This window comes from Myxine glutinosa, unplaced genomic scaffold (genome assembly GCF_964187855.1).
Source record: "Myxine glutinosa unplaced genomic scaffold, kmMyxGlut1.1 SCAFFOLD_2912, whole genome shotgun sequence".
Taxonomy (NCBI): Eukaryota; Metazoa; Chordata; class Myxini; order Myxiniformes; family Myxinidae; genus Myxine; species Myxine glutinosa.
Window position 1 is genome coordinate 1 of NW_027619006.1, and position 55,351 is coordinate 55,351.

General features: G+C 47.3%; 1 pseudogene; it reads left to right on the forward strand.

Annotated features, from left to right (window-relative positions):
* The first annotated feature begins 38,644 nt into the window (after positions 1 to 38,644).
* Positions 38,645 to 39,913, forward strand: LOC144889344 (zinc finger BED domain-containing protein 5-like; annotated as a pseudogene).
* Positions 39,914 to 55,351: the final 15,438 nt, after the last annotated feature.

Sequence of the window (55,351 nt, forward strand, 5' to 3'; positions counted from 1 at the left end):
GTTGTTGCAGGAGGAGAGATGTTATTTGTGTGGAGGTGTGGGAACGTGCAGCATGCACTGAGTGCATGCTCAGTAGCATTGGCAGCAGGAAGATACAGGTGGCGACATGATCAGGTGCTGGCGGTGGTGGTGCAGATGGTGCAACAAGAGGTGCTGAGATCGAGAGAGAGAAGAGTGGAGAAGGGAGACTGATGGGGGAGAGGTGTGGTTTGTCAGAGGGCCAAGTGGAAAGAGGTGGAAAGAGGAGGAGGAGGTGGAAAGCAAGAGGGCTGTCAGATGCTTGTGATTGGCAGGTGGTGGCAGACCTAAAGCCACAATTGGTATTTCCAGAGGAGATCTGTGTGACAAGGTTGTGGCCTGACATTGTCATTTGGTCAAGTGCAACAAGACAGGTCATCTTAGGGGAGTTGTCGGTACCTTGGGAAGAGAACATGGAGGAGGTGCACGAGAGGAAGAGAGGAAAGTACAGTGAGCTGGAGGCAGAGTGCCGGGAGAAGGGTTGGCGCGTTTCGTGTCAGCCATTTGAAGGTGGGGTGTAGAGGGTATATTGGCAATTCCTTTTCTGCATTTCTTGCTAGGCTGGGAGTGTGTGGGACAGAAAGAAGGAGGATGTGTGACAAGGTGGCCCAGGTTGCCTTGAAAGGCTCATTTTGGATATGGAGGAAGTTTATGGAGACACGTCGAACGGTGTAGGTTGGTTGTGTGTGTGTTTTATTTTTTATTTTTTGTGACCATTTTTACTTCTTATTTTGTGTATATGAGTGAGTGGGTGAGGGTGTGTGTTTTTGCATGAATTAATTTTTGCATGAGTGTGTGTTTTTGTGTGTTGAGTGGTGTATGATGTAAGTGTAGGTGGTTGTTTGGTTGGTGTTCTGTATGTATGTGTGTGTATGTGTGTGTGTGAATGATCTGGTGTGTTTTGTTGGTGAGTGGTGAAGGGTATAAAGGTGGGTGTTTGAGTGTTCCACCATGTTTGTTTGATGCTGTGGATTCTGGATGTGGAGGTGGTGTTGTTGTTGTTGTTGTTGTTGTTGTTCGCACTGGCTGGGGGGTGGGGGTATGTACGCATCCAGATGCAGTTGCTGCATGTTGATGTGTACGTGCCCCTGCTGGCCCACCTTAGCTGACCGTATCGAGGTTGAAGGGCCGAAACGGGATGATGCTGAGGACCTCGACTGAGGACCCGGTCAGTGCGGCACACTTGTGACCAGGTGTGTTTTGAACTTATCATACATATTATATTATATATATATATATATATATATATATATATATATATATATATATATATTGTTGGACTTTGAGAACCCTGCACTTTGTAAATTGTTGTAAATATACCCTTTGCAAATAATTCTCTTTGTAAATACCTCCATTTCATTGGTAAGATCAAAGGTCGTCCCCTAGTTAGTCCATGAACAACACGTAGCGAACCACAGGCCCTCTTCGTAGTTATTTCATTATTATGTGTTTCAGGTAAGGCTGTGTTTCCAATAGTTTGACTCTACGTTGCATTAATCAAATAAGATAGGCCCCATTCGATCCATTTTTCTCTCCCTCTCCAAATTGTGGTATGTCGTTGGCAGCAGCCAAACCTCCATTGCGCACGAGGCCAAGAACAGGAAAAAAGGGGGAGGAGCCGCCAGATCACGGGCGTGGCATCAACTCGTCATCGGAGGTGGAGTCAGCCAGCCCTAACCAGCCAACCAGCACCGCGGGTGAGCGACCCGGTAGGCGTGTCCTTGCAGCCCGCGGCTTGATACGGCCACGAGTGATAAAAGCGACTGCGGGGGGACTGCTTGACGGGCAGGTGAGTGATCCAGCCGAACCAGAGAAGAGAGAGAGAGACATGAGGGGGTGCTCGTATTGCGACAAAAGACCGAGACCCTCTAGGGCCCTATTGTCGCCGGTTGTTGAGACGCGGAGCTGCCGGCTGCTGTTCGCTTCGAGCCCGGAGCGTGAACCTCAACGCTTACCGCTGCCTGGACCCTTTCTCTCCCTTGGCGCATCCTTACCATCGGCCTGAACCATTCGCTCCCTGGCTCATCCCTGCCTGCAATTCCCTTTGTCGTGTAAGTCTGTGGTCTGTCCTTTGTGTTGTCTGGTGATTCCATAATTAAGACTGTTTTAAGGCTGCCCTATGTCCTTTTTATTTCCTCTCGTTGTATATTCCCTTCTTTCGTTTCCTCTTGTAGATAGTAATAAATCATATTTGTTCTTCCTATACCTTTCATATTCTTTGCTTCCTCTCGTCCCGATCGTCTTTGTCTTTTCTCAATTGAGTACCTGTGGCACGATTTTGGCCGAACCGCTTTTAATCGGGTTTAGTCCATTGCTAACGGCTCGGATTCCGGATTGCTAAACCGCTCGGCAAACTCCATCTTGTCCGGGATTCGAGCGGGGCCATCCACCTGCTTTGTGGAGGGATTGGCGGAGGTGTCCGGGAATCCCTTGACCAATGCCACCCCACAAAGGAGCGGGGTAGTTCCAGGAACGGAGACGGCCAGCTTAACAAGACAAGGGGATAAACCCCCCCCCCCCCTTGCTAAGGAGAGTGCCATACTCCGATTCCGTAACAATATATATATATTATATATATATATATATTGTTGCGAATATGGAATTTGGCCTCCATATCCGCTTGTAAATATTCCCCTATTTTCTCCAATACTCCCCAACTTTCCCCAATCCCCCATTCCCTAGTCCCATTGCATGTAAATAACAATCAGTAGAGCCGACCTTCCCCTTATTCCCCCATTAAATGTCGTGCCCAGGTCCACCGCACCACACGTAGACAACTTTCGGACATCTTCCTAGTTATTCTTAATCTATGTCAGTTAAGGCCTCGTTTCCATTAATTATGACTCTTCGTTGCACCAGAATGTGATTATATGGCATCAGTAGTGAGTTTAGGACCTTTCCCATACCTCCTCCCATCTTCTTCCCCAAACAACAACAATAACAACAACTACAACAACAATTACAACTACAACTACGACTACAACAACAGAGGGGCGGGGAGTGTGCGTCCTCACACCGGCTCGGTTACCCGCCATGACCATGCGCTCCACGGCGTTACCCCGAAGGGGCTGGCTGTCAGCTCCTCGTCAGGGGCGGAGCCAGTAACCCCCCCACGCACCCAATGAGAAGCAACGTGCCGATTCCATCTGGGGCGGCGCTAACGAGCCGAGGGCGTGTCACTCCCCGCCGGATATACGCGGCCCCGCGCCGGATGTGACGTGAGATGCGCCTCAGCTTGGAGAGAGAAGCCACCGCCACCCCCAGCGCGACGATACCTCCCCGCATCTTTGGACCGGACCGGACCGTACTGTACCCTGCCCCGAGCCCAGGAGGACCTGGAGCCATCGATACCCGCTTTCCTGCCATCAACCCCCGTGTGAGTCAGCCGTTGTCCCGTTTGTCTGTCGTCTGTCCGGGGTTAATATAAGAGTGTGTCTAAGTGCCTGTCTTTCTGTGATTATACCTCTAGCCCCTGTAATCTGACCTTTCCGTACGAATATAATCTCCTCCGGAGGTCTTGAGAATTGAAACATTGGTGTCGTATTGTGTTATTGTAATCCAGCCGGGTGTCTTCTTTTTCTTATTGAGCCAGCATCGCGCGACTAGTCAACGTTCGGGCACAATCGGGTAACTTGTGCAGACGTGGTCATACCATAAAACCGCTCGGTAAATAACATCCAAGCCACGTCTGTAACAATTGGTGTCGAGGAGTGGAATTCGAACCCGGGACTAAATTTATTAGGCCCAAATTGGTAACAAGTAGAATCGAATCGGAGCGCGTTTCCCGCGCGAAATTATAACGGCGAAATTTGAATTTGTTTTACGAAAATAAAATAAAAAACCGAATTTTGAAAGTCGCGCTATGGCGGGTCAAGACAGCTGGGGTCCGGTAGGGGAGAGGTGAAGCAGGGTCGATCCAGGACCAAAATGAGGGACAGGAGGAGAGCGAAGCAGTGAGGGCGGCAGGTTCGCAAAATAGCGCCGTCACGCACGAAGAAGCGGGCGCGCAAAATGGCGCCTCGCTGATCACCGCGCCAGCGACCGTGGCAGCGCCCCCGGTGGATTTGAACTTGTTTTTCATACAAATGAAGGCCCTTATGGCCCAGAATAGCGAAGAAATGGAAAGCAGAATGATGGGGGTAATGGGGAACCGAATGGATGCTCAGAGTGAGCGATTGGAGGGCCAATTAGGGGTAATGGGAAACCAAATGGGGGTAGAAAATAGAATGGCTGCCCAGGAGAATCAGATAGAGGGAGTGAAAAATGGGTTAGAGGGGTTAGAAAACAGTATGGAAGGCAAATTGAGGGACATGAGGGACCAAGCGGAAAGGGAAGTTAAACAAATGGAGCAGCAGATAGAGGGGGTCAGAATGGGGGTAGAAACCAAACTGGATGCTCACAGGGAGGAAATGGAGCAGATGAGGGTGGCATCTGGGCAGGAGATGCAAGTGATGGGAGAAGAGATCAGAAGAGGAGTGAGTGAGGAGGTCGGAGGAGTGCGCGAGGAGGTGAGGCACTGTAAGGAGCGCATGGAGAAGGAGGTGAGAAAGGGGACTGTAAAATTGCAAGGGGGTATAGAGGAGTTGACGCTGGGAGTAGAACAACTGACAGTGGGACAAAAGGAGTTGGGGGAACAGGTAAAGAAGAACACAGCGGTAATAGAGGGGTTAAAATCGACGCAGAAGGAGATGAAAAAGGACGTAGGGGTAATTAAAAAAGAGTGTCAGACGGTACATGAGGACTTGACGAAAAAAATGAACAAAGTGGTAGAGGTGATGGAGGTTAAAGAGCGGGAGGTGCGGGAGCACATAGAAAAAAATAAAGTGGAGTTAGAGGAAGAACTTAAAGGGGCGCACGAGGAGATGAAGGAGGTGAAGCAGAAATTAGAAGAAGTGGAAGAGGGGGTGAGCGAAATTAAAAAGCGACGGAGAGAGGATAAGAAAGAGATAAAAGAGGAGGTAAAAGAATTGGTCCAGAGTCTGTGTTCGGATCGTGATGATGTGCTCATTAACCGGATGAGGGATTCGCAGGTGATGGAGGAGAAGCGAAGAGAAAGAGGACCCGGTGTAAGTGGTGACCAATATGGTCGTGCGTATGATGCGCCAGGTGATTTAATAAGCTTGGGGGTCGAGATAGACCCGGATGTTCGTGAGAGGCCAAGAGTGAGGTGTATGGCTGGTCCGGAGGGTATGGAACGAGAGGTGCGAGGTGTGGGTGAGCAAGGTTGTGGTGGTATGGAATGGGTAGCGGGTTGCGGAGGTGTGACCCATGCATCGACACCAACAGGGGTAGTTGTTGGAGGGACCGGGGAGGCACGAGAGCCCCTTGGGGGTAGTGTACTGTGGGGGCCCGGCCGGTTCGGCCCCGCGCTGACCCCGCAAGGGGCGACGCACGGGGTCCGGCAGGCGGGCAACGACTCACATATGAGGTGGTCCCACAAGGTCCCACTCGCGCCGTATGACGGCAAGAGTGATCTACGCGCGTACCTGGCGCAGTTCGACTGTGTGTGTAAGGGCAACGGTTGGGGTGAGGACGAAGGTGGAGTACACCTGGTGGCCGCATTGCGCGGCGCGGCGGCGGAGGTGCTGACGGCATTACCAGCGGGTGCTCTCACCCTGCCAGCCCTCCGCGACGCCCTAATTAATCGATTCGGAATAGAACAGCAGAGCGAGCTTGTTAAAGCTCAGCTCGCGCTGCGAAAACGCAAGCCCCAGGAAGCCATCGGGGAACTTGCCCACGACATTCGCCGCGCAGTGGGGATCGCACATGCTAGCATGGCAGCGGATTCCCGGGAAAGCCTGGCGCTGGACCATTTTATCCAGGCCCTCCCGGATATTGAGCTCCGGCAACAGCTCGCCATGTGGCGCCCGCAGACTCTGAGCCAGGCGGCTGACGCTGCGGCCCGTTGGGAAGCAGCGAGGCCCCTAGCCCGAGGGGGCGAGCGTCTCGCAATGGCGGTCCGCCAGGTGGGACCCCCGATGGAGGGCGGACCCCTTAGGGGACCCGCCCCCGACGTGGGTCCTGACCTGGCGGGCATGGTCCGGAGGCTGGTGGACCAGCGCCTGGCGGGACCTGGACCATGGCAGGCGGCCCCGGAGGTGGCCCGCGGTGGACCACGAGCGGGTAATCCAATTCGGACCTACAGGGGGGGGAATTTGGAATTCCGGAGGCAAGCACCTTATCAGGTGAGGTGCTATACCTGCAACCGCCTGGGTCACCTGGCGCGGCACTGTCGAAACGCGCGCCGGGATGATCCCCGGCAGTTGAGGTCCTCAACTCCGCCCAGGGGGGAGCGGGTTAGCCGACCCCAGACACCCCCCCGCCAGACCCCGGGAAACTAGAAGGTGTCGGGCACGTAGGGCGGTGTTCGGCAGCAGAGGATGGAGGAGAGCCCTCATTGACGCGACAGGTCATTTATTGTGGCCAAATTGGAACCGGTAGCCTGACAATTAGATGCAAAATTGCCGGCGTGGGGGTAGACGCCGTAGTGGACACAGGAGCTAGCGCCACGATCATCAGCCCTGTGGTCCTTGATTCGAGCGCAGGTGGCTGGGATAAGATCCAGCGCCTGCAAAATTATAGTTTGCAGCTTGCTACCGGGGTAACGGCCCCGATCATAGGGCGTGGTTCTGTGACCCTCAAGTTAGGGTCGGTAAGGAGGGAGATAGATGTTTGGGTGGCGGAGGTGTGCGACCCATGTTTAATAGGGTTGGACCTGTTGACTGCCAGCGGTTGTAAAATCGACTTGTGCCGGGGGATCCTGCAGGTGGGAGTAGAAGAGCTGCCGTTAGGGGGAGTGAGCACGGCCGAGAGAGCGGAGCTGGAGGCTTCCGAGGCCGTGACCATCCCCCCAAGGGCCGAGGCGATAGTGCCGGCCCGGTGGGCAGCTCGCCCAACATGGCAGGAGTCCTGCGGCCTGGTCGAACCGGTGGCAGCGCAGTCCATACCGGGTTTAATCGTGGGCCGCACCCTTGTAAAAACGGACGGACCGGTAGTGGCCGTCCGAGTAATAAATATGAGTACAGAACCACGCACTATAGTAAGGGGCACGAGGGTAGCTGGCTGCACCCTAGTTGAGGAAGTCGCGACAGTGAGGGGCGAGAACGTCCAGCCGAGCCGACCCCGGGGGGAGCCTTCAATAACAAGTAGGAATTGGCCCGATCCCATTTGCGAGATGGTAAATCGTAGCAGCGTAGAGTTGGGAGGTACCCAGAGGGAGGCCTTACACAAACTGGTTGGGTCCCATTTGGACCTCTTCTCCCTGTCCACCGAGGATATTGGACGTACGGGCCTGGTGAAACATCAGATCCACACCGGTGAGGCCCGGCCTATTCGTCAGGCCGCCCGACGGCTCCCTTGGAGCAAGAGGGCGGAAGCTGACGAGCAGGTTGCAAAAATGCTCGACGCAGGTGTGATCGAGCCCTCGGGAAGTCCTTGGATGTCACCTGTTGTGCTGGTCAAAAAGAAGGATGGGACCACGCGGTTCTGCGTGGACTATCGCCAGCTAAACAACGTGACACTCAAGGACTCATATCCCCTGCCAAGGATTGATGACACCCTCGATGCCGTTGCGGGCTCAAATTGGTTCACAACTTTGGACCTCAAGAGTGGGTATTGGCAGGTGGAGATGGATAGGGCAGGGAAGGAGAAAACGGCATTTTCCACAGGTAAGGGACTGTATCAGTTTACTGTGATGCCGTTTGGTTTGTGTAACGCCCCCGCCACCTTTGAGAGATTGATGGAGCATGTACTAGGCGGCATGCCATGGCAATCATGCCTGGTGTACCTGGATGACGTCCTGGTACATGCCCAAACGTTCCCCCAGGCACTAGCTAATTTGGACCAGGTGTTCGGGTGCCTCAGACAGGCAGGGTTGAAGCTGAACCCGAGTAAGTGCACTTTGTTTGCAAGAGAGGTGGCCTATCTAGGTCACGTGATTGGCCGCGAGGGGGTAAAAACAGACCCAGACAAAATTAAAGCGGTAGAGGAGTGGCCCGCACCACGTACCATCAAAGAGGTGCGGGGATTTTTGGGACTCTGCTCCTACTACCGGCGCTTTGTGGCGAAATTTGCGGAGTTGGCCCGTCCCCTCCACCGGCTTACGGAGAAGGGGACGCGATTTAATTGGACACGGGAGTGCCACGAGGCCTTCCAAAAATTGAAGGGGTGTCTAACATCCGCACCCCTTCTAGCTTACCCCACTAGTGACGGGACATTTACCCTGGACACGGATGCGAGCCAGGAAGGATTGGGCGCAGTTTTGTCTCAGACACAGGAGGGCGTGGAGAGAGTGATTGGTTATTATAGTCGGGCCTTAAGTAGGCCCGAGAGAAATTATTGCGTCACTCGCAAAGAGTTATTGGCTATGCTGGCTGCCATGAACCATTTCCACCCGTACTTGTACGGGCGGAAATTTTTGGTTAGAACTGACCATTCCTCCTTGCAATGGCTCCTTCGGTTCAAGGAACCGGAGGGCCAAATTGCAAGGTGGTTGGAAAAGTTGCAGCAGTACGATTTTGATGTGGCCCATAGGGCCGGGAAGGCCCATGGTAATGCGGACGCACTCTCTCGGCGTCCTTGTCTGGGGGAAAACTGTAAATTTTGTGCGAGACACGAGGAGAGGGAGCAATTGGGCGATTCCGCCCCGATTCTCGTCGTCCGGGCAACCCGGGTGAGAGGGCCAATTTTGCCACTAACCGCGGACGAGGAATTTGGAGAGTTGGCTTGGAGCACGGCCCAGCAGGAGGATCCTGTTCTGGGGCCGGTGTTCCAATGGGTCAAATTGGGGCAAAGACCAAAGGGGGAAGAGGTCACCCCCCTCGGGGCACAAACAAAGGCATATTGGGCTCAGTGGCAGACCCTGGAATTGAAAGGCAACATCTTGTATCGCAAGTGGGTGGAGGTTCCCTCTGATCGAACTTCCTGGCTGGTGATAGTCCCTGACAAATTCAAGAACGTCATATTGCAACAGGTGCATGGTACCCGCTCCGGCAGCCATTTGGGCAGGACAAAGACAATATCTCGGGTCCGCCGGAGGTTCTATTGGGTGAATATGGGGCGCGACATACAGGACTGGTGTCGGAGATGCGACGCCTGTTCTGCCAAAAAGGGACCAGCACGGAGGATGAGGGCCCCCCTTCAATTACATCAGGTGGGGGCCCCCCTTGAGCGGGTGGCTATGGATATTCTAGGACCGCTGCCCCGCACCCGCCAAGGTAATAAGTATATCCTCGTTGTAATGGACTATTTCACCAAGTGGCCGGAGGCCTACGCCCTCCCCAACCAAGAAGCAGGGGTGGTAGCGCAGGCCTTCGTGGAAGGATTTGTGTGCCGGCATGGGATTCCACAGGAGTTGCACACCGACCAGGGACGAAATTTTGAGAGCAAATTGCTAAAAGATGTGTGCAGTCTCCTGTCAATTCGGAAAACCAGAACAACGCCTTTAAGACCTCAATCTGACGGGATGGTGGAAAGATTCAATCGAACTCTAATCCAACAACTGGCACTGTTCACCACCACCCGTCAGGATGACTGGGACGAACATCTCCCTTACTTGCTCATGGCCTACCGAACCAGCCAGCACGGGGCCACCGCATGCAGTCCAGCGTTGCTTATGTATGGGCGGGAGTTACGGGCTCCCGCCGACTTGCTATGCGGTCCCGTGCCAGACACAGTGGTTAACCCGCCGAGGGAGGGGTACGCACGTCACCTAGAGGAAGGCATGGAGCTAGTCCATGCCTTCGCCCGCCGCCAACTCCATCTGGCGGGGGAAAAGATGAAGCGCAGGTACGACGACCGGAGCCAGGGGAGTCAATACGCTCCGGGGATGAAGATTTGGTTCTTTAATCCCCGGAGGCGAAAGGGAAGGTGCCCAAAACTCACCTCCCCCTGGCAAGGCCCCGGAGTCGTCCTGTCGCAAATCTGTGACGTGGTCATTAAGATCAAAATGGGGGCCACGAGCCCTCCCTCGGATCGTCCACGCCGACCGGATAAGACCTTACACCGGCGAGCAGGCGCCCCCGTGGATTGCCTCGGCTTTAGATGCCGAGGCGGGACCCAGTACCTCTGAATAAGGGGGGCTTATTAGTGCCAGAGGACTGGGGGATTGAGGAGCGATAGGCCCGGTGGGAGAGGGTGGGCATCCCTGCCACCTTTCCCATGGGGGGGCAAAGGAGCAATAGCTTATGGGTGTATGGCAGTGAAAACTAGCCCGGGTGGGTTAGGATATTGTGTGTAGGGATCTAGAAGATGACATTAGGTAACGTTAAGTTTAGTTAGTGACTGATACCTGTAGTAGGGACGCAGGTAGATTAGTGTGGATGATAATGACGTGGGAGCGCAATAGTTTAAAGGGACGACTGGGAAGCGCAAGTTTCAGAAGGGGAGTAGTTAGCTGAGATGATGCCGTGTGTGTGAGAATTGAACAGGTGTGATTGCACAGGTGTGCAACTGGACAGGTGTGTGGAGCAGTGTGTGAGTAGTGAGTGTGTGGATCAGCGCGAATGCGCTTGGGGAGAGAAGGGTGCAGGTGGCACCAGGTGTGAGAGCACAGGTGTGCAGGTACAGGTGTGTGGAGAGAGTTGGAGTGAGTGGTACGGAGTGGTGTGCATGGTGCGAAGGTGTGGATGGGGGAAGAGTGGACCCCTTTCACGAGTACCCGGGGCGGGTAGTGTAAGTGTTAGGTAGAGGGTACAGGTAAATTGTGGTTGGATATTGGCACTTGTGGTGCGGTTGCAGAATGGTGTTGTGAATGGGTGCATTAGTGTTGTGGAAATGGCTGGGCGTGTAGCCTGTTAGTGTGTGTAGTTGGTTGGGCACTCCACCACTGTGAGGATGTCGGCCAGGTGAGGCCGCAGGTGGGCTCTGGGAGCCGGTAGAGTTGTGGATGGGGCCGCGATCCGGAGGACGGACCCGGGTAGCCCAGTGCCAGAGAGGGCACCGAGTGGGAGAGTGCGAGAGGGCCTTCCCCAGGTAGTTAGGTTAGGGTAAGGAGCAGGTAAGCTCGGAGGCAACTGCAGTGGTGGAGGTGTGCAGGTGGGTAGACCGCCTGGGAGAGGTACACGCCACAGCCCAGAAATTGTGCGAGGGCACCGGAGATGAATCGGGGGAGTGAGACCCCAAATTGAAAAGCACCACAGTTTGGCCAATGGGAATTGGTTTTTAGAACCCATAGTGTAAGAGGGCCAATGGTTTGGCCGGAGAGAGACCCCGGGTAGTGTAAAGTTGTTAAAGTCATTTAGGAAATAGTTAGGATTGATGAACCTGTCGCACCATACGCAGCCACTTGCCTGTGGTGATGATGATGACTCCACACCTGTGTTTTCTTTGTTTGTGTGTGCAGAAATGAGAATTGCTGTTGGGATTTGTGAGACGCATCACGACGTGGATGAGACATTGGGGTGATTCCATCTCTCCCTCCCTAGGAGGGACTGATGATGAATTGGTGATGGCAAATTTTGATGTTGAGTTGGAGATGGCAAATTTTGATGAGAGTTGAAAATGGCAAATTTGATTGGTTAGGAGGGAGAGAAGACGAATTTGGTATATGGGAGGAACGGGGAAGACAGTAGGGATGTTTGTTGATTTGTAAAGTAGATGTTTATGGGTAGGTGTTGTGTTTTGTGGATACAGTAAGGGGTAAGGGAGGGGCCATGTAGGTTACCTGGTGGGGGGGGGGGGGGGGGAGCGTACGGTAGGAACGTACCTGTCTCACCTGGTTCCCATGTGCCCCCAGTGTGCATCATCTTGTATTGCGTGCACTTTTGCGCCCTTACCACCTTACTCACTTGTTTCTTCTTTTGTCTCCCACCTCCGAGGATCTGGCTTTGGGGTAGAGAGAGAGGAGAGAGAGGTGCTGGCTGCGCAGTTGTGGGCCTGCACTTTCGCTGTTTGCTGCCGGGATCGATACACCATATGGACCGCAATGTTTGTGGCCACCCACAATGGACCGCAGTTCGTTTGCGGCCAAGCACCACCCGGGATGGACCTATGGGTCAACGTGGCACCTATGCCATACAGGTGAACCACTTTTAGTTGACACCAAGTGCACCACAAGAAGAGCAAGAGACACCTGCAGGGTTAGGGGTTGTCGAATTTATTTTTATTCCAATGAACAATGGTGACTGCACCGATTGGTGGTGGGGTGGTGCTTTTGATGCTGGGAAAGGGTGCTCTGCACGTTATTAAAGGCCGTCGGCCACAGAGCACTCGTGGGTTGGTGTATCGATGTTGGCAAGCGCGCTCTCTCTATGCATAACATCTGCATGTGTTCCTCCAAAACAGGTCCTGGATCGTAGTGTAGATATCAGCGTAATCTGTAAATAATGCTCCCTACCGGCTGTATGTTTAGTTTGAGGATTCTTTCCGGATTCGGTTATCCTGTGGGTGTGTTTCTGTGAGGAGAAGGGTGCAACGTCGCAGGGGGACATATTTACTCATTTGTGAATATCTGTAAAACTGTCGCACTCAGGGTAGAGTTAATAGTAGAGGAACTACATTGCGTGCCACACTAAAGTAGGTAAAAATTTATCGGGTCGGGACGCCCCGAGGGTAGAGAAGGGTGCAATGTTGCGAATATGAATTTGGCCTCCATATCCGCTTGTAAATATTCCCCTATTTTCTCCAATACTCCCCAACTTTCCCCAATCCCCCATTCCCTAGTCCCATTGCATGTAAATAACAATCAGTAGAGCCGACCTTCCCCTTATTCCCCCATTAAATGTCGTGCCCAGGTCCACCGCACCACACGTAGACAACTTTCGGACATCTTCCTAGTTATTCTTAATCTATGTCAGTTAAGGCCTCGTTTCCATTAATTATGACTCTTCGTTGCACCAGAATGTGATTATATGGCATCAGTAGTGAGTTTAGGACCTTTCCCATACCTCCTCCCATCTTCTTCCCCAAACAACAACAATAACAACAACTACAACAACAATTACAACTACAACTATGACTACAACAACAGAGGGGCGGGGAGTGTGCGTCCTCACACCGGCTCGGTTACCCGCCATGACCATGCGCTCCACGGCGTTACCCCGAAGGGGCTGGCTGTCAGCTCCTCGTCAGGGGCGGAGCCAGTAACCCCCCCACGCACCCAATGAGAAGCAACGTGCCGATTCCATCTGGGGCGGCGCTAACGAGCCGAGGGCGTGTCACTCCCCGCCGGATATACGCGGCCCCGCGCCGGATGTGACGTGAGATGCGCCTCAGCTTGGAGAGAGAAGCCACCGCCACCCCCAGCGCGACGATACCTCCCCGCATCTTTGGACCGGACCGGACCATACTGTACCCTGCCCCGAGCCCAGGAGGACCTGGAGCCATCGATACCCGCTTTCCTGCCATCAACCCCCGTGTGAGTCAGCCGTTGTCCCGTTTGTCTGTCGTCTGTCCGGGGTTAATATAAGAGTGTGTCTAAGTGCCTGTCTTTCTGTGATTATACCTCTAGCCCCTGTAATCTGACCTTTCCGTACGAATATAATCTCCTCCGGAGGTCTTGAGAATTGAAACATTGGTGTCGTATTGTGTTATTGTAATCCAGCCGGGTGTCTTCTTTTTCTTATTGAGCCAGCATCGCGCGACTAGTCAACGTTCGGGCACAATCGGGTAACTTGTGCAGACGTGGTCATACCATAAAACCGCTCGGTAAATAACATCCAAGCCACGTCTGTAACAATATATATATATATATATATATATATATATATATATATATATATATATATATATATATATATATATATATATATATATATATATATATATATATATATAATATACATATATATATATATATATATATATATATATATATATATATATATATATATTGTTACAGACGTGGCTTAGATGTTATTTACCGAGCGGTTTGGTATGACCACGTCTGCACAAGTTACCCGATTATACCCGAACGTTGACTAATCGCGCTACGCTAGATCAATGAAGGAAAAGACACACGGCTGGGATTAAAATGACGCGACACCAGGGATACGGTTCTCAAGACCTCCGGAGGAGGTTATATTGTTACGGAAGGTTAGATTACAACTACAAGAGGGACAGCATAGTAAGATAAGCACTTAGACACACTCTTATATTATTCCCAACAGACGACAGATAAACGGGACAAAGGGCTGACTCACACGGGGTTTGATGGCTAGGAAAGGCAGGATCGATGGCTCCAGGTGCACCTGGGCTCAAAGGTCAGAATCGACTCGGTCCGGTCCAGAGATGCGGGGGAGGTATTCAGCGCTCGTACGTGGCAACTTCTCTCTCCAGGCTGGGGGCGCATCTGACCTCACATCCGGTGAGTCGCTTCGTATCTCCGGCGGGGAGTGACACGCCCTCGGCTCGTTAGCTCCGCCCCAGATGGAATCGGCACGTCGCCTCTCATTGGGTGCGTGCGGGGGGGGGGTTACCGGCTCCGCCCTTGACGGGGGACTGACAAGGAGCCCCTTCGTGGTAACCCCGTGGAGCGCATGGTCCGGCGCGCATTGTCAATGGCGGCTAACCGAGCCGGTGTGATGACGCACACTCCCCCCGCGCAGCGTCGTTGTTGTTGTAATTGTTGTTGTAGTTGTAGTTGTAGTTGTTGTTTGGGGAAGAAGATGGAAGGAGGTATGGGAAAGGTCCTAAACTCACTACTGGTGCCATATAATCACATTCTGGTGCAACGAAGAGTCAGAATTAATGGAAAGGAGTCCTTAACTGACATAGACTAAGAATAACTAGCAAGATGTCCGAAAGTTGTCTACGTGAGATGCGGTGGACCTGGGCACGACATTTAATGGGGGAAAAAGGGGAAGGTCGGCTCTACTGATTGTTGTTTACAGACAATGGGATTAGGGAATGGGGGAATTGGAGATAGTTGGGGAGTATTGGGGAAATAGGGGAATATTTACAAGCGGATATGGAGGCCAAATTCCATATTCGCAACATTGCACCCTTCTCTACCCTCGGGGCGTCCCGACCCGATAAATTTTTACCTACTTTAGTGTGGCACGCAATGTAGTTCCCTCTACTATTAACTCTACCCTGAGTGCGACAGTTTTACAGATATTCACAAATGAGTAAATATGTCCCCCCTGCGACGTTGCACCCTTCTCCTCACAGAAACACACCCACAGGATAACCGAATCCGGAAAGAATCCTCATACTAAACATACAGCCGGTAGGGAGCATTATTTACACAAGACTACGCTGATATTTACACTACGATCCAGGACCTGTTTTTGGAGGAACACATGCAGATGTTATGCATAGAGAGAGCACGCATGCTAGCATCGATACACCAACCCACGAGTGCTCTGTGGCCTACGGCCTTTAATAATGTGCAGAGCACCCCTTCCAAGCATCAAGCACCACCCCATCACACAGTGAGCACCATCCGGTGCACCAATAAAGTGTTTACAAATCACCGGTGGTGTCGCAGCCGGCCGATGTTCTGCCGCTGGTCTTGCCTTCATGTGGTGCACTTGGCCTTCTTACTTCTTTTAAACAAAATAAAGAAAGGCGCCAACCGCGTCCATTTCTTTATTGTGGCCGTCAGGGGGCCAACTATAAGTGGTTCACCTGTATGGCATAGCTGCCACGTTGACCCATAGGTCCATCCACGGGTGGTGCTTGGCCGCAAAAGAGCTGCGGTCCATTGTGGGTGGCCACAAACATTGCGGTCCATATGGTGTATCGATCCAAGCAGCAAACAGCGAAAGTGCAGGCCCACAACTGCGAAGCCAGCACCTCTCTCTCCTCTCTCTCTACCCCAAAGCCAGATCCTCGGAGGTGGGAGACAAAAGAAGAAGACAAGTGAGTAAGGTGGTAAGGGCGCAAAAGTGCACGCAATGTAAGATGATGCACACTGGGGGCACATGGGAACCAGGTGAGACAGGTACGTTCCTATCGTACGCCCCCCCCCCCCACCAGGTAACCTACATGGCCCCTCCCTTACCCCTTACTGTATCCACAAAACACAACACTACCCATAAACATCTACTTTACAAATCAACAAACATCCCTACTGTCTTCCCCGTTCCTCCCATAAACCAAATTCGTCTTCTCTCCCTCCTAACCAATCAAATTTGCCATTTTCAACTTTCATCAAAATTTGCCATCTCCAACTCAACATCATAATTTGCCATTACCAATTCAACATCATAATTTGCTATCACCAATTCATCATCAGTCCCTCCTAGGGAGGGAGAGATGGAATCACCCCAATGTCTCATCCACGTCGTGATGCGTCTCACAAATCCTCACAGCAATTCTCATTTCCTGCACACAGAACAAAGAAAACACAGGTGTGGAGTCATCATCATCACCACAGGTAAGTGGCTGCGTATGGTGCGACAGGTTCATCAATCCTAACTATCTCCTAAATGACTAACAACTTTACACTACCCGGGGTCTTTCTCCGGCCAAACCATTGGCCCTCTTACACTATGGGTTCTAAAAACCAATTCCCATTGGCCAAACTGTGGTGCTTTCCAATTTGGGGTCTCACTCCCCCGATTCATCTCTCGGTGCCCTCGCACAATTTCAGGGCTGCGACGTGTACCTCTCCCAGCAGGTCTACCCACCTGCACACCTCCACCACTGCGGTTGCCTCCGAGCTTACCTGCTCCTTACCCTAACCTAACTACCTGGGGAAGGCCCTCTGGCGCTCTCCCCACTCGGTGCCCTTTCTGGCACTGGCTGCCCGATCCACACCCGGGATCCTCAGGCACCCACTCACAACTACCGGCTCCCAGAGCCCACCTGCGGCCTCACCTGGCCGACATCCTCACAGTGGTGGAGTGCCCAACCAACTACACACACTAACAGGCTACACGCCCAGCCATTTCCACAACACTAATGCACCCATCCACAACACCATTCTGCCACCGCACCACAAATGCCAATATCCAACCACAATTTACCTGTACCCTCTACCTAACACTTACACTACCCGCCCCGGGTACTCGTGAAAAGGGTCCACTCTTCCCCCATCCACACCTTCGCACCATGCACACCACTCCGTACCACTTACTCCAACTCTCTCCACACACCTGTACTTGCACACCTGTGCTCTCACACCTGGTGCCACCTGCACCCTTCTCTCCCCAAGCGCATTCGCGCTGATCCACACACTCACTACTCATACACTGCTCCACACACCTGTCCAGTTGCACACCTGTGCAATCACACCTGTTCCATTCTCACCTGTTCAATCCTCACACACACGGCATCATCTCAGCTAACTACTCCCCTCTGAAACTTGCGCTTCCCAGTCGTCCCTTTAAACTATTGCACTCCCTCGTCATTATCATCCACACTAATCTACCTGCGTCCCCACTACAGGTATCAGTCACTAACTAAACTTAACGTTACCTACTGTCATCTTCGCTAGATCCCTATCAATATAACCTAACCCACCCGGGCTAGTTTTCACTGCCATACACCCCATAAACTATTGCTCCTTTGCCCCACCATGGGAAGGGTGGCAGGGATGCCACCCTTACCCACCGGGCCTATCGCTCCTACCAATTTTGCACATCAAATTTCAACAAATTAAAAATTTGCCAATCACTACCCATCATCTGCCAATCACTACTGCCAATCCTTTGCCAACCATCAAATTTTGTTTTTCTCTAATTTTGGGTCCAAAACACTAACCTCATCACACAGTCTACTCACTAATGCCTCTCGGTGCGCCAATTCCCGTCCAAAGCCCGGCTTCGTAAAGCCAAGCCATGAATGCGGGTTGTTTGGTGCCAGCGGCTGGACACGTCCCGCATTCGGTGCAGGGAAGGAGGTTTACCCGGGCCGAGATCCCACGCACCATCTCGGCACGGAGCCATCCCATGGCTCGATCTCGACCTGCCGGAATGCCTCAACAAAAAGTGGTCGTCATGACGACCCTTTCTATCGGGCTGCCCGCTCCGCCTAGTGGAGCACGGACGCGGCCGTTCAAAGCGAGGCCCAGCACGCACCGAGGGCCCGATTCGGCTATAAGTCGTTCTAAACTCTACCCCGTCTAACGTCGATGCTTCACCTGGGCGCTTACACCCCGCAGCCCGTTCCTTGCTCACACATCCAGCCGTTCCCATTCTCCTCGTACCTTTCCTTACACACCTCGGTACACTCATTGCACTCACAGCCTTGGTCACACACCTGACCACCGAACACCTTGGCACACATTCGTTGGTCGCACACCTCACCAACACACCTCTTCGCGCCCCCTCCTCTGTCACCTCCTCTGTGACAATCACAGGTGTGCCCTCATTCGCACACCCAACCACGTGCCTCACCACCAACTCCAGCGTGCATTCCCACTCACGCTCTACCATTCCAGGTGTGCATCCTTCCATCCCAGGTGTACATCCTCGCTCACCTGTCACAACCAACTCATTCTCCTTGTCACTCTCTCTCCTCTCACCACTACTCTTGACAACGCACTCACCCTTACTCCCGACAGCGCACTCTTCCCTCATGCACCTGTCCGTCACACACCTTTCTCGCGCACACTCTCCCGTTACACCCTCTGTAACACTCACCACAGGTGTGCATTCTTCCTTACTTCTGACAGCGCACTCTTTCCTCATGCACCTGTCCGTCACACACCTTTCTCGCGCACACTCTTGCGCACACTCTCCCGTCACACCCTCTGTAACACTTACCACACCGCGCTTCCATGTGCTCCCTCGCACACACGCTACGACCGACTCACTCTCGCCAGCACCCTCACTCCTTGGCACGCACTTTTTCCTCACACACCCCAGAGTCGGACTTTCTCGCACACCTCCTTTTTCGCACACCAGACCTGTCGCACACTTCACCAACGGCCTCTCACGAACACTCGGGTCTATCTCGACCCCCAAGCTTCTTAAATCCCCTGGCGCATTATACGCACGACCATATTGGTCACCACTTACACCGGGTCCTCTTCCTCTTCGCTTCTCCTCCATCACCTGCGAATCCCTCATCCGGTTAATGGGCACATCATCACGATCCAAACACAGACTTTGGACCAATTCTTTTATCTCCTCTTTTATCTCTTTCTTATCCCCTCTCCGTCGCTTCTTAATTTCGCTCACCCCTTCTTCCACTTCTTCTAATTTCTGCTTCACCTCTTTTATTCCCCGGTACGTCTCCTCAAGCTCATCCTCTAAGGCTACCTTGACCGTTTCCATGTGCGTCCTCACCTGCCGGTCCTTCGTCTCCATTACCTCTATCACCTCGTCCAACCTCGTTGTCAGTCCCTCACGTACCATCTGACATTCCCTCTTCGTCGCTACCAAGTCATCTTTTAGTTCTCTCTGTGTCGCTTTTAAACCTCCTAATACCGCAGTGTTCCTTTGAACCTGCTCCACTAACTCCGTCTGTCCCACCGTCAGCTGCTCCACCTCCTGCGTCAGGTCCTCTATGCCCCCTTGCAACTTTACAGTCCCCTTTCTCACCTCCTTCTCCATGTGCTCCTTACAGTGCCTCACCTCCTCGCGCACTCCTCCGACCTCATCACTCACTCCTCTTCTGATCTCCTCTCCCATCACTTGCATCTCCTGCCCAGATGCCACCCTCATCTGCTCCATTTCCTCCCTGTGAGCATCCAGTTTGGTTTCTACCCCCATTCTGACCCCCTCTATCTGCTGCCCCATTTGGTTAACTTCCCTTTCCGCTTGGTCCCTCATGTCCCTCAATTTGCCTTCCATACTGTTTTCTAACCCTATTAACCCATTTCTCACTCCCTCTATCTGATTCTCCTGGGCAGCCATTCTATTTTCCACCCCCGTTAACCCATGTTTCACCCTTTCTATCCCATTGTCTAACCCCTCAAATTTCTTGTCTAACTCCTTAAAATTATTGTCTAACCCCTCAACGGTACCCCTCGCTTCGTCCCTCATTACCCCCATTTGGTTTCCCATCCTGTTTTCCATCCCTTTGAAATTATCGTCTGTTTTTACCATAAAGGCCATCATCTGTTTCATAAACAGGTTCCAATTCATTGGCATCTCGGGTTCGGCTACCGCGCGCTCTTGCGAGGCGCCATTTTGCGCGCCCGCAACGTCGGGCGCAACGACGCTATTTTGTGCGTCTGCTACCCTCGCTGCTTCGCTCTCCTCCTGTCCCTCAATTTGGTCCTGGACCGACCCTGCCTCACTCTCCCCTACCGGACCCCAGCTGTCTTGGTCTGCCATAGCGCGACTTTCAAAATTCGGGTTTTTATTTTTGTAAAACAAATTCAAATTTCGCCGTTATAATTTCGCGCGGGAAACGCGCTCCGAATCGATTCTAATTGTTACAAATTTGGGCCTAATAAATTTAGTCCCGGGTTCGAATTCCACTCCTCGACACCAATTGTTACAGACGTGGCTTAGATGTTATTTACCGAGCGGTTTGGTATGACCACGTCTGCACAAGTTACCCGATTATACCCGAACGTTGACTAATCGCGCTACGCTAGATCAATGAAGGAAAAGACACACGGCTGGGATTAAAATGACGCGACACCAGGGATACGGTTCTCAAGACCTCCGGAGGAGGTTATATTGTTACGGAAGGTTAGATTACAACTACAAGAGGGACAGCATAGTAAGATAAGCACTTAGACACACTCTTATATTATTCCCAACAGACGACAGATAAACGGGACAAAGGGCTGACTCACACGGGGTTTGATGGCTAGGAAAGGCAGGATCGATGGCTCCAGGTGCACCTGGGCTCAAAGGTCAGAATCGACTCGGTCCGGTCCAGAGATGCGGGGAGGTATTCAGCGCTCGTACGTGGCAACTTCTCTCTCCAGGCTGGGGGGCGGGGGCGCATCTGACGTCTGACCTCACATCCGGTGAGTCGCTTCGTATCTCCGGCGGGGAGTGACACGCCCTCGGCTCGTTAGCTCCGCCCCAGATGGAATCGGCACGTCGCCTCTCATTGGGTGCGTGCGGGGGGGGTTACCGGCTCCGCCCTTGACGGGGGACTGACAAGGAGCCCCTTCGTGGTAACCCCGTGGAGCGCATGGTCCGGCGCGCATTGTCAATGGCGGCTAACCGAGCCGGTGTGATGACGCACACTCCCCCCGCGCAGCGTCGTTGTTGTTGTAATTGTTGTTGTAGTTGTAGTTGTAGTTGTTGTTTGGGGAAGAAGATGGAAGGAGGTATGGGAAAGGTCCTAAACTCACTACTGGTGCCATATAATCACATTCTGGTGCAACGAAGAGTCAGAATTAATGGAAACGAGTCCTTAACTGACATAGACTAAGAATAACTAGCAAGATGTCCGAAAGTTGTCTACGTGAGATGCGGTGGACCTGGGCACGACATTTAATGGGGGAAAAAGGGGAAGGTCGGCTCTACTGATTGTTGTTTACAGACAATGGGACTAGGGAATGGGGGATTGGGGATAGTTGGGGAGTATTGGGGAAATAGGGGAATATTTACAAGCGGATATGGAGGCCAAATTCCATATTCGCAACAATATATATATATATATATATATATATATATATATATATATATATATCTATAATTCCAGTAATCTCTGTACGTTTGTACGTCTGTACGTTTGTTTGTCTGTGACCGCTGTTTCTCGACAACCACGGGTCCGATATACTTTTAACTTGCCAGGTATATTGCTGGGGACCCGAGGATGTGCCTTTTCAAGGTTTCATATTAATCGGACAATTACTTACCGAGCTATGTCCAAAAAACGATTCAACCAATCAGAGAGCAGCGAACGATCGCGTGTGCCGAACGTGGAGGACACACTCTGCCTCGGATGGCACATTTGACAGCGTATTCATTTATTTCACGTTTGCAAACTATGTTGGCGTTAAACTATGTTTTAAAACTAATAAAACCGAATTTGCGATTCATTCGCTTTCCTGCGCGTTTGTGCACGCGATGGCGATTTCTTTACCAAACTCCGGAAGCCGTTCGCTTTGGACCAAACCATTGCATGTAAATAGAGGGGGGGGATTGTCACCGTACTCGCAAGCCGTTCGCTTTGGACCAAACCATTTCATGTAAATAGAGGGGGGGGATATAATTTTAGATATAGATATAGTACGGGCAATGCCCTAGTATATATAATGTATGTATTCAGTGATGATCAGCATGAAGCTGATGATAATGATTTCCATCACCGAGTGACTCTGACCATGTTCTGCCAGCTTCCACGATAGCATCGAAAAAAATCCATTTCATTGATTCCATCCATATCCTCGATTTGATTTAACATCTTGTTGGATCCCCCTTTCATTTTTTCCTTCTACCCTACCCAACATGCAAAAAAAATTCTCCAAATTTTACCATCTCTTTGGCAAAGTATGAGAATAAATGGCTTTGGAATGGGCAGAGGCACAGCTATGTAAATTGGCGTGATTATAATGCCAAATTCTTTTTTCACATTGTTGTTTCTTTTCTTCTCTGCCCACATCTTTTGGTCATAGTCCTGCTCTCGGATGAATATGTTGCGATTGTGAACATGAAAGCCTTGACAAGGCAGACTTTAGTGCATTTCCTGATGTTACGATTACACCAGATGTTGTTCAACTTACTCAATGCTTTTTTTTGTCCACCCCTCCTTTCCTATTCCATCTGCAGGGGCTGCACAACGTCATTGCCGGGCACCGAAGGGGGCTCGGCAATGACGCACGCTGAAAGGGAGTACTCCGTTTTTACTCTGGTTGTTTGTTTGCTTTCTTGTTTGTTTGTTTGTTTGTCGGGGCGACATCTCAGCCATCCATTGAGCTAGGAAGCTGAAATTTCAGCACAATAGTGAGCAAGTACTTTGTCAAAAACAGTACTTTTTGTGTTTTGATTAATCAATTAATTGATTAGTTATTTAATTATTATCGATTAATTAAGTACTTATACCCTGGTGTTGGGCTAGCGGCTAGGATGCCGGCTTAGGATCCTAGGATCCTGGGTTCGAATCCCGGTCAATCGCTGAATTAACGCCAGGGGGGTTGACTCAGCCTGTCATCCTTCCGAGGTCGGCTAATTGAGTACCAGTTCACTGGTAATTCCCTGTTTGTCGTTAAAGGCGGCAAAAAGGGTTGGCGTCAGGAAGGGCATCCGGCCGTAAAACATTGCTTCAAAAAGGGGACCAAAAAACAAAAAACAACCACGGTTCCCGAAAAAGGCCAACCCCCGCTTTGCGGGGAAAAATGGCCTCTAAAGGTGGTTTATAATTAAGTACTTATACATTTCCTTTCTCTTCTGGCCATTATCTCAGGCACCTTTTGAGTTAGGAAGCTGATATTTGGACATGACAATGACCAAGTGATTTGGCTGCAAAGGCTATTTTTGATTTATTGATTAATCAATTAATCAATTAATCGATTAATTATTTAATTATTCAATTAATGACTATTATTTTTTTTTAGTTACAAATTCGGATGAAATGGTGGTGGTTTATGTGTTTTATGAGCCAATTGATTAATTATTTTAAAAAATTATGATTATTATTTATTTATTTTTATTATTAACCCTTTGAGTACGGGATTTTTTTTGATAAAAAATACCCCCGGTACGGGATTAATTTGGCATTTTGGTACGGGAATGCAACCACGTACTGACGATCTATTTATAGGTTTTGTCGATGACGTGTAGTCACGTCATCCGTACACAAAACTTTTTCATGGGTTGCGGCACTGGACGTCATCCGTACTCAAAGGGATAATCAGATATTTATTTTCTTTCTCATCTGGGCAATATCTCAGGCACCTTTTGAGCCAGGAAGCTGATATTTGGACATGACAATGACCAAGTGATTTGGCTGTAAAGGGTATTTTTGATTTATTGATTAATTAATTAATCGATTAATTATTGAATTATTCGATGAATTTTTTTTTATTTTTTTTTTGGTATTCAAGATCGAGGCTCGTGAAAGAGCGAACTAATTAATAATTATTAGAGCTAATTAATTATTATTTTAAAAAGTTACAGATTCTGATGAAACGGTGGTGGTTTATGTGTTCTATTAGCGAATTGATTAATTATTTAAATTTTTTATGATTATTATTTATTTATTTTCATTATTATTTATTTATTTATTTTCATTATTATTTATTTATTTATTTTATTTATTTATCATCTGGGCAATATCTCAGGCACCTTTTGAGCTAGGAAGCTGATATTTGGACATGACAATGACCAAGTGATTTGGCTGTACATGGTATTTTTTATTGACTGATTAATTAACTCATCGATTAATTATTTAATTATTCGAAGAATGACTTAATTAATTAATTTTTTTAAAGTTACAGATTCGCATGAAATGGTGGTGGTTTATGTATTATATTAGCCAATTGATTAACTTTTTAATTTTTTTAATGATTATTATTTATTTATTTTCATTATTAATCATTTATTTATTTTCTTTCTCATCTGGGCAATATCTCAAGCACATTTTGAGCTAGAAAGCCAATATTTGGACATGACAGTGACCAAGTGATGTGGCTATAAAGGATATTTTTGATTTATTGATTCATCAATTAATTTTTTTGGATCAATGACTTATTTAATTAATTTTCAAAACGTTACAGCTTCGGATGAAACACTGGTGGTTCAGGTATGCTATTAGCTAATTGGTTAAGAAATTATTTTACGATTAATATTTAATGATATTAATTACGCAATTAATCAATCAATTATTATACACCTTTCCCTCCCAATACCGTCTCTATGTGCTGCACTGCGGTATCGCCAGGCTCCGAACCTGGCAATGCCATGCGCTGGGGCTGTTATTTCTTTAATTGGCATGGGGGAGGTGTACTTTGAATGTGTCTGTACTTCTTTTTAAAAGTTTTTTTTAACAACAACGAGTCTCATGGAAGAGCAGCCGTTCTTCCCATCCCCAGGGGCTAATTTCCTTTTCACAACTTTTATCATTAGTGACCAAAGCTCATAAAAGGTTGCAGCTCTCTCATTCTGAAGATGATCAGTGTATGCTGACAGCTTTTTTACGGCGTAGCCCATAGGACAAAACCATCTAGAACAGTGTTTGTCTGTCCGTATGTATGTATGTATGTATGTATGTATGTATGAAGCCGACTGTCCTGATATTCATATTAGTGGAGTGGCTTATGGAAATGATCATGACACGCTGGCCCAAAGCACTAAATTTGGCAGTTATACTTTAGGACCATACAAAACTTTTGAGAGGGGGCTGCCCGATTTTCGAGGCCCAGATCAAGGTCAGGTCAAGGTCAAAGGTCAAATTATGTGTTTGTCACGTTTTTGCCATATCCAGCTCATAGCTGTCATAGAAACATTATCTCAGTGTCTAAATAATCATTTTTAAGGACAAGGAATCCATTTGTATTATGGAAAATATCCTCAGGTGCTGCCATATTGTATTTCAAGGTCAGGTGAAGGTCAAAGGTCAAATTATGTGTTGGTCATTTTTGCATCGGTGTTTTTGACGTACATCGATACGCTGAGGGAGGATACTGGATTGGCCAGTACAGAGGAGGTCGCGGCCTGCATGACTTATGCTTCACAATTATTATTTTTTTTTTAATATATATATATTTTTTGTATACAAGATCGAGGCTCGTGAAAGAGCGAACATTAATCACACAAAAAGACAAACCGACACACAAAACACAAAAAACAAGGGGAGCGGTAGACAAGATGGGGAGAGAGGGGGAAGGACACAAAAGAGAGGGGGAAGGACACAAACACAACATTTGAGAGCAGGGACATCGGGAGGACTTGGGGGGAGGTGGGAGAGGATTAAAACATATGAACACTGCAAGGACTCTGGGGTGAATTACCGGGGGTAGAAAAGATCAAGGTTTTCGATGGGGGAAGATAAGAGATGGTGGTGAACAGCTGTTTTAAAGACCTGGAGGGAGGAGTGGGATTGAAGGGAGTGGGGGAGTTTGTTCCAGAGGCGGAAGAAAAGGGGAATGAAAGAGTGAAGGTGAGCAGAGAGCCTAGACTTTGGCAGTTTAACCAGAAGAGGGTTGCAGGCAGATCTTGTGCGACCTGAAGGAATATTGGGGGGACAGAGCACAGAGAGAGCTGGGGGAGCAAGGCCGGAGAGGAGTCGGTAGAAGACAGAAAGACCACCAACCTGCCTGCGGTGAGTGAGTGAAAGGCCCTCGGCGTTGACTACATCGCAGGAGATTCCAATGATTCTGAAAGCTTTGGCCTCAACAGCGTGAAGCCGAGCAAGGTGTGAGGCAGGAGCACCAGCCCAGAGGGGGGAACAGTATTCCATTGAGCTGCGGATGAAAGCCTTGTATGTGGTGAGGAGCTCAGGTGTGCCAAGGAAGGACTTCGCACGACGGAGGATGCCCAGTCGGCGACTGGCTTTGGAGGCCAGCTTGGAAATGTGGTTTTCCCAAGAAAGATCATGGCAGATAGTGAGACCCAAAAGCTTGAGCGACAGAACTTCTTGGAGAGGATTGTTGAGAAAGTAGATGGGAGGGTTGTCCAGTCGGTCCTTTCGGAGAGACATTGTAAGAGTGTGAGATTTGTCAGGATTGAAAGACATGTTCCACTTGTTTGACCAGTCTGTGATTTTGTCCAGGTCTGCAGAGAGTGAGGAGGCTGCAGACTGCCGATCTGAGGGATGAGGAATGGAGCGACAGAGAGTAGAGTCGTCAGCAAAGAGATAGAGAGGATTTTCAAGAGAGTCAGAGAGATCATTGATGAAGACCAGAAAAAGCACAGGGCCCAGAACACTACCTTGGGGAACTCCAGCCTGAACAGGAAGAGGAGATGAGAGAAACCCATTCAGGGCCACACGTTGACTACGACCAGAGAGGAAGTCCGCCAGCCATGCGTGGAGATTTCCATGGATACCAAAGGAGGAGAGTTTGGAGAGCAGAGCAGGGTGCCAGACCGTATCGAAGGCACGTGAAATGTCAAGGGAGACAGCTCTAATTTCCTGTTTGGCGTTGAGGACCTCCATCCATTGTTGAGAAAGCAGAAGCAGCATGTCCAGAGTAGAGTGACCAGGTCTGAAACCAAATTGATGATCAGAGATCAAGCCATTGGAGAAGAGGAAAGATTTAATATCTGAAGCAATGATGGATTCCATGACTTTGCTGATAATTGGGAGAAGGCTGATTGGTCTGTAGTTGCTGGGATCTGTTTTTGCACCTTTTTTGTGCAAAGCGGTGATGTTGGCTGATTTCCAAGCAGATGGCAGATGACCTTGAGCAAAAGAGAGGGTGAAGAGAACAGAAAGAGGGAGTGAAAGTGCAGAAGAACATGATTTTAGGACCCGTGGGCTGATGCCGTCAGGACCAGTTGCAGAATCAGAGTCGAGGGTTGCCAGAAACTTTTCCACCTTGTCAGGAGGAAAGGACACAGAGTCCAGGAGCAGCTGGGTACGACTGGGTACGGTGGGTACAGAGAGGGATGGCTTTGGGACACAAGATTTAGAGGCAAACACAGAGTTGAGGCATTCAGCTTTTTCACGTGCGGAGTCAGCCGTTAAGCCGTTTGAGGTGAGGGAGGGGATGGAGGGGGAACAAACACCAGAAACAGATTTGACCAGACGCCACCAGGATTTGGAAGAGGGAGACAGATAAGAGAGTTTGGTCTTGAGAATGGTGAGATATTGTTTCCTGGCTCTCCTGAGGGTGGACACACACTTGTTTCGGGCTTTGTGAAAGGAAATGAGATTTCCTTCCGTTGGATTTGCTTTCCAGGAGACGAAAGCAAGTTGTTTCAGGGCAACAGCCTCACCACAAGATTCCGTGTACCATGGACGGGAGGAAGGGTATGACAACTGAAGACGAGATGGTATAAATCTGTGCATGAGAGAGAGCAATTTACTTTGAAAGAATTCCCAGGATGAGTTGATGTCAGAGGCGGTAGAGATGGGAGACCAGTCCAGATGATTGATGGCTGCTTGAAGACCGTGCCAGTTGGCCTGAGTGAAATGCCAGACTCGTCGACGCTGAGGAGGCTCTCTGAGAATGGTCAGAGAGATGTCCACTTTGACAAGCACATGATCAGATGAGCCGATTGGAGCAGAAGAAGAGCAGCAGACATTTTCAGGGAAGTTTGTCATAACCAAATCCAGAAGAGAAGATGCTCCGTTGACTGAGATCCGGGTCGGGAAATTGACAGATTGTGTCAGTCCCAGTGAGTCGCAGAAGTCCTTTGCTGAAGAGCCATGGCTGGTGAGAGAGGTACCCACACCCAGCCAACTGGCATGGTGACAATTGAAATCACCACATATGAGGAAGAGAGAGTTGGGATGGGTAGATAGAAGTTGGTCCATATTATCAGACAGTGAGATGTAGATGGAGTCATCGCTGATTGGTGGACGGTACAACACACATATGAACAAAAGGTGGGAGCGAAGGGGAAGCCGTAGCCAAAGGTATTCCTGGGGGTGAGGTGGAGAGAGGGCAGTGGAGGGCGAGTGAGGAAGAGAGTTTTTTATAAAGATAGCAACCCCACCTCCAGGACGAGGCTCAGGTCTATCATACCGGAGGAGGGAGTAACCTGGGAGAGATACCAAGCCATCAGAGACATCATGAAGGAGGAAAGTTTCTGTTAAGCAGATCACATCTGGTTTGTCAGAAGCAACCTGTATGGAGAGGTCAGTCAAGTTTGAGCGAAGGCCCCGGATGTTTGAGGTCCATACCGTTAATGAAGAGGAAGGGGGAGCATCGGGTCCAGAACAGGGGGGGAGGGGTAGGGTAAGATGTGGAAGAGGAGGAAGAGGTAGGGAGAGCTGTTGAAGGTGTGTCAGAGATTTCAGAATAGCTTGGAGAAAGGGAAGAATGGGGCGGACAAAAGGTTTGATGGAGATTGGGTGAGGCACAGTGAGGTGTTATTTGAGGAGGGGGAAGAGCAAGGCAGAAGGTTTGGGGAGATGAAGGTGAAAGTTGGAAGGAGGAAGAAGCAGGGAGGATGCTTTGAGGAGGAGGGGTGAGAGGGGAGTCTAGGAGGGGAGGAGCGAGGGAGAGTCTCGGAGGGGAGGGGTGTGGGGGGAGTTTAGGAGGGAGGGGAGGGAAGGGGCAAGGGGGGAGATTTGAAAGGGATGGGTGATGGGGAGGATTTGGAGGGGAGGGGTGAGATTGGATTTTGAAAAGTGTACGATTCATGGGAAACGAACATTTTTTGCAAAATGAGTTTGAGACCTTCGAGTCAAAAATACGTTTGAGGACACTGGAGGAGGGATGGAGTTCTGGATAGTTTAGGGAATGTAGAAAGGAGGAACTGTAAGAGATGGTATTATATATATATTTTGGAATGAATAGATTTGGTGAGCAAGACGAAAGCATCCTTTTGTAGGAAAAGAAGAAAAGGGTGTTATAATATATGAGAGAAAATAGTTGTTCAGGGGAGAGATTATACATTTCTAACCGCGTGATCGCGAACGAAGAACGAACGAACAAAAAGAACAAATAAACGAATAAGACCTGGGAAGGAAATAGTTTTTTTTTTTTTTTTTTTTTTTTTTTTTTTTGTGAGTACAGATATTAAACAAGGAGGTACGGGGTGAACGACTGGGACGAAACAGTGTACGAAAATAATTTCAGCGCATTCGACGAATCGCTGAGAGAAAAACAAACCACAAGGTCGGAGACGGTACGGTAGTCCAAGCCTACGAGTACTAGGCCGCAGAATACTCGATACCATTAACCGACGATTGTGTATACATGTACGAAAAATTTGCACCGAAAATTTTCCAAAAGATACGCTATAGGTACATACACCGAAAGATAGATACAGTCTCGACAAAAACACGATTGAGAAATATCACTTAGCTTCGAAAGCATGAGCGCATGGAGCAGCTTCGAAAAGACGTGACCTCGCCGTGATCTCGCGAGACTTCAATTTCCGCGACAGAGACACAGTCCTGTGCATGGCAGTCATGCGTTCCTGCACGTGCAATTCTTTGAACAAGTGGGTGTCGCCTTACATCCGCACTTGAGTAGTTCTCTACAACTAAGAGCAGCAGCTGACAGGGTTGTCCAGGTTGGACGCCACCCGGTATCTGCTTTGGTCCACCCAAAGCCATCTGGATTTGGTGCAGCTAGGATGGGCTTCAGACTCTCTCTCCAAATGCTGGCTTGGTACAGGCATCGATTTACATGCTGGAGCAGTGCGTTCTGAGTTGGAGGAAGCTTCTCCATCATCTTCACTCTCCTTGGGAATAGCTCCTGTCGAAGGTCATTCACATTGACATGTGGGGTTGTGTTGTCGTACATGATACAGGTAAACCGCTCGATCACATTGAATGCTGGAGATGTAATCACCTGTGGAACAAACGTAGTCAGGGACGTAATGGTGAATCCTTCTGTGGCTGTCGGGTAAACTTTCCATGCCTTCCAAGCTGACTTTTTGCCTTTACCACTGAATTGGGATGTTACATCAGAGCCAGAGAATGCACGGAAAAACGGCAGAGCACGAGCTTTGTCTTCCCCAAGTTCCTGGCAGATTGAGTTGACATGGTAATAGCGGAAGTGTTTACCAGTACCAAAGCCAACCCATAGTTGCATACCTGGATGGTGCTGCACAAGATCATGAAACACTCCCACCAGAATCACAATCACGTCTGTGTCTACGGTTCTGATGAGAACAGTAGTCGCCCCTTCCCTTAGGGCATCGTTTACATGAAGACATATTCTACTGTCTGCTTCTTCGTGATCACTCTCTCCCATTGTGATGTTAGCCTGATTCGATTGGACTCGTGGACCAGATGTAATGTAAACCTGTTTGGTAAGCGGATAGTCGTGTTTGACTACGTCCTCCGTCAGCAGTGCGAAAAGCTCCTCCTTGTTGGTAGGACCCTGTAGAAAGCCAGCGAAGTTACTTGGTAACTTCGTATTGCGGGATACCTTTCTACGTAATCCTTTCCCTCGTTTCTCTCGAGTTGTGGCTTTGAGGCTGTCGGGTCGGTAAGTGTCCCAAACGATGTCCATCCTGGAACAGCCTTGAAGTTGCCTTCCTATCCAGGGGATGAAGATATTGTCACTGTATTCGCCGAACGTAGAAGTGTTTTCTTGTGGCAGGGCATGTACAATGGCAGCACCATCAACCACTTTGGCGTCAAAATAAGTGGGTGTTTCTGGCTGGACACTTGCATCAATGCAATGCAATAGCTCTGATTTATTGCTTGGTAGTCGGAGTCTCCCATGCAAAGACAGTGCTGGCGGCCACGGGTGGTTTTCATGTTTAAAGAACACCTCCAGTTTGGTATTACGGACTTGGGCAGCGACGAACAGCTGACTGAACAGATTGCAGTCACTCTTTATTTCCTCGAATTGCTTTTTCGCTTTTGATTTCATGGTAGTGGAATGTGGAGGTTTAAATAGAGGAAGTTGGTTTTTCTTGATGGCCACGTAAATTGATTCATGTCTTTCAACCAGCACTGCCTTGACGTACTTGGAATACTGGTCATTACCCAAAGTTTCCATCGTGTGCAGTGCTTGGACAACCATATCATCCACACAATCATGTTTGTCCAGGGTCATGAGTTCCTTTGATGTCTCCATGAATGGATTCCCCATTGTCACTATGGCATCGCACATATCGTTAACCTGTTTCTGGAACGTTTTCTGAATCGAATGTCCCTGGATGTGACTTTGGGAGGGTTGGTCTGACGAGTGATATAATTCGTGAAACTCTGTGAGGATTCTGGCTTGCTCAGGACCTGCCACCATCCATCGTTTCAGGGCAGCTGGATTTTCAGTGAGACCGATGGCTCCACCTGATCCCTTCACTGTTTCGTTATTTTGTTCATGTGCCTGGTCGAGGGGCATGCTCGAGAATTTTCGGCTAGTCTTCATGAACACCCAGTTCTGTTTTAACTCATCTCTGATCTCCCCCGGTCGGGGACAGCCTGGCGCCGCCACTGCCTATATGGCCGTCACCTGGTGGAACTTCCCATAATAGTAATGGATTCTTTGACTAAATATGTTGGTTATGTGACTAAGACCACGTTTTTTAGGTTATATATAAGCTGGATATTGCAAAAACATGACAGACACATAATTTGACCTTTGACCTTGACCTGACATTGACCTGGGCCTCTAAAATCGGGCAGCCCCCTCTCAAACGTTTTGTATGGTCCTAAAGTAGAACTGTGCCAAATTTGGTCCTTTGGGCCAGTGTGTCACGATATCACTTAAATTTGGACTTTAGCCACCCCACTATATATCGTATTTATGTCCCCTCAAATGTACACCAATCAAAGCTGAGGATCTGGTCACATGACAGAAGTGATGTGATGTCATTTCAGCGGAACGACTGCTGACTCCACACTCCGCCATTTTGATTCCTATGTCGTTCAGGCCGGAGTGCCGGACATGTCATTGAACCTGTCATGTATCACAATTTGCATGCTCTACCTTTAGGTTTTTCATTCAGTGTGAAACACAAACACGTGAAACACATGAAGTAAAACACGTGAAAATAAGGATCTTTTATAACACTCGATTGTTGTCGTGGTTGTTGTTGTTTGTGGGATTTTTCTGTGTCGTTTTATATATTTTTCTATTGCTTCGCAAAATACAGTATCACTACTGTATATATAATTTTGTATTCTCGTTCCGTGTCCTTCTAAAGGGTTTCTACTGTCGTAGAATAATACATGTTTCCGTTCAAACTGCTGTGTGAATAAACCATACTTTTGGGAGTCTTCCTCTTCCTATAACTCGCAAAGAAGCTTTCAGAACTCGGAAATTCGTGATTAAACAAGCGATTTTTTACGGCGTAGATGTTTGTTTCCTGTGTTTACAGTGTTTGTCTCTCCATATGTATGTATGTCCCTCACATATTTATCCTACATATTGGGTACGTTTTATAGCCACATTTACGCTTCTGAAAGGTAGAATAGAATGTAATGCCATTTGGCTTTGCTGTGTTTCTTTCAACACCCGTTAGGGAATGTTCATATATTAGATCATATACCTGTTTGGGGCAAATTATCACACTTGATGGGGATGAAATAGAAAAGGAACAAAACAACCGACAATTAACAAATGAATAGAGGGTGAAAAAGCCAAGAGAGGGCAGAGATTGTGAGACCAACATGGAGGAGGTGGAATACATACTGTAGAGGCCACCAACCTGTCTGTGATGTGAGGGTAACAGGCCTAGACGACACTCAGCTTCTTTGTAGGAGATCCCAATGATTTTGAGGGCCTTGCTTCCCTCGGCATCGACAAGGGAAAGGTGTGACGCAGGAGCGCCAGCCCAAAGGGGAGAGCAGTACTCCTTAGACCTGCGAATGAAAGCATTGTAGAATTTTCCTCCATTGCAAGCCTGGTGTTGGCTTAGCGATTAGGGTGCCGGCTTGGGATCGTAGGATCCTGGCTTCAAATCCCGGTCAATCGCTGAATTAATGCCGGGGGGTTGTCTCAGCCTGTCATCCTTCCGAGGTCGGCAAATTGAGTACCAGCTTGCTGGGATGAATGATCCTAGTGTGTACCCCGACTTAGAATAGGTACTCCATTTTCCAAAGATCCCTGACCATTGTAAGAGGCGACTAAGGGTTGGCGTCAGGAAGGGCATCCGACCATAAAACATTGCCTCAAACAGGGAACCATGATTGTCATGGGGGCCTGCAAGGCTAACCCCCGCCCTAGCGGGGAAAAATGGCCTTAAAACGATCATTCATTCATTCATTCACATTATTTGCTAACTGGCATCTCCACCCAGGTCATACTATCCTCTTCAACTAAAGTATCAAACAAACCCAGCTACGCTGCTATTAGACTTTCAGACTTGTTTTTTCTTCACATATTGCCATTACTCTAGTCTTGCTGATATTGATGTATAACCCTGCTGTTTGGCTTTCTTCTTTTTCTTGAGAAACCTCTTTATTTCAAGGACAGACTTTGCGAGCAGAGTTGTGTCATCCGCATATCTGATGTTATTGATCTTCCTAACACCGACTGCAATGCTGCCAGTCCAATTCTCGAGTGCTGTTCTTTAGATGTTAAACAAAGTATTGGATAGGATGCATCCTTGTCTCACACTTATAGAAATTGAAAACCAGTTTGGATTTCCCACTTCGGTTCATTTCTGGAATACAGCATCTCTCTCCTTCAAAGAGATTTCTTTTAAGCCAGTTGAGGTGTGCGATGATTCCAATTTCTACCAATATCTTCCATAGAAGGCTGTGAGATACGCAATCAAATGCTTTGCTGTAGTCCAATAAAGTCGTTTTAGTACTTATTAATTAAACTCTACCTTTCCTTTGGGGTGACACAATAGTGCGGAGGTGGCGCATTCACCTTTGCACTATCTGGTCTGTGTTCAATCCTCAGCCCAATCATAACCTGCCATTCTGGTGCTTTGTGGGCAGGCCGTTACATCAATGTTGTTGCTGTTGTTCAGAAGGGACGTTGAGTGGACTGTCCTGTCTGATATATATATTTTTTTTTTAACGTTAAACCACAACTGACAATCTTTTGCCCAATCTATTATTAAAGTATCTAGACATTCTTGAATCTGATCACTCCCACCTTACCTCCAGGCTTATGTGCTGTCTGCAAATTTGGAAAGCCGACTCTTATAACCCCGCAGTTCATATCATTTTTTTTTTTTTTTTTAAATAATATCATCTTCTATCTATAATTCCAGTAATCTCTGTATGTGTGTGTGTCTGTGTGTTTGTCTGTGACCGCTGTTTCTCGACAACCACGGGTCCGATATACTTGAAACTTGCCAGGTATATTGCTGGGGACCCGAGGATGTGCCTTTTCAAGGTTTGAAATTAATCGGACAAGTGGTTCCCAAGGTATGGTCACCGTACTCGCAAGCCGTTCGCTTTGGCTTTGCGAATGGACCAAACCATTTCATGTAAATAGAGGGGGGGGGGGGTTCTACCGTACTCGCAAGCCGTTCGCTTTGGCTTTGCGAATGGACCAAACCATTTCATGTAAATAGAGGGGGGGGGGTTCTGTGGTCGTTACTGCCACGTGGTTTCAAAGTTTTTTTTTGTTGTTGTTGTTTGCACGCATGTTTTTTTGCACCCACGTACGGGCACGCCCTAGTTAATTTAAATTTTGAATAACAATGGTCCCAGTACTCATCCCTGTGGAACCCCACTACTTACATCCTCCCAGTCGGATATCCTCCCACTCACAGCCACTCTTTGCTTCCCATCGCTAATCCAGTTTCCAATCCAGCTAGTTACCCGACCAGCCACTCCGCAAACCGTCATCTTAGCTAACAACCTCATTTGTGGTATCTTATCAAAAGCTTTCCCAAAGTCTTGATCAACTCCATCCATGCACTTCCCACGTCCAACCAATCAAAAATTGCCTCCTAAAACTCAAATACATTTGTTAAACAATATCTCCCTTTAGTAAATCCATGCTGACTACTTTTAATTAGTTTGAAATTATTGAAATGGTTCTCTATTCATCCCTTAATTTGTGATTCCAACACCTCCTCTGTGATTGAAGTTACTCCAACAGGTAGTTACATTTAGTTCCCAAATTCCTCTTTGGATCCTTTATTAAATAAAGGTGTTACATTTGCTACTCTCCAAACCTATGACACCTACTCTCCAAATCTATGATACCTGTCCTGACTCCTTTCGCCAAACCTGATACCTGTCCTGACTCCATTCTCTAAACCTCTGATACCCGTCCTGACTCCATTCGCCAAACCTATGATACCTGTCCTGACTCCATTCTCTAAACCTCTGATTCCTGTCCTGACTCCATTCTCAAAACTTCTGGTACCTTCTGGTACCTCCAAACTTCTGGTGCCTCCATTCTCCAAATCTCTGATACCTGTCCTGCCGCCATTCTCCAAACCTCTGGTACCTGTCCGGACTCCATTCTCCAAACCGCCAGTACCTGTCTTGACTCCATTCTCAAAACCACCGGTACCTGTCCTGACTCCATTCTCCAAACCTCCAGTACCTGTCCTGACTCCATTCTCCAAACCTCTGGTATCTGTCCAGACTCCATTCTCCAAACCTCCATTACCTGTCCTGACTCCATTCTCCAAAACTCTAATGCCTGTCCAGACTCCATTCTCCAAACCTCCATTACCTGTCCTGACTCCATTCTCCAAACCTCTGATGCCTGTCCTGACTCCATTCTCCAAACTTCCGGTACCTGTCCTTATTCCATTCTCCAAACCTCCGGTACCTGTCCTGACTCCATTCTCCAAACCTCCGGTACCTGTCCGGACTCCATTCTCCAAACCTCCGGTACCTGTCCGGACTCCATTCTCCAAAGCTCCAGTAACTGTCCTGCCGCCATTCTCCAAACTACTGGTACCTGTCCGGACCCCATTCTCCAAACCTCCGGTACCTGTCCTGACTCCATTCTGTCCGGACTACATGATCCAACCCTACGGTACCTGTCCGGACTCCATTCTCCAAACCTCCAGTACCTGTCTTCAATGAGCTTTTAAAGATATCCGTTAACAACTCGCTTATCCATTCTGCCACTTCCTTCAAAACGCTAGGATACATATTATCCGGTCCTGGAACTTTATCATCCCTTAGTTTCCCTATCTGTTTCTTTACTTCCTGCACCTTTGTGTCATTTAGTTAGTACGCAGGTCCAAAGGCCAACTCCTGTGAGAATATTAACTAGTTCGAACTGCAAGCAAGACAGTTAACCTATCAGGCCCTCCAAATACCACTATGCTGAACAACGTGGAGCTCACCTGATGACATTGCACCCAATACAACAGAACAGAGGTGTGTTCAGTTAGCAAGCGCCTTGCCCGTTTCAAAGCGCTCAACGGAACCGAGTGGTTGGCACCGCTTAACAACATGGCGATCAAGGGGTCTTTAAAGGTCTTAACGGTAATATGTTTCAATAGTCATTATGCGTTTAAGCATCTAAGGGGGTCTAAAGGGTCTTATGGAGTCTTAAGGTGTCTAAGGGGTTGAAAGAGTCAATGGGATCTAAAGGGTCTAAGCAGTTCAAAGGGTGTAAAGGTCTTGAGAGGTCTGAGGCATGGGTTCCCAATCAGTGGGCCATGGCCCACTGGTGGGCCACAGGACGTTTTCCAGGTGGGCCACATAGACTGCCCAATATTTGCCCAAATAATATTGTTGCGGATATGAGGATTGCATTTTTTTGATTGTGTTGTATTATATTGGAAATGGTGATGAACATTGTCGAATATGACCCCTCCTGCCTCCAGAGTTGTGTAAAGGTAAAAAGGGCGTCCCGGTAGTTATTCCATGAAACACCACATTGAAGGACACGATAAAACCCTTGTTCAGTAGCTTATATCTTATTATGTGTTTTAGAGTAAGGCCTTGTCTTCCATTAGAATGACACTCCATTGCACCGAATCAATTAAGAATAGCTCCCCTTCAATAATTCCATTTCCCAGCCAAACTCTCCATCTGTGGGTAAAGCAGTTCACAAGCGTGGGGTGCACGCCCTCTCAATTCGCTGCTATAGTGAATATGTGCTCCGTGCTCTGTTTGAACAGGAGGGGCGGGGTCGCCAGGGAGAGGCAAGCCCAGGGCGCGCCACGAAGGGCGGGGCTGTGCAGCCCCATGCCCAAATAAGGAAACAAGCCCGTGGCTCGCCACGAGGGGCGTGCCGTCGGCGCGATGCCCAAATAAGGGACAAGCCCGTGGGATTACCATACAAGGTCACGAAACAGAGCACGGGGGAGAGGGCGTGTCAGTCCCGCGCTGGAGAGAAGTGAGAGGAAGGGAATACGAGCTGAGCTGCGTGGAGAGGTACACGACAAAGAAAGGGTCCAAGAGAAAGCAGAGGAACTTTTACGAACGAGTTGCAAAGAGATACGGCAGATGAGTCCAGCCCCGTTTCAACCAGCCGCGTGAAGCCCTGACGGGGCAGCGAGTGACCCTGCCGGCGTGCGCTGTAAAGCCGAATACCAGGAGCTGCCGGCGTGTGCTGTAAAGCGGTTTACAAGGAGCTGCCGGCTCCCCGCTTCCCGCCCGGAGTGGACCTGCTCGCTGTGCCCTGTGATCCCACCTGCTAATCCTTTCCAGCCATTCCTGCCTGCAAGTTCCCCATTTGCGTACGTGAGTTTGTTTTGTTCGTGCTGTCCTGGGTAGTAACTAAGTCTGTATAAGCTAGTAATTTTCACTGTGTCACCTGCGTTTTCATATCCGCTGTAAATACCCATGACTGCTCTTTTTGCTTATGTGTGTGTAAATAATAATAAACCCCGTTACTCTTCTGTATGTCTTCTTCTTCTTCCTCTTTGCATTCGTCCTTAGTCTTTTCCACATTGAGTATCTGTGGCGCGATACGGCCAACGTTTGGGTGAATCGGGTTTAGTCGGGGAACAACTGTTCGGTCGCGGAGCCTCCGCTCGGCAAACATACCATCCTTAACCGCGTACCGTAACAATATAATATTTTCACACACAAGGCCTAAAACAAGAGTTCAATTCTGTGTGTGTTGGTGGTGGCCAGTGGTAGCCACCCACTATTCCCTGCATATTTTTTTAGTCTTGTTTTTTTATATGTTTCCTTTTTCTTTTTTCTTTTTTCCAGAAACCCTTCTGAAATGACAAAACGAGGATATGATGAGCAATACATAAAGTTTGGATTCACATCTTTACATGATCGTGCAGAATTAAAAGGACAATGTGTCCTGTGCCAGAAAGTTCTCGGAAATTAATCTTTGCGGCCATCGAAGTTGAAGCTCCATTTGGAGAAGATTCATCCACATCATCAACATAAGGACGTGGACTTCTTCAAGAAAATGGAAGAGAACGTGAAGTGCCAGCGCTTGGATCAAAGTGAAACATTACTTCAGCAAAACAAGCGTGTTACGGAGGCTTCTTATGCCATCAGCCTCCTCATTGCGCAACAGAAGAAACCTCACACAGTTGGAGAGACTCTGATCAAGCCATTTACTCTGAAGATGGCTAGGATTCTGATTGGAGAAGAAGCTGAAAAAAAGTTCAACAAAATCTCTCTGTAAAATAATACGGTTCAAAGGAGGATTGCTTATTGTCTAGCGACATAAAATAACAGGTGATTGCTGAAATCAAAGACGCTGCATTTGGATTGTTCTCAATTCAGTTGGATGAATCAACAGATGTTTCAACCTGCTCCCAGCTTCTTGCCTTCATTCGGTATGTGTAGGGTGATTCCATCAAGGAAATTTTTTTATTCTGCCGTTCTCTCGAAGAAATACCAGAGCTGTGGATGTGATGGAAAAGGTAACAGAGTTATTTGACCATGAGAAACTGAACTGGCACAATCTCTGTGGAGTGTGCACCGATGGCGCCCCAGCTATGCTGGGAGCAAAAAGTGGCTTCCAAGCGCTTGTTCGAAATCTATCTACAGGCATAATTTCTGTTCATTGTCTGATTCATCGGCAAGCTCTTGCTTCAAAAACCCTTCCATCTCATCTTCAGGATGTTCTTGAACAAGTCATCAAAATTGTGAACTATGTGAAAAGCAGTGCATTTGAATTCCCGACTGTTCAAGCAATTGTGCACAGAAATGGATTCAGAGCATAAGAACCTGCTTTACTACACCAAGGTGCGTTGGCTATCAAAAGGAAATGTTGTGGCACTAGTGTTTGAACACTAGAAGGGTGGCACTAGAAGAGATGCAGAGTTTCCTAAAGATGCAAGAAAAGCGCAAACTTGAAGCTTCCTTCCATGAAAAGCTGTGGGTCTTTCGCCTCACATACCTTGTGGATATTTTTGATCAACTGAACAGACTGAATCTAAAGCTGCAAGGAAAGGGAACAACTATCATTCAGTTCATTGACACTCTCAGTGCATTTATACAGAAGCTTGAAAACTGGAAACGAAAGGCTGAGGAAGGGAACTTTACCATGTTTGAATCTCTTTCAGAAGTCACTATTAATGAGCCGTTGGATCCTGGCGTTGCAAAGGATGTTGTGACACACCTCAGCTGTCTCTGAGAAGAATTTCTGCAGTACTTTCCAGAAATTGGGAGAGAAGGACTGGTGCTCATGAGGAATCCTTTTCTTGTTAAAGTCAGTGATGTCCAGGATGACCTGAAAGATGAACTGATTGAATTTCAAAATGATTCTGGATGCAGAGATGTCTTTGAAGCTTCCTCTATCTCTGAGTTTTGGCCAAAACTGATGGGAAGCTACCCCAACATTGCAAAGGAATGCCTTCGGAAACTCCTGCCCTTTGCAACAACTTATCTTTGTGAATCAGGCTTCTCAACGTTGGTGCAGCTGAAGACAAAGGCTCGGAACCGCCTTGAATGTGAGGCAGATCTTAGATGTGCGCTTTCTACAATAGAACCTAGGATTTGGAAACTGGTGCAGAAAATTCAGGAGAACATCTCTCATTAAAGTAGCTTTAGGTTAAACTGGTTTGAGTTTTTTTCAATTGGCAGATACTGCAATGTTTTGTGTTACAGCCCACAAGCAAAGCACCCTGGAGATGAGTTTTCAAATATTTTTTATTTTCCTGGTTATTATTGCAATGTGTTAATAGAGTTTCATTTCTTAATTTAAAATAAATATTTGTTTTTTATGGAAAAGCCTTGAAGTCTGAAGTGTTCATTTGCCTTTTCAATTGATTTTCTTGATGTTCTGTTCTAAAAATTTCTCACAAGACCCTTTGTCACAATTAAATTTGCTTTACTTCACTCGCATTAATTCATTTCACAAATAAATTGTTCAAATGAGAAATATTGTTCCATTAAATACTCTAAAAGTCTAAGTTGAATTAAGTTGTGGTTCTTATTGACATTTCTTTGGTTTAAAAAAATTGTTATGATCCCCACTGGGCCATGACACGTCAGGTCAAAAGCCAGTTGGGCCACATAGCGAAAAAAGTTGGGAAACACTGCTCTAAGGGGTCTAAAATATCTAAAGGGGTCTCAAGGGATCTAAAGGGCCTGCAGGGATATATCGGTTCAAAGGGACTATAATAGTTTAAAAGTCTAAAGTGTATATGGGGTCATAAGATATATAAAGGGTCTATGCGGCTAAATGGTCTTTCAGCTCTCATATGGTCCGAAGGTCGAGACTCGAGAGGGTAAAAATGGGTCTAAAGTATGTAAATTCTTAAAGGCGTCTTCAGGGACTGAAAAGGTTTAAGAGGGTCTAAAGGTCCAAACAATCGAAAGGTCGAAAGGTTTAAAAGGTACGTTCTAGTTAAAAAGAGACTAAAGTAAGCAGTCTAAATAGGTATACATAACCAGGTATACATACATAACGGGTGTGTCTCTGAACGTTTCATTTGCCGTAGTGTTGTTTTGACTCCCACCATGGCAGCAATTTTTTGTAACATAACCAAGCACCTCTCTCCATCGCTTGCTCCATTTGCTGAGTGGCTAGGCGAGCGGTTTGCAAAGTGGTTGATACGGAATGGCTGACCTGGCAAGCGATAGCAAGCCGCTTGTTAATGGAACACCCTTGACCGAGTTCAAGCAATAGACATTATTTTTGTGAGGGTTTAGAAAAGCTACAAAACATGACAAAGTGCCTTTTACTCGTATTGTACACTGCTCCATTCCTATTCTATCTCCAGACGCTGCATGACGTCATCACCAGGTACCGAAGGGGGCCCGGCAATGATGCGCGCTGAAAGGGAGTACTCAGTTTTCACTTGTTTCTTTCTTGTATGATTGTTTGTTTTCCGGGCGATATCTCAGACATCCTTTGAGCTAGGGAGCTGAAATTTGGGCACAATAGTGAGCACGTGCTTTGGCAAAAACGGTATTTTTTATTCTTTGATTAATCTATTGATTGATTGATTACTTAATTATTATTGATTAATTAAGTACTTATTTATTTCCTTTCTCACCTGGGCAATATCTCAGGCATGAAATACTGGTGGTTGAGGTATGTATGCTATTAGCCAATTGTTTAAGAAATTAATTATTTTACGACTATTATTTATTGATTTTAATTACACAATTAATCAATCAATTTATTGTACACGTCTCCCTCCCAATACTATGTCTCTATGTGCTGCATGGTGGTATCGCCGCACGCCCAAGGTGCCTCAGCAATGCCGTGCACTGGAGGATATTACTTATTTTTTTTGGCAGGGGGGCGGTGGACTTTGAATGTATCTGTACTTGTTTGTTCGTTAATTAATCAATTCATTAATTAATTAATTATTATTATTATCCATTTATAAATCACTTATTTATTTTCTCTCTCATCTGGACAATATCTCAGGCACCTTTTGAGCTGGGAAGCTCATATTTGGACATAACAGTGACCAAGTGATTTGGCTATAAAGGATATTTTTGATTCATTGATTAATCAATTAATCGATTAATTATTTAATTTTTGATGAATTAATTATTTAAATAATTTTAATAAAGTTACAGCTTTTTTTTTTTGTTTTTTTTGTATACAAGATCGAGGCTCGTGAAAGAGCTAACATTAATCACACAAAAAGTCAAACCGACACACAAAACACAAAAAACAAGGGGAGCGGCAGACAAGATGGGAAGAGAGGGGGAAGGACACACAAACAACATTTGAGAGCAGGGACATCGGGAGGTCTTGGGGGGGAGGTGGGAGAGGTATAAAACATGAACACTGCAAGGACTGGGGTGAATTACCGGGGGTAGAAAAGATCAAGGTTTTGGATGGGGGAAGATAAGAGATGGTGGTGAACAGCTGTTTTAAAGACCTGGAGGGAGGAGTGGGATTGAAGGGAGTGGGGGAGTTTGTTCCAGAGGTGGGAGAAAAGGGGAATGAAAGAGTGAAGGTGAGCAGAGAGCCTAGATTTTGGCAGTTTAACCATAAGAGGGTTGCAGGCAGATCTTGTGCGACCTGAAGGAATATTGGGGGGACAGAGCACAGAGAGAGCTGGGGGAGCAAGGCCGGAGAGGAGTCGGTAGAAGACAGAAAGACCACCAACCTGCCTGCGGTGAGTGAGTGAAAGGCCCTCGGAGTTGACTTCATCGCAGGAGATTCCAATGATTCTGAAAGCTTTGGCCTCAACAGCGTGAAGCCGAGCAAGGTGTGAGGCAGGAGCACCAGCCCAGAGGGGGGAACAGTATTCCATTGAGCTGCGGATGAAAGCCTTGTATGTGAGGAGCTCAGGTGTGCCAAGGAAGGACTTCGCACGACGGAGGATGCCCAGTCGGCGACTGGCTTTGGAGGCCAGCTTGGAAATGTGGTTTTCCCAAGAAAGATCATGGCAGATAGTGAGACCCAAAAGCTTGAGCGACAGAACTTCTTGGAGAGGATTGTTGAGAAAGTAGATGGGAGGGTTTTCCAGTCGGTCCTTTCGAGAGACATTGTAAGAGTGTGAGATTTGTCAGGATTGAAAGACATGTTCCACTTGTTTGACCAGTCTGCGATTTTGTCCAGGTCTGCAAAGAGTGAGGAGGCTGCAGACTGCCGATCTGAGGGATGAGGAATGGAGCGGCAGATAGTGGAGTCATCAGCAAAGAGATAGAGAGGATTTTCCAGAGAGTCGGAGAGATCATTGATGAAGACCAGAAATAGCACAGGGCCCAGAACACGACCTTGGGGAAATTTTTGTCCAAATCCGTCAATAACGATTTGAGATATCCTGCTCACAGACAAATAAACAAACAAGAAAATGCATTGCACTCTGCTGCGGAATGAGATTATTGACGGCATTTGTGACAGACTGCGTTATGAAAACAATTTGATATTTAACATAATTATTGCCATAGACATTGCAAATACAATTTCATCAATATGAGCAAAGTAGGATTGCATACAGAAAACATGGAACATCATAAGGAAAAGCACACATGGGCAAGAAAGGTCACACACATGGTTAAATGAGGTCACACACATGGTTAAATGAGGTCACACGCATGGTTAAATGAGATCACACATGGTTAAATGAGGTCACACACATGGTTAAATGAGGTCACATACATGGTTAAATGAGGTCACACACATGGTTAAATGAGGTCACACACATGGTTAAATGAGGTCCCACATGGTTAAATAAGGTCACACACATGGTTAAATAAGGTCACATGGTTAAATAAGGTCACATGGTTAAATAAGGTCACACACATGGGTAAATAAGGTCACACATCTGTAAGCAAGGCCACACACATCTGTAAGCAAGGTCACACACATGGGTAAGTAAGGTCACACACCTGGGTAAATAAGGTCACACACCTGGGTAAATAAGGTCACACACATGGGAAGTAATTAAGAGGTAACATGTAGAGAGGCGGTGGAGATGAAAAAGCCACATCACAATCTACTCAAACGTTATCAAGGTGCAAGATATCGGGGGCAAGATGTCTCATTGATCTACAGCATGTACTAATGCTGTTCTAGAATTTTATTTAAACTTTGGATTAAACACTGGTGGTTTAGGTATGCTATTAGCCAATTTATTATAAAATTAATTATTTTACGATTATTATTTATTTATTTTAATTATGAATCACTTATTTATTTTCTTTCTTATCTGGGAAAAATCTCAGGCACCTTTTGAGCTAGGAAGCTGATATTTGGACATGACAGTGACCAAGTGATTTGGCTATAAAGGATATTTTTAATGTATTGATTAATCAATTAATCGATTAATTATTTATTGATTAATCAATTAATCGATTAATTATTTTATTTTTGATTAATTAATTATTTAAATAATTTTCATAAAGTTACATCTTCGGATTAAACACTGGTGGTTTAGGTATGCTATTAGCCAATTGATTAAGAAATTAATTATTTTACGATTATTATTTATTTATTTAATTGCACAATTAATCAATCAATTATTGTACATGTCTCCCTCCCGATACCGTCTCTATTTGGCGTGGGCGCGGTGTACTTTCAATGTATCTCTACTTGTTTTACACTTAGTGATTACACTTTTGTGCTTTTACAAGCTACGGAGGGCCTGGGGGGAGCCGGTGGTCCTGTAAAGTACTGTACTAGTGTACTATAGAGGTCAATTTGCCTTTTCCTTCCAACTGCATTTCTCAAAAAGGCCCTCACATAAATTGTTAAGTGCAAAGTCGTCATAACCGTAACCTTATATTCATTCCTCACTTTGTCTTAGCAGTAAACCATATGGAAACGCTCTCAAAGTGTGCTTTCGAATGATTACATGGCTTCAAGTAGCCAATCCAAACAACGCCGAATCCAAGGCCCTCTTCGGGTATTAATGGCTGCCGCCTCCTGCAAAGTGAAAGAGGACATGTAGAGAACACTACTTCAGCATGTTTTACCATCCATAAGCCAACTCACCATTCAAATTCACACGTCTGAAATGGATTTTAAAAAATCATTTTCATTTCACACCAATCATAACGCCAAGAGCAATACTTCATAACTTACGTTTCCTAACTGCAGTTGTTGCGAAAATGTCTTCCAGAAAGCAATATTATTAGTAGGCCAAAATAAAATACCTGACTGCAGTTTATGAGGTGTTCAAAAAGTTAGACCAATCAAATACTCACGTTAGTCTAAGACAGACCAACGCTTTTTGTTGTTGTTGTTGTTATATTTATATTATTTAAGTCAACTCTTGTAGGAGAATCCACTCTGCAATGATTATGCTCAGTGAGTCATAAACTCTCTGTGAATTGATTCCCGTTTTTGAAGGTGGTTGAGATCAGACCATGGCTGCGCAGTGCCATGCGGTGTTGTTCGCCCATTAAATATAACACACAAGTCAGAGCAGTGTGTGTGTGTGTGTGTGTGTGTGTGTGTGTGTGTGTGTGTGTGTGTGTGTGTGTGTGTGTGTGTGTGTGTTGGAGTGATCAGCCAGGAATGGTGTGCTGCGGCCAGCCCCTTCAACAGTGGGGATGGACAATACAGTTTAGTGGCAGTTATTCAGGTTGGGGTGATTGTTGGCGCGTTGTTGGAGCAGTGTAGTCGAGATATCTGCAAATGCACTTCCCCAGTCCAGTAGTACCACATTGTAGTCCTGGAATAACCTACATGATGTGAGAGTTCCCCCTAGGCTGGACAAGAGACAGTGCTGCGTTTCCTCCAACACAAAGTGGCGCCATTTTCGTGCTAACAATGAGGTGTTTTTTTTCAAAACTTATTAATCACTGAATAAACATTTTCCCTTCTTTCTTTGCTTTCCTTTCATTTTACTTTCCTTCCCCTTGTCCTTTTGATCTAGTATATATACAACAACACAACATGCATTTTAAAGGCCATTTTCTCTCCTAGAGCGGGGGTTAGCCTTGCGGTCCACATGACAATCTTCTCCATTTTGCCCTATTTTCTGCATCTCTCCTTGTTAACCCCCTTGCCCGCATTTTTTCTTCCACCATCTTTAGCCAAGTCTTTCTCGGTCTTCCCCGTCCTCTACTTCCTTCTACATTCATTTCCATCACTCTTCTCAACCAGTCACATTCATCCTTCCTCAACACATGACCAAACCATCTCAACCTGTTCCTCTTCACAGCATCAATCACAGGCTCTATTCCCATCATCTTTCGCAATTCATCATTTGTCTTCCTCTCTCTCAACGACACTCCGCACATCCGTCGAACCATTCGCATTTCCACCCTTTCCAACCTTCGTTGCTGCTCTACGTTCATTACCCATGTCTCGCTCCCATAAATCATAACAATTCTCACACATGCAGCATACACCTTTCCCTTCAGCTTCAAGGACACTCCCCTCTCATCAGCACGCCACTCAGTTCCCGAAACTTCTTCCGTGCACATCTCACTCTAGCAACCGTTGCCGAGTCTGATCCACCTTCTCCATTCAGCATGTCTCCGAGGTAGCAAAATGTTTTCACACCTTCCAGCTTCAGGCCGTCTCCAAGATCCAACTCAACATTTCCTCCATCTGCAGCTCCCTCTGTGCACACCTTACATTTGAATGTAGCTGCCACACTGGTTAATGACCCTCTCAGACCACTACATTTTTGATGAACCCACTCAGCGCACATTGTACATTGAATGGAGTTCACTCCGACACCCTTCCTACACACAGCACAGGGCCACTTCCCAGTTCTTTCCACCTCACCACATGCTTTACCACTTGCCATCACCTTCGTCTTTCCTATATTCACCTTCAGACCTTTTGTCTCCATACATTCCTTCCACTTGTTCATCTTTTCCTTCAGTCTATCCATATTTTCCGCAATCAACACCAGATCATCTGCATACAACAACTCCCATGGTAAACCCTCCTTTACGTTCTGAGCCAGCACCTCCATCACAACTACAAATAGTAGTGGACTTAGTACCGACCCCTGATGCACTCCCACCTTCACCTCAAATTCACCACTGTTCCCGTCCTTCGTCCTTACAGCTGTGCGCGCTCTTTTGTACATTGCCATCACTACTCTGATCAACCATTCCTCCACTCCTAACTTCTTCAATGCCCGTGTCAATACTTTGCGTGGAACCCTATCGAATGCTTTCTCCAGATCAACAAACCCAAGAAACAACTTCATCCTCTTCTCCATGTACCTCTCCTGCAACTGCCTCACATGGAAAAGCGCATCTGTCGTTCCTCTTCCTGGCATAAATCCAAACTGCATTTCGTCGATCTTCACTTTCTTCCTTATCCTCCTCTCCAACACCCTTTCCAATACCTTCATTCCATGCTCCAATAACTTTATCGCTCGGTACGAGCCACACTCCAGAAGGTCACCTTTCCCCTTGTATAGAAGGACGAGGGTACTCAGTTCCCAAACCACTGGAATGCGGCCTTCTTTCACCACCAGATTACAGATCTCTGTCATTCTCTTCACACCCCAACTTCCTGCTGCCTTCAACATATCTCCCACAACTCCCGTCGGCCCTCCCGCTTTTCTACCCTTCATTGCTTTTATTGCTTCCTCAACTTCCTTCTCAGTTATCTTCTCTGCCGGTCCTAAAACTGGGTTACTCTCGATGTTGCCATCCCATTCATTCTCTGTATTCAACAGCATTTCCATATATCTTTTCCATCTTCCTTTAATTCCATCTGGGTCGACAACGATTTGTCCCACTTCATCCTTCAAGCAACTCACCCCCATCACATCACACCTCTCTTTCGCTATCTGCTTTGCAATCCTGAATACTGCTTTCGGACCCTCTTCCGGATCCAAGCGTTCTCCGAACATTTTCCTACATGCCTCCTGCGCCTTTGCTACCTCTTTCTTTGCAGCCTTCCTGGCTGCCTTATAACTTTCATGCTCTGCTGTTTCTGCTCCCGTACCCTTCGCCTTCCGCCACTCCTTGAACTTCTTCCTCTTCTCGTCAATCCTCTTTCCAACTTCATCATCCCACCACCATGTTTCCGAGTGCCTCGGTGGTCCTTTTGTCCATCCACATACCTCACCAACGGCTCCCAACAGACTAGCTTTCATTGACATGCAACCACTTTCAAGCTCAACCACATCATCCTCGACCCTACTCAGCCTCTCTTTTAATGGCTCCCTTACTGTCACCTCTTTCAACCTCCACACCTTCATTCTCGGTTGGTACTTCACCCGCCGAGCTCTCCTCGCACCTTTCACCTTTATGTCACAGACAACCAAGTGGTGCTGTGAAACAGCCTCCTCCCCCGGGATCACCTTTATGTCCCGGAGGTGCCCCCTATCTCGCCTACGCACCATCAGGTAGTCAACGGTTGTCGTCGACCCACCTGACGTGTATGTAACAAGCTTATTATCCTCTTTCTGGAACTGAGTATTACAAATCAACAAATCAGCTCCATCAGCAAACTCCAAAATCCTTTCACCTTCTCCATTTCTCACACCATATCCGTAACCCCCATGAACTCCGTTAAAACCATCCATACTCCTTCCCACATGTCCATTTAGGTCTCCTCCTACCACAACAACTTCCTCATATTTCACGTTTTCCATCAGCTTCTCTATCGCACACCAGAACTTGTCCTTCTCTTCATCGCTTCGACCAACCTGCGGAGCATATCCCGAGATGGCGTTCACCAAGAGCTTTCCAATCATCATTTTCACAATCATCAACCTAGCACTCACTCTAGTCACACTCACCACACTGTCTAAAAACTCCTCAGAAAACAGGACACCAACACCATTCATGCCCTCCAGGCACCCTTGCCACATAAACTTGTATTTCTGTCCCTGCCTACCCTTCACCATTCTCACACCACTTCCCTTCCATCTCGTCTCTTGCACACAACATATGTCCACTCTTCTTCTGACCAATACTTCCACCACTTCTCCTGATCTCCCTGTCATTGTCCCTACATTCCATGTCCCAAACCTCAGAAACCGAACTCCACTTCGGGCAGTACCCTGCCCATATGTAGTTGTAATTGTCATGGTTCTCTTTTTGAGGCAATGTTTTTATGGCCGGATGCCCTTCCTGACGCCAACCCTCTTAGTCGTCTCTTACGACACGCAGGGATACGGTGTACCTATTCTAATCCAGGGTACACACTGGGAAACGTTTAAAACATGGAAATTCTAGGGGGGGGGGGGGGGGCGTCAGCATCACGGCTGCGGTTTAAACGTATTTAAATAATAGTTAAACAAAACCATGAAAAACAATCTGGGAAAAGTCTCTAAGTGAGAACGTGGATTTGAGAAAGCAGGAGCAGAGGTGGAAGAAAAACGAGATATAGGGGGCGGGGCACAAGTCGAGACGAGTAGGAGAGCGAACAAGCACGTGTCTGCGAGGAGAGAAAGAATTAATGTAGAATTTTTGTTTGTTTGTTTATTTGTTTGTTCTGTTTTCAAAACGATGGACAAAGGGTAAGATGTTCACGAGACGTAGGGGGGGGGGGAGAAAAGAAAATCAAAGAAACAAGCAAATACTATGAAGGAAAGAACCCATATTCACAAAACACTGACGGGGGGGGGGGGGGGTGGAGGGAGCCTGGAGAGACCAGGCCGCACGAGGCGCACGAGGCGCGAACAAAAAAACGACTAATTACACACAAATTTGCAACAACTACAAAACCAAAACCAAATAGAAACACACAATAACACATACACAACAAAATACCCAGTGGAAATTTGACAAAGAAACGAACGGGAAAACACTCAAACTTTGATGCTGTGGAGAGATCGAAGCAAGCCTCGTCGCTCGAGGGACCGGAAGTCAGGTCCACCACTAAAGAAGAGCTAGTACTGTATATATATTGTTATGAATTTTGGGGTAGTGATATATATATAGATTTAGGTAGATCTGCATAGGTAGGTGCTCCGATGATTGTGGGTAGCAAGAACCACTTCGATGTACAGTAAGTCAGGGGCCTGTGTAGTCCAGATGTCGGATAAGTTGGATATTTGTCCCCGCCACGAGGAGGCGGGGCATGTTATTTAGTTCAGGGATTATGTTAATTCCCTTGTACGTCATTCCCTCTGTGATCATTCCTTTGTCCCATATGGCAACGCACTATAGACATTAGTTAGGTCCATTAGTGACACCACACACACTATTTAAATTCCCTCCGCCACAATGACAATAAAACTCACCTGAAGCCAGTTCGGGGCACTACCGATGGAGCCACAGCCAGTCACATCACCAGCTGGCATAGCAACACACATCGAGCAAGCCAGGCAATAGACACGCCCAGAAGGACTCGTGATTGGCCAGGGGTGGGGCAAGAAGCTTCCCTGGGATTGGTGGAAGGAGGGGCGAGCAAGAAGCAACGAACTGATTGGCCACTGACGAATGGCATGAGAGAGAAGTGATGCGGCCATTGGTGAGGAATTGAGCCTGTGATGTTGGCCGGCAGGGATTGGCAGAGAGAGATAGAGATGACGCCAGAGGGGTTGACAGAAAGTGAGGAGAGACCAACATTTTCTCTCTCTCGTCCCTGCTCGTTGCAATAGACAGTGGTGCCTGGACCTCATTCGCTCTTGACCTCACAATTCCTCTACTCTGACCTCTTGCCCTCACACCTTCCTTCAACCTCGACCCTCTCTCCTTTCTGATCCGAACATTGGGTGCATCGCAGTTCCGTGCCGAATCCGGGAGGACGTTGCACGGCTGAGGAGGCGGGTGGCACGCCCACTCGCTCACTTGGCGCGAGAAGCCTTATCGAGGCCTAGTGAAAGGGGGCGCGTCAGGGCCTTGTTCCTGCTAACAGGAACCGCGTCGGACGACTGCGCTCGGAGCCTGATGATCCCTGACACACTGCAGACAGAGATAAGCCACAGCATGCACCGACATGACACGGTTCTTTTATTACATCTCCATTTGTCCGTGTTCTAAGTCTGTGTGTAGTAGCGCTCATTAGGGGGTTGTAGTATTTACCGGTGCGTTCTTGTTATCGGGGTCGGGCAATAAAGCCGTTTTTATTTTTGTACATGAATTCCATCTTCGGTTTGATTTATTTCCTGCAGGTTTGAAGAACTGCTCGGATCGCGCCAGGTAAAAGCTCCCGCTTCTTCTTCTTCTCTCCCCCCCCCCCACCCCCCCACCCCCCCACCCCCGTGCTTGCATAGTGAAATCCGCCATTGAATAACTCCTCAAGGTAAGCTCAATTTCTCATCCGTGGGTGCTGAATAGAGCCATCCACAGGACAATATATATGTATATACTGTATATACAGACTTGGCATTTAATATGGAATTTTTGTTTTTCTTGACTTGGGTTTACTTTCTTAACTCAGTATATCAATCTGGTGAGCTTCTTTTACACTTTGGTGATTTATTTGTTAAAAGAACAATGTCACTGATTGTCTGTCACAGCAAGAAGTCAACAACAGGATTATATCACAGGTGGCATGGCAAAATGTACGGACAGTGCATTTGACGATTGGCTTCACAGTCGGGTATACAAGGGTTGTTGCGTTCTGTATTAGTGGAAAACAACTGCTGCACGTCTCCAAAAGTTATTGCCGCTTCCTCTTGAGATGGTCCGTCAACTCGACAATGCTGTTTTGTCATGGAGTGGTGGCTTAACGAAATTACGGCATGAAAGAGCGTGCTATTGCTCGGCAGTATGGCAGCACTCAAGGTCAGGTGTCAAAGATCCTGAAACAAAATGCTCAGAGGGGTGTCCCTGCTCCAATACCGAGGCCAGGACGTCCCCGCAGAACCACAAGGAGGGATGATCGCCAGCTGCACCGGTTAGTCCGCAATGGCCGTACCAAGTCAGCTAATCGGCTTAGGGCTGAGTGGCAGCAACTGACAAACTGTGCCTGTATCCAGAAGGCTAGTCAACCAACGACTGGCTTCAAGCAGGCTATCGTGCCAGGCGTCCCCTGAGAAAGCCACGCCTGACCAGACAACACCGCCAGCGCCGATTGCAGTGGGCCAGGAGCACCGTCAATGGCAGCCAGGACACTGTAATCGCGTGGATCTTCAGTGACGAGTCTAGATTTCTGGTCTATCGTCAAGATGGCCGCGTCCGAGTGCGCAGACAAGTGCATGAAGCCTACAACAAAGATTGTATTGTGCCAAGAGTCCAAGCTGGAGGTGGTGGGTTGACCGTTTGGGCTGCTTTTCATCGCAGGGGGCAAAACTGACCTGGTTGTTCTGAATGGAAACCCTGAACCAGTTCAAGTGCAGGGCCATTCTGGAAGAAACATTGCTTCCATTTGCTCCTGCAGCCTTTCGAGGAAACTTTGCCTTCCAAGATGACAATGCACGGCCTCATCGTGCTCGCATGATCCAACACTGTCTTGCTGACCGTGGTGTAGAGCATATGGAGTGGCCTGCCATGTCCCCGGATATGAATCCGATAGAGAAGTTGTGGGCAGAATTAACGCGTCAAATCGACCACTTGGACCAGCAGCCGACCTCTGTGCGTGAATTGCAGCAGGCTATTGTCACTGCATGGCAAGCGATTACTGTCCAAACCTTGGCAAATCTCGTGAACAGTATGCCTCAACGTGTACGTGCTCTCCTGAATGCTCGTGGGGTTACACAAAGTACTGAACTGTAATTTTACTGTCCGTAATCCCAGTCGTAATTTAGCTTTTGTTTTTTGTGAAATTTTTTTTTGGCTAATGTGCAAAATAAAGAGATTACTTCTGGAAAACGTACAGAAGTTTAACACAGTACTGGCCATGAATTGAGTTCGATATCAGTTTACATCACTTTCAAGGATCAATTTATTTGTTTCGAAATGTCAAAATGTGGTTTTTGTTTCTTTTAAAGGTCACATTAACAAAATCTAGAATAATTTCAACATAATTCCAATGAACTTTTGGTTCTAAGACATCTTGAAAAGTAAGTTCACCCCCACACAAAAAAATATTCCATATTAAATGCCAAGTCTGTATATTATATACAGTGGAACCTCGACTTACGAGTGCCCCAACTTACGAGTTTTTCGAGATACGAGCCGTCACTCTGGCAGTTTATTGCTTTGAGATGCGAGCCGAGATCCGAGTTACGAGCTTTCGCCACCCGGTCACGTGGTTATCTTGCGTGCACGTACAGTATCTCTGTCGTATAGCGATGCATTTTAGATTTCGCATTTCGGTTATTTTGAGTTTCCGCCGCCAGGTGGGCTCCGGTCACGTGGTTTATCTTGCCGTGCACGTACAGTATCTCTGTCGTATAGCGCTAATGATATATAACGCCGCCGATAATGATATGATAATTTATGATAATCTATGCAGCACGACGTGGTCCTCACGTCACACACAGGCGCCTTTGCCGGCCGCAAAACGGCTCTCTCAGGTCAGTCAAACTCGGTATCGTTTTGAGCGCACGGTTCAGACCTTCAAGAAAAAGTTTATTTTGTAAAAATCGAGCCACGCGTTCAAAAGATATGACCGGTTTTGTTCGCCGGCACGTCGGCGCTCGAATCGAATCGAGTTAAAACGAACACTGCCGTTGTCGGGTCCGTCTGAGACAACCACCGGGCCTAGAACGCTGGGACCGGTCTCGTTGGATAGGCCTGGATCAGATCTCGAAACGCTGGAAGCTGCACCTCTCTGTGATAATCTTGTGGACCATGACAAGAGATCGTGCGACACGTGGTTATCATGCCGTGCAAGTACAGTATCTCTGCCGTCAACTTGTTCAGAGTGCCGGCGATAGCTCGCCTTCTCTTTGTGGAAAACACGGTGAGATCCTTAACATCCAACAACTAATGGACGCAAACGGGGCGCCCAGTTTAGCGGTACACACATTGATGAATCACCCTGCCTGTGATTCACCCATGACAGGTTATAGCTGGGTCGGGATTCAAACCCAGGCTGGACAGTTTAGAGTCAAGTGTGCGTACCTCCAGTCCAGGCCATCCTGCCAACTTGTATGCTGCATACAGGTGAAATATAAAGCGCGAGATATTTTTATATATACTGTATATTTAAAAAAAAATTGGTGTGGTTTTTGGGGGGCTGGAACGGATTAATAGCATTTCAATGCATTTCAATGGGGAAATTTGATTTGAGATACGAGCAATTTGAGTTACGAGCTCGGTCACGGAACGGATTAAACTCGTAAGTCAAGGTTCCACTGTATATATATATATATATATATATATATATATATATATATATATATATATATAGTATATATATATATATAATGGCCTATGACCTCAAAAATAGTTGGTGGTTGGTTTCAGTAAGCTGATATGCAAATCCTATTCAAATTTCTCGTCAATAAGATGACAAACTGAGGCTTTTAGTTTTTTGAAAAGGTTGTTGACATTTTGACCTATGTTTATCTCAAAAATAGTTGGTGGTTGAATTCAGTGAGCTGATATGTAAATTCTATTCAAATTTCAAGTCAAGCAGATGAAAATTGAGGATTTTAGAAATCTGAAAGAAGTGGTTGACCTTAGGACTATGTTGACCTTTGGCCAATGATGATCTCAAAAATAGTTGGTCGTTGAATTTAGTTCGCTGATATGAAAATCCTATTCAAATATCAAGTAAATCGGATGAAAACTGAGGATTTTAGAAATTTGAAAAGATTGTTTACCTTCTGGCCTATGTTGACCTTTTGGCCTATGTTGATCTCGAAAAATAGTTGGTGGTTGAATATAGTTAGCTGATATGTAAATCCTTTCCAAATTTTCAAGTCAATCAGATGAAAATTGAGGATTTTAGAAATTTGAATAAAAGTGGTTGACCTTTGGCCTATGTTGACCTTTTGACCTAAAATTAAATAGGATTCTGTCGGAACACCAACCCTACCATTTGCTGAAGTTTCGTGAAGATCGGTTTAAAATTGTGACCTCTAGGCAAGTATAAGTGAGCGGACAGACAAACAACCACACAAACACCCACACAAACACCCACACAAACATCCACACAAACACCCCACACAAACACCCACACAAACACCCACACAAACAAACACACACACACAAACCGGAATGATCAACGTAAGTCAAAAAAAAATGTTTTTTGTCAAGTAACAAACAGAGAGAATAACACACAAGACCAACCAATCTTCGATTTTGCAAGTAACAAACAGGTAAAGGCCATTCTTAGGGGAAAGGTTGCACAATAACATGATAAACATTCCAAGCTTCAGACATAGTCGATGATGAGGCAGCCTTGAAAAGATCACGTGGGTTTAGGTACTCGATTGGGATTGCTACTTCATCTTCATCATCCACAATAGTATCTGCACTTGAA